This window comes from Conger conger, chromosome 12 (assembly GCF_963514075.1).
Source record: "Conger conger chromosome 12, fConCon1.1, whole genome shotgun sequence".
NCBI lineage: Eukaryota > Metazoa > Chordata > Actinopteri > Anguilliformes > Congridae > Conger > Conger conger.
In genome coordinates, this window is record NC_083771.1 from 38,895,000 (window position 1) to 38,967,088 (window position 72,089).

Genomic DNA, 72,089 nt, shown 5'->3' on the forward strand with positions numbered 1-72,089 from the left:
CTAAAGATAACTGCCTCATCATCAAAAAAGTGATTAATTATGGTTGGCACTTGGGATGTGATAAAACCGAATTAAAAAAATATTTTTCATATCGCCAGAGGCACCCACACCGTGCTTCTTTATAACACAATCATATACAGTATAATACATGTATCTTGATTAACATGGCTTCTGAGAGGTTGAGATAAGTATTATTTTGCAGTCCCTGTTTGTATCCGTTCCTGAGCGCTGCTGAGCAGACCCTTCCCATGATTCACGTGCAGTTGCAGGAGGAGGTAATTGACTCCCTGAAGCAGACCAGACCTCATGGGTGAGGGTGGGAGGGGAGTAACGGGACGCACAGACACGGTCACGCCCCGCGCAAGCACCCGCGGTGATAAAAATCTCCCCCTTCCAGATGTATATCCATGGTGTTGGTCCTCCTGAGTTTTGGGAGGATACACTGGAGTAGAGCAATATATGGTTCTCAATGCAGTAACTTTAAACTCAGTAACCTCAATTTTTTCTTTTACATTTTTCAATTTCTTTTGTGTTTTGCTAAGCAGAGTTAATATAGCTGTCTGTGAGCTGTCATTGCAAAGTGAATACAGTATGTGCCAGCAGACAGGGGGTAAAAGATCACACAAAATCAATGTAAGCAGCAACACCCAGAGTACTTTAGCTTACACTAGACTACATCCTGAAATTATCCTTGTACTTTCATTAGATACGGCTGTTTAATCACAGAAAAATGCCACAAAGCTGCATTCATAACCATAATTGTAGTTGATGTCATAGCTTTCCCTTCACAAAAAATACAAATCTAGTCTTAAACAAATATTGTATTATACCAACCATCATAATAATGACAAAATAATGCAGAAGTGGCCTAAATGCTTGAGTTTGTCTCATTTTATCTGCTTCTGTCCCCAAGCTGAATGCGCACTCTCCATTGTTTGTAAACAAACAAAATCACATATACTGATGCATAACTAAAGGTTAGGGGCATTTGCATTATTTTAAATAATTAGAAAACATTGCAATGGATAGCTTTCTCTGAAATATTCTGCAGGCTCTATGCTGAATTATTGTAAATATGCCAGATGCATTTGCATTGGATATGCATTTCCATGGCGCACATGCTAATGGTAAAGACTTTATGCTTCACCAGAGATTGCTACTGAAACAACGTTCAGCAGAATTCTGACATCAGACAAACGAGGGCAATATTTCAAAGTTCAATGCAGTGGTGCATAAGCTTTCAGCAATTTATTTTTTTACAGTCTTACAATTTTACATCTGTAGTTTATCATGTATTGAGCTCTGTAAAGCAGGAGAGATATGACATATACAGCACAATATATATTTTTTATTGTGTTATTCTGATCTTGCATAATAACCTATTTTCTTTTATATATATATATTTTTTTTGTAGGCAACTTCTTGCATGTGAGCCTCATATGGGTTTCATAGAGATTCTGCTCCCAGTGGAACTGTGTTCTTGGACCACATCTCCAGTTGGGGAGTTACTGGGGTCCACTAAAGCAACCTCACGCACCTCAAAGTGTGACATTTGGAGTTATGTTACTATAAAGCAGCTGGCTCTATAGCACAAGAGAGAGTTAGTGATGAGAACCACTAAACTGAACAGGGTGTCACGTGGGGAACAAACACCCTATTCACACGGCCTGATGCATGTTTCATTAGTCACTGAGCTCATTGATTAGACCCAAATTTTTTATGCTACAGAAGCCATTGTGTCTCACAGAAAACGCCAGAGTTGATCAGAATTCTGGTTTATTTTGTGCCCGATGGTCTCATCGTGCTGTCTGTTCTGCTCTGTGGATTCTCTTTCCCTTTGGCTGCTCATTCATTGTAAATTGTTTGGCTCTCGATGCACTAAAGAATACATTCTTATGTTGGATTTCTTTATCTTGACTTTTTCATGGGTGTCTCGAAGCTTTGAAGAATTTAGAAGCATGCTAAAATAGCATTGCCATTCAGAGGACTGAGTCACTTTACAATAAGGTACATGAATTGGAATCAACTAATTAAATGATAAAAATTAAAAAAAGTCACAATTTATCCCTCTGTGTCTGGTTTATTTACTGCACTTACTGTATCGTAACTGCAAGGTTGTGAATTTGTTTGAGACGATGGTCATTCTGTTTTTTATGTACTGTATAATGAAAATGACCACTTGACTAATTGTACTGTCAATCACAGGGTTAATGTAACAGTACATTACTTGAATTATTGCCTATTGTACATGTTTTCACTATTATCATTCTCTGAAATGATAACTCAGTGGAACCTGATAGAACCTGACCTTTAATAAATGCAGACTTTGCTGATAAAAACGGATTTGTGTCTAATGGTCAAAACGAATGAATGAATGAATAACAGACTCAGGGCAAACCACAGACTAATGCTGTATGAATAATTCTGCAATAAATCCAAGCATGGCATCAAGCATGTCATAACAATTTGTTTGTATTTAATCTGTATTTTGAAATCAGTTCAATATCTCAAAAGGAATCAAATAACAGAGACACCAAAATTGAAGGTGGCTTGCAGAGATCCTAAAGTTGTAGCCTCTTTCATTGCCTGTTGTAAGTGATAACATTTGGGAAACCATGTTTTGGTTAAAATTGTGATTTGCAAGTGAGAAGTAGACAAATATTTATTTAGTGAAATGTGTAGCAGGTGGTAAGAAGGGCATTATAATAGAAAGTATAAGGTATACTTCCTCACAAGAGGAGCTTCACCCACAGAGACAGCAGGTTCGTTTTTATGAGAGGGTGGGGCATTGTGAACAAATAATTTCTATGAGATAATTTCCAATAGGAATTTATATTATTCCAAAAGGAATTTATGGCACTTGCCAATACAGTAACGCTCTTCACTGGAAGCGACCTTCCGCATTAATAAAATGAAAAAGGTCAATCCATACGTAAACTATAAAAGTAATTGCTGACCTTTGGTCGTACATGGAGGCAATCGCATTCACACACAACCAAATATAGCACTGCAAGCAGGTGAGAGTAGATTGGGAAAATTCAGACAGAAATGATTTAAGACATTCACTCTCATTAATTTCAGTATTATCCAACAAGGGGTGTATAGCGTTAGATAAATTCAGCTTAAAGACAGGAAAGCAACGATGACATTGCACACTCTGTACAATTTTGAATTAAATCTGTATATTTTTGATGTGTTAAACTATTTTACTGTCCCACCAGTCTACCTCCCTCCAAAAGTTGTTATGTCCAGATGCAACTATCATTGCATTAAGGCGATGATTGGCGATTTCTGCCCAACACTAGAACACTTCTCTCCCTTACAGCCCAGCAGCAGAGCTGTGCAGCTCCAGGCCAGGGGACTCCACAGCTGATGCAGCTGGCAAACGCTGCAGGCCTGCAGCCGACCTGCCAACAAAGCACAGTGCATTTTATCTGAATGTGACACGTTACAAACTGGCAGAGTTTCCTTGGCGTGCACTGAGAGTGTGGAACTGACGGTTTGAGTTGTAACAAAATCACATTTGGAAAACCCACTGAAAATGTGATTGTCAAATATACAAGCATTTTGTTACTACAATACCGCAGTGTTTTTGTTACAACTTTGAGACATTGCCTGACACAATATGACAAGAGCTGCAAATGCATTAGGCAGTGTGACATGCACAGCAATGATTTGCCAAAATGGCATTTTACCACACACATTATGTCTGTGATAGTAATGCCTGGAAAATAGATTCATATTATTTTCATATTCTTGCAACCCACATACCTGACAGACTCCCCCTCAAGGAGTATAACTAATTCCCCTTTTGCGAAAAGTAGGAGGAAATTTTCCTTTCCACAAATATTGATAACAGAATTGACAGTTTGTGTACTACAATTACAGTTACTTCACACAAAGGTTTAGCATTGGCAGGCAGATATGTGATACTGGAATGGACAGCCAGTGTAGCCATCATCAGTACATTAAACCCATAAGATGTTTGGTGTCCATTCCATTCAGGCTAAGGAAAATGGAGACCCTGCATTACAAAGTTCACAAGTGCTATTTAAAATGCCTTCCCTTAGTTTTTGTTTGCACTCGTGCCTAGGGTCCAGATCTACTTCAAAACTCTCAAGTTCAATGTAGATGGGTTTGCTTGTGCCCTCTTGTTAGGGTGCAGTGAGCGTGCAGTGTGCCTGTTAACCATGCCTAATAAAGACCAGCGGGGTAACTGCAACCCAGGCTCTGACAGCATACAGGTGCCCTGTGCAGAACACCAGAACCCAGTTCTAGTCATCGAGACAGACGCTCGCGCACGCGCACTCACTCACTCGGAAAAACTATGAGATTCATCTGAAAGAACAGCGCAATTGGTTTTACTAGTGGTACGTCCCAAAACTTTGAACTCACCAAACAATGCCTACATTTTCATTTCATTTGTAAGATGGTGTTCAACCATCTAACGAATACAACGGTGTTCCAAATGGCATGTAGCCTATTGGACACAGGATATAGAACACAATCTTAATACTGGCAATAATCCATATCATTCACCAAACGGGCTGCTCTGGGCGGAAGAATCGGGGCAACCTGCGTGCAGCGGCAAATATAAAATCTTCCCCTCACCACTGTGCAGTGAGCTGTGCATTCTGTTGTTAGACGATGTGATGACAGATTAATTACTGTAGAATGGGATATGGAATATGTTTCGTGGAAAACATAAATATTTCCCTTGAAAATCTCAACTCGAATCAAATGTATAAAGTTCGCTGAAGCTTGATGTTTTTCCCCATCAAGTGTCAATTTTGATTTATTTTAAGACAACTAATCAACTGCAAGGTAGGTAACAAACGCATGATGCCGAAAGTGCGCGACCAATTTTGTGCCAAACTACACGGCAAGGATATACAGGCAGGCACAACGACGCTTCAGCTAGCCTGTGGCGCGCAGCGCAACGTAATTTATATTCAATGAAAGTTGAGAAGGGGTGCGATTGGCTGTCGATTCCGAGATCAACCCAGATCCCAGATACAAAACCAAGGGGACTCGCCTTCTGGAGTACACGGCTAGTAGTAAAGAGAGGGTAAAGAAAAAGAATCCACGAAAATACAAGCAATTGCCCAAGGACCCGTTTATAACTCATGGGTATTATCGCGTATGACAGTAAGCTTCTGGAAATCGACAGAATGCGTTCTTTGCGACAGTCATCTTTTTAAGGTGATGATATCATATCTGAGAGATAAGGTCACTTGGAACCCTATACGGAGCTTACACATTTATTTATAACGTGCGAACTTTATCTTTGAATTGAGTCATGGCTCCCTGTCAACACATACTGCTGCTGCTTTTTGGATGGAGTTATATTTGCGGTGGATATTGCATTATACTAAAAGATCATTTCACCGGACTAAAGAAAAATAAAGAATGGACTGATCACACTAAGACGCGGGGAAAAGATCATCATACCAAGGAAAATAACGACTTGCTCCTCCAAGACACAGTGTCGGAGCACATGCAGATGCTGTATGAAAAATACAATAGAGAAGGTTTTCATTTCAATGACGGAAATACGGTTCGCAGCTTCAAAGCTCATTGGGGTATGTGCCACATATTTATTTACTGTATTTTCCTTGCATACTGTCAATATTGTATTATTCTTCTTCTTCTTCTTATTATTATTATTATTATTATTATTATTATTATTATTAGCACCGTTTCAGTTTGTTTATACGTCTTGCAATGGTTTAGGATGATTAGATAGCTGAAATGCACCTGCTGATAAAGCCAAGCAGGTTAATAAGAAATGAATAAGCCTCATTTCCAAGATTAGAGAGAGTGTGAAAGAGAGAGAGTGAGAGAGAGAGTAAAAAAGAGAGTGAGAGATAGAGAGAGAGAGAACAAAGGGCAAAATCTACACTACATACTTAGTATGTACATACTTTCTAAGTACTCTTATGACACAAAATGACCTCGTATTGATGCTGCGAAAAGGTTAGGACAGGTTGCCTGTTATGTCTTGAAATAGGTGCTTCAAGCTTAAACGCCGGCTTAGTTCATGGTAAGCAAATTAAGCTAAATTAACTAATATTTTCTTATGGCTGTCTTGAAATGTTTAAAAAAAACTTCAGTTCTTGTTCAGTCAGGTCAGTAATCAGCATGCAGGTGTAGTGGCTCGGGCTATTGTCTACCTCCTACTGGTATACTATGTAAATTCACGAAAACTACTGAAGAATTCTGAAGAATACTATGTGAATAATTTTACTGCACGTTTAAATATATAATATGAGGATGATGATGATGACTGTAAAATGTTCATTTTTGTATGTTTTTAGGTAATATCAATGGCAATCATCTTCAGATCTTTAACTTAACATCACTAACCAAATCAGAAGACATCCTCTCAGCTACATTACATTACCACATAGGAGACCTCCAGAACAGCAGCCAGAGGTGTACTGGGCCACAGACATTTGGCTGCCATCGACTGATGAGACGGACTAGTGTTCACCTCAGCATCTGGAGTTTTGCCTCTTTGAACAATAGCACAAAGCCTCAGGGACACCGCCTTTTAAATGCCTCCACCTCGAACCGGGATGCTATGTCTTGGCAATGGAGAGACATAACGCATGCCGTCAATCAGGCCAAACATCGCTCCCAGCTCCTTATTGGAATTGACGTGAATGTTCAAGGGCACAGACCCCGGAACAGCCTGCTCTCGGCCCGGTCACCCTACGTTCTGGTGTACGCCAACGACTCGGCCATCTCTGTGCCGGAGAGCGCGGTGTCCACCCTGCTCCGGCACAGAGGGGCTCTCAGCCCAGGGCACCGCAGGCTGGGCGCGGAGGCGCTCAACAGCACAGCCCAGCGCAGGGCCAGACGCTCCGCCAACGTCCTGCTCCCTCTCCAAAACAACGAGCTGCCGGGGACCAAGCGCCCGTACAGGGCCCCGGACCAGGAGCAGGGGGGGCCCTCCAACGAGCCGCCCGAGGACAGGCCCCCGGCCAGGCACTCCCGGGCCAAGCTCCGCAAGCAGCAGCAGCAGCACGGGGTGACGTTGCTGCGCTTCGACGAGCGGACCATGAAGAAGGCTCGCAGGAGGCAGTGGAGCCAGCCCAGGCACTGCGCCCGCAGGTACCTGAAGGTGGACTTTGCGGACATCGGCTGGAACGAGTGGATTATATCCCCCAAGTATTTCGATGCCTTCTATTGCTCGGGATCTTGCCAGTTTCCCATGCCAAAGGTAAGTTTTTTGACGCAATAAGAGCGTACAGCCCATCTTCGTAAAATGATATTTCCCCTGCGGACAATGCTACAGCTCCCTTAACTTTTCGGTTCATGGTGTCACCTACCATGATGAGCTGCCAGTGAAAATATGGTCAGCTCCCATAAGGCACACAAATTAGTTCAAATCCAATGTTTTATGCACTGCAGATGAATTATGTCAGCTCAGTCAAATGAACACACACATACGCTCCATGTTCACACAATGATTTAGTAGTGCCCCCTTGTGGTTAAAGAAATTTGTGCTTTGTCTGCCTGTTTCTGTTCATTTGCGCTTGGCCAGCCCAGCGCTAGCACATTGTATGAGAAATTGTACTTTCATCTGAAGATTATATTTATATATTTCCTTACTGACTTTTATTCCCGGGTTGTATGTAACCAGACAATTATTAAACTGTACAAGTAATGAATATCTCTAACAAAGTAATTCCATTATATATGGGATAATCCAACTTTCCTATATATGACAGCTGCTGTTTGTAATTGGAAAATTGATAAAGACAGGTGATCCAGTTATTTGGGCCATATTTGGGCAATTAGTGCAGCTCTTGGTCAGGATGCCTGTCTATGGTAGGGTCAGAGAGGTGACAGTTTGGGAATCACATCCCAGAGCCGTGGCTAAACCTGTCTCTGGTAAGATCTGGTCCTGATCCATGGGTCTGAAAATGAGATGAGTTGAGTTGAATTTGAGGTTGAGTATTGGGTGAAATGAAATGGCTAGATATGCCGAAAGCCACAATGATATTGACGACTAATTATGGAATGATTATGAGGATGCAGTCAGCAGTGCGCCTACTTTTGAAGCCCAGACATTCTAATTTCATGAATTGTCTGAAAATGCAATATTGTCACAATGGGCCTTTTCTCTTGTGATAAACACTATCAGAAAAAATGGTTCCTGTCTCCATAGGGTACCCCTTTTTAGTTCCTTATTGAACTCTCTTTGGCAGGCGTGAATAGTGTAAAAGCTTTGCCCAACAAAGAACTCTTGAACTAGATAATGTTCCTCTGTGGAGATCAAGAGGAGCCTTTTGGAATCCTTTCTTTCAAGAGTGTAGAACGGCACATTCTTCTTACTAAGAGGAACCAGCTGTAGCTATGAAACAGAAAGACCAGAAGGACCACAGGATCCAGGTGTCTAGTGGGTTGGAGGAGGTGTCTGCCTCTGATCCCTGGTATCTGATTGGTTGAGAGACGGTGCCTGCCTCTGATCCCTGGTATCTGATTGGTTGAGAGAAGGTGTCTGCCTCTGATCCCTGGTATCTGATTGGTTGAGAGACGGTGTCTGCCTCTGATCCGTGGTATCTGGTTGGTTGAGAGACGGTGTCTGCCTCTAATCCCTGGTATCTGGTTGGTTGAGAGACGGTGTCTGCCTCTGATCCCTGGTGTCTGGTGGGTTGAGAGACGGTGTCTGCCTCTGATCCCTGGTATCTGATTGGTTGAGAGACGGTGTCTGCCTCTGATCCCTGGTATCTGGTTGGTTGAGAGACGGTGTCTGCCTCTGATCTCTGGTATGGTATCTGGTTGGTTGAGAGACGGTGTCTGCCTCTGATCCCTGGTGTGTTTCTCCCCTGCAGTCGGTGAAGCCCTCCAACCACGCCACCATCCAGAGCATCGTGCGGGCCGTGGGGGTGGTGCCTGGCATCCCGGAGCCCTGCTGCGTCCCAGAGAACATGTCCTCCCTCAGCATCCTGTTCTTCGACGAGAACCACGACGTGGTCCTCAAGGTCTACCCGAACATGACCGTGGACTCCTGCGCCTGCCAATAATATCTACAGCATCCCCCTCCATTTTCATTTTGCACTGGAACAGAGACTTCAGCCGAAACGCTATATGAACACAACAGACGGAAATGATTCATGAAGATTTATTTTTTCCTCTCATGGAAGCTTGTATTCAGAACAAGGGCCACCCTCAATCCTCAGTCATGTTTGCAGCAGATGGAATTACTCTGCTAACATGATCAGCTTCAGCAATATGAATCAATTTTGTTATGAAATTAGCATGATGTAACATTGTTTCTACACCACAATGCAGATATTTTAGCTGTTTGAGAAAACTACAGTACTTGTGGTACAGAACCACAGGTTTCAAGCACCAAGTCTGTCTCATTTGAAGCACAGGGGTACAGAACTCTGGATGGAGAGCTTGGCCAAGGTCATAGACCTAGCTGTTTTTTCATCCCTGATATACATATGTGTATAAATACTGCCTGGTCTGAATGTCCACTGTCACCTCATATAATGCTTTTCTGGCCACAGCATTCAAGTTTAAAGTGTGTTCACTTTGTCTTACATTCACTACATGCAGGAAATCAAGAGTTCTCTAGGTTAAACAATCTCTCTCTCTCTCTCTCTCTCTCAAAAGTGCCTTTTGCAAAGCATAGCTTGCAATTATTGTAGTTGCACCCATTGGTTAAGTGAAGTGTTTTTTTTGATGATGTTTTAAAACTACAAATATTAACCTATTGCACAGCAGGAGGAATACAATATTTTAGGAATGAGGTGACTCCACAAAGGCTCAGTTCTCGGTTTCATACGTTCAGATAATAGTTTTTATGTAATTACACCAACAGCTGCCACTATTGCCCTGGTTATGAACATTGCTGCCTGCCAACTTCACTGCCATTATCAGAAAGCATTGAGACAGTAGAGAAGCAGGGGTTTAGCATTCATTGTATCCAACAGCAAGAGCTGTCTTCAAAACTGTTAAATGGCCACTATCTGCACAAAGTCTCCCAAAGCTAAACCAAGGTTCTGTATTTCAAGTAAAGGTAGATCCAGTCTAATGTAGATTGAAATCATCATCACTTATCCTAGTCCTTTAGATCCTCTTTTTACATTTACATTTACATTTCTTAATGTTAATTTCACTCCTTAAAATAATTAATATGAATTATTTGGTCATCTTGAAGGTAAAATGGTGATTTCATATCAATTCAGCTCATGACACTTGGGGTAGACCCTTGGCAGCTATGTTGTTCTCTGGACGTGGTCACGTGAGCACTGTATCTCCATTGACGGTGTTTGAAAGTCCATTTAAAAAATATTAATTATGGAAGTATGAATTATGGGTAAGCAAGCAATTTAGATATACTGAACCCTATATGATATATACCTACCCCTATAATTCTCTGCATGTTTTTTCTTCATGACCATATGTTTCTGCTGCTTATTACCTAGACATTACAGTATATAGTATTTTTACTGGCATACATTTGCTTGTACAGAATGTGTATGAATGTATACTGGTGTAATACATACAGTAATACAGATGGATATATTAGTAATACAATGATGAATTAAAGGAGCACTATTCACATATATAAATATAAACACTAGGGCTACATATATCTTTATATATAATTGATTTAAGCCCATAGCACCGTTTAAAATATAAAGCAATATATTTTTATTGAAGATAAGAGCGAAATAAGATCTGACTTATGTTGAGTTAAGTTATTACAAAAATGTACTTTCAGAGAGAAAATAGCCTATTTGAACTTTTTAGCGGTTCAGTAATGTTACTGTGACACCCCTCATGTTTCAGATTTTGTAATTATATGTTACCCCACTTGCCTGGTTGGTTAAAAAAATCTCTAACACAGTGCCCTGTCCTTACATGACATATCAACACAAAGCACTCAACCCCTTCACAATCAACTGCGTACTGTAACTGTTACCAACATTTAATCCATTTTTATAAACACTGAAGTTGGTTAACCATGTACTTAAAAAAAAAAAAAACCCGTTATACAGATATGTGTATTGGTTTTGTATATAGCGTATGTCTATGACAATTACAAACTTTGATTGCAATAGTTTTTGCAAAAACACAAGTGCCTTATGGAGTATTTCATTCACATAATGTTTTGCTAACAAGGGCACACAGATCTGTTCTCTGAAAAAAAGAAAAATGAATTGGTACTTGAAATATGAGCATGAAATAAAGTGTGTGAAAGTGAACTCCAAGGGAAGTGTTTAGTTGTACGAATAACACTAAACACATGGAAAATCAATGGCCCGTTGCAAGGCTCATTTATAAATGCTGGCCACATCCAACCAAACCAGGGTTTGTTTTCTTACAGAATAACCCCAGGGGCATTGTGCAGCTACCCAGTAATCCGTTTTGAAAAGTGTTTTCCTGGTACCATAGGTTACCATATATCACATTCTTCTGACCCCAGCTCACTGGAATTTCCATCTAGGTTGAAAAACAAACCCCCATGCAAGCTTTCCTAACATGAGGACTGCATCTCTTCTTAAGAATTTATTTTTCATACAAAAGTGCATTCATAGATAAAGTGTAATTTCATCAATGTATTTTTGTATTTCCGATTGTCAATGCAGTAATATCAGATGCTAATTGATTGCTATTTTGGTGAGCCTGTGCCTATAGCAACTGTATTATGTAAGTGATGATTTTGTATTGCTATCTGTCCTTGCATGTCCTTTGGTCGCATCCCCATCTTTGTCTCAAACAGTAACATGCTATTGTAATGAGTGAATAGGAGGGGATACAATTTTCTAAAAGACAAGAATGATACAAACATGATTACAAATGTCTTACATGTAAAATAGACCGCATAACTGCGAGCTATACCACTACTATTTTGCAACAAATATTGGCCACTCACTTTCTCATTGTATCATTTTAAAAACAGATTTTCCTCCACCACACTGTACAGGATGTATTGTAAATGTTTAGCTGTAGCTAAAACAAGATGTCTGTACAATAAGCTGCATAAAATATGTATTTGTATATGGAACAGAACTTTTAAAGATGCTTTTACTAATATCTTGCTGTATTTCTGTTATTATGTATGCCTGTAAGCTGACATTTGAACTTTATATTTCACACCTCATATTTAAAGTCAAACTGTGCAACAATTATTCAAAAAATGTAAGCCTGTGTAAAAATGTTAAAATGTGCCCATATGTGGTTCTGCTCTGGGCCACTGGGAGGCTCCCACACATTGGTTTCTCTGAACTGAATTACCCCTGATGGGTTTCAGCTGTGTGCGCTCTATATTAAGTTCCCTGTTTCCTATAGGCTTGGTGCAGACGCATTGCCAATCGTTGCAGAGTTGGCTTGCTAGTGTGTAAGGGTTTCCGAATTCGCAGACATCACAGTGTCGATCCTATCTGCGAGATTTGGGCACTGTTTAGTAGGTTCTCTTAGCACACCTATTCTTAGCTCTGTGGAGGGCAGTTTGCCATCGTCTCTGTTGTTTACTTTGTCAGACCTGCTTTAATGTGTCATTTTCTTGAGCTCCCTACTTGGTTTCCCTTTTTGGCTTTCAGTTTTGCCCTTCTACTAGATATGCCATGGCAGCATTTCCTTTGTTATTTTTATAGACCACTGACAGAAGATTCAGTGAGTAGAGGGAGCACTTATTTCGTGTTTTATTCTAAATGTGTTTGCCCTGTCCCTTTCTATTGCTTGCCGATTTTAGTTGTTATCCCTCCGGGTTAACTTGTGGATTCCCTCAGTCCACTACTGCGTCTTTATCCCCCACTCCCCTGACAAAACCCACATTCAATACAACTCCCTTGGGAATTATTACTTGCCCGTATATGGTTTGCACAACCCCATATTTACCCATTATGTACCAGGGTGTATACTCTAGTTATGGTTAGTGAACATATATTATTTCCAACTGAACACCTCTCAACAGCAGTGATATCTCGATTGTACAGAGATGTTACTGCTGTGCTCTTGGCCTTGGTGGGATCGTGGTGCTAGGTCACCTTCTGTACTGTTGTTGATTCAAAAATGGAGAACTGGTAGATAATCTTTGAAAATATTGAAAAATTTGAATATTATTTATTAATTACTTCCATAGTTCATAACTTAACTATGGACCCTGGCTCAAATGTAATTAACTAGACTAAAATACCACAAAGAAATTAATAAAAACATTAGAACCTGGTTAGTACAATGTACCATGTACTAGTTTTGCATCATTATTGCCCTGCGTTTCATTTCAGTGATTCTTAAACCACAACAGCAGGAAACCAGCAGAACAATACATCTGTCAAGTTTAAGGTAATGACCCACACACTTTGTTTCTCCAATCACCCGTCGTCTTCACTGAGATGCACAACACCGCCTGTTAAAACAGATCATAAATATCGACAGGCACTGGGGAGAAAGAACACACTGTGTGTCTACTCAGCAGCTTAACGTCCTAAAGATAACGACCGTCAGTGGTTTCATAAACAAGGGCCTTTGTAAATAGTGTGGTGAGGAGGGATACATTGACAGGCTCCTTCTAAACAATGCAGGGAATAGAAACCCATGTGATTGACACTGAAGTAGCATGGCAGAGTTCATCAAGTTTGGGTAACACCGTAGGGCTACTTTAATGGGAAGGCAGAGAGCACGAGCATGGCATCCCTGCACTGCCAGTAATTTTAAGTTTCGCCATTTTAGACAAGTCTGTTTGACTGAACTAATTATCCAAACATTTAATGCACTGTCCCTATATTTGAAGATTACATCAGTTTTGAACCTGGTTTTGTATATGGGGATTATGAATGCCATAGGCCATCCTATTGAATGATAATACACTCAATGACATTGTGTAGATGGAAGGAGATCCTATTTTCTAAATACCTTTGTCTCTCATTTATACTTTCTTTCTTCCAAATAAGAATGCCCAGTAGTATTTTGCAGCCCCATTTACCGCTGCATTGCAGCACATATGAGAGACAGAGACTCAGTGTATCCTCTGAGGAGCGTGCAGCCAGCAGCTGTGCTGCAGAGTCGTGGTGCAGGAGCACTGCGTGCCCTGCGCAGCTGCACGTGCAGGTGGCTGATGGGCCAGGGGAGTCCTCCAGCTCAGTGAAGAACAGATACGTCCCGCCAGCAAACACGCTCCTTTACCGACTGATGCTATTGCTAATAATACTTTGTCCCGCTTGACTCCCGGCTAGTCTTCAGTGATAAAGCCAGAATTAATTATGGCCCATGGGGCATAGCACTGTAGCGGACTGCGGCATTAGCTGAACCCGCTACCCTGTAAGTCTGTCATGTCGGGAGATGCACTGACTGTGTTGAATTAAAACAGCACAACACGGAGGGATCCACACTGTAGCATTGCATGTAGTCAAGGGGATTAACATGAATTTGATTTACTTCATTTGTTTCTCCAAAGGCAATGAGATGGATAGATTGAAGAGATGTAAATGCTGGCAGATGAAATAGACTCATGAGGATGTGGAAATGATGAGAACCATCTGCTTGGCTTTCAAGTCAGCAAGTCAGCAAAGCATGATAAAAAGCATGCCTGCAATTGAGATGTTTCAGTGTCACAGAGTATCTGTGACATTTACAGAGTAAATGGATTACAGTGACTACCTGGGAAAGGTTGCTGCGCTGCTGAGCTATTAATTCACTATGGGCAGCACAACATCTCCAAAGCATGTACTATGCCAACCTAACAAATGTCAAAATATCAAAGGGATTAACTTGAAAATGTTTAGTTCACGTTTCCTCCAATATAATTATTTGGTTGGGATGCATAATAGAAAAAAGTAACAGTACTCTGTTTACATGGGAAACAAATATCAGTCACCCAAATACATTCTGCATTAGCGAAATGATGGCTTATGTTGAGGCAGCTCCATGTTTTATGCGACCGTATTTTAACAAACTAATTGCAGCCTTGATCCTGTGAATGCACAACACACATGAATACTAATTTAGAGAATTTGAGCAATCAGATAAATATGTACGTGCTGATTCATTGTGATTCATTTTAGTATTATACTCTTATTATTTCACTGAAGCTCTGTATCCACATAAACACAGAACATGACCAATGAAGGTGAAACCGTCCTATGAATTCTCCCTGGACAAATAACCTGCCCGTTTCCAGATTTCGGAAACAAATTCAAAATGTATTTTCATCATTACTCGTTTAAAATGTGCACTTCTAATATTTCAGAATTTCCGGTATAGCGACGGAATCTTCTCTGGTGAGCGATTGCTTTGACAGGCTGATCCTGCCGACTCACAATGCAGGGAGTGCTCCCAGCAGACTAAGGGCTCGCTCTCTATCAGAAGCTGTGCAAAAACCTACAGCCCCAGAGGAACTACACATTTTCAGAATGGAGCATTGTGGGACTGCAAGGAAGCAACCTGAATAGGAGCCTAAAATTGGTATGGAGTTTGGTTCACCTGATATTGCTTTTCCCAGTTCCCTCCCGTGAATAAGGCAGACTGTGACCGTGAAATTCCATATTTTGGATGACTGGTTATTGAGTTTGACTGACTGACTGACATTCCCTTTATTTTCTACATGGGTTTGTGGATTAAATAAATACACATTGCCAGTCTCATGTAACAGTTCAACAAATAATAAAGCAAACTTTCTATGTTGCTTATTTATGAACCCTTTGAAGCCTAACAATAACACCCTGTCTTCTCCCCTCAAATGTCAAGATTCCTGGCAGGCAGTCGATCTCTTCAGAGAATTTGGAAACTGTAATGGCCTCAAATTAGATACTTGAACTTTTGTTTTAGATGCAAATAGATATTTTTTTGAATATGACAATGCAGATGTTTAACACCATGATTCATTCAAATCAACAAAGTTACCTTTCAGAAAATGTGTTTGGAGACCCAAGAACAAACAATTCAAGACAAACTACTTGAAACAGATTCCAGTTGAAGTTTCTGAGTCAGCTGCCTATGAAGCCCCCACTGTGCTTATGAAGCAACTACAGTGAAGTAATACTGTACTTTAACTGTAGTACAGAGTAGTACAGTGCAGTTAAAGTGCAGTACAGAAATTCTACTTCATGAGTACTGCACTGCATAAGTAGGGAAACTGCATCATAACTGCAGTAATACTTTAATGAAAAAAAAAGAAAACAAGGGTGTCCAAATATTGCATAATACTGCCGCAATTACAATCACAGCAACCATTGAACTGCAGTTTTTGTAAGCGATAAATGGCAAATGGACTACGTTTATATATTGCATTTATCCGAAGCGTTTTATAATCAATGCATCCCTTTCATCCATTCACACACATCAATGGCAATAGGCTGCCATGCAAGCAGCCAATCAGTAATTTGGGTTGGGTATCTTACTCAGGGACGCTTTGGCCCACCCAGTGTGGGGATAGAACTGGAACCTTCCGTCTGCCCAGAGGGCTGCATTGACATAAGCAAAATGACTAATCTTTTCTGCCTTGGCTGCCATGTTTCACTGACCACATCACCTTGGAATTTCTCCAATCACACTAAAGCCAATTTGCAAATTATGTCTTGGTGACTTGCAAAAAACTAAAATGATTATTATGCTCCAGAGTATATTTACTGCAATGTCATAGACAACATAGAAAGGTAGCTATGAATTCAATGTGCTACAGGCTTTCAGATGTATGAACTTATTCATTTAAAATACAACATTATTAATTATGATAAGACTAAAGAATGCAATGGTTTTGGCATTTGTTACCACAAGTTGAGTACTGAAACACAGGCTCTGATTGGTAGTTCCTCTCTGACCAGCAGATGGAGATAAGAGACCAAGGCCTTTTCTAGCCATTTGAAAGGGAGCTTATCAGCATTTAAACAAACAATACGGGAACGCAATCAAAACAGAATTAAAGTAGAGTTTTTGTGCATGTATTTGCACTGATTGCTGCTTCTGTGTTTTGTCGTAAGCCTGTGGTTTTTGTGACTGGCCAAGGGATAACGTACTGAAACTAAGATCTATGGTAAAATTTAAATTCCACCAGCTTTGTTGGCTGCCAGAATGATAAACCAGTTATGTTTAATCCTATTTCAGAATCTTGGACATTTTTTGTTTACTCACAATTGAGGATTGCTTGGGAATTGGAGACATCCAAGACAATGATCTTCAAAAGGAGATTTCATGAAAAAAATTATATGTTTTCTATAAATAGCACACATCAGAAATTATTGAAGGCTTTCACCATGAAAATGTGATCAGTTTATTCTATGCAATCATTTTCAGAACTGTAATTTTTTTTTAAGGACCTCAATATCACCGTGAAATATTCACATTTTATTCATTTTACAGCTTTTTACATTTTACAGCACACGCATCACATGGCTCTCAGAAAGTAAAAAGACACCTGGCCTGTTTACAACTGCACTATCCACTAATGAACACTAGGTGGCGATATCGAAATACTAATGTTCTCATGCAGAGCGTGGATTCGTGCGGCGCAAGACTACAATACATCTGAATTGTCAGCATTTTAATCCCACGTCTTGTGTAATGTAATAAAAAATCTACAGCAGCAACCATAATTCTTAAATTATAGCTGTACTTTTTATTACATGAATCAAACATTTATTCAAAATGTGGGATTAATATGTGGGCAATTCCTACACACTATATTGCTGTATTGTGTCTCACTAATTAATGCTCTGCTTTAGAATATGACATTCTGTTCCTAATTATAAATGACAGAAAAAAATGTTGACAAAATAATAACACCCCAATTCCTCAACTCCCTAAATCTGCACAATGTCACTGACTGACACTACCTGATCAGGATGGCCTATGGCATTATAGTACCAGGCCAAAGGGCCATGTTCTATCCTAATGACTAACTTGAATATTTAGCCCTCTGTGGGGAAATGCTGCTTCTTTATGCTATGATAGCAATGTGAACGGTACAAAAATGATGATTATTATTGTGAATGTCAGTCTGGTAAATGTATATAAAACGGACTGGGCATATACTGTATATTGTGGTTATGGTATTATATGCATTTCTCCAGGGATATGCTGCACGGTAAAAAAGGTTCAGATGTTCCTTTGCAATATAATGAAATGGTTTGTTCATTCTTGCCTCATTTCTCTTTGGTTTATTGTGGTTCCTTTGGAGCGTGAGAGCAGCTGTATCTGCAGCTCCAGGTTGAGCGCCCCACTGACCTCTCTCTCTCTCCCCAGAGAGAGTGCACAGGCCTGGGGGTGTGGGCTTCTGTCCGGGCCTCTGCCACAGAGCTCCGTTTACTGTGACACAGAACAACTCATCTGCACGGCACCATATTCTCACAGAGCTCTTCACACAAACAAGAGGACACACAGGCTGCAAGCCAACAACTTCCAGAAATGAATCCAACAAACCATTTCATTAGGCGCCATCCATTTTCTTTTATTAGTGGTTCTTTTGACATAACTGCTTCAGTTCATCGAATCCACCAGGACACATTAAATGCAACTCTTTACACAACAAACCTTAATGTCATTAGCTTTGCTTAAGAAGATGCAGAGACGAGCTAAATCAGACATCTGAACAAATTCAACTTCATTTCACGTACCCTGAAAAAGAGCTTTTCTTGTACAAACATGTATAAGAATGAATGTTAGGGGAAAAAACTGAAACTACCAAAAAATGTTATGTACCTAGTACAGAATTAAATAGGAATGGAATAAAAAGGTAAATAATACCTAAAACACATGACAGCACAAATCATACCTGCCAGAAAAGGAAACGCATAAATAACCATCACAGATATCAAAACAAAATCCTTCTAGCATTTCCTAATTCTTCAGATCCTGGGTTGCCATGGTAACAATATGTAACAAAGCACTGGGTATGGACTCTCAACCCTCCTTTACTTATATTCAATAATATTATCTACACACATGCACACAAACATACACCCCAACTTGCTTTACTCATTCTACACACTCATAATCCACTTAACTTAATCCCACTTAACCTTTGGTTGCAGTTATGCTCAGGGAGAGAGGTCAGGGTGGGGTAGGTTAGGTTGAGTTCCGGAGCAATTCCATGAGCCCTTACACACATAGCAAACTGAAACTTTGTGTTTCATCTGAAACTGGGGCCCACAGTAGTCCATTAACGTGAAATGTTAATACCTCAGAGATGATAGAGGATGGGAGGTCAGCATTAAGGTTTTAGTGTATTACAAGGCTTTGTGTAGCACAAAATAAAATGACATCAACCACTGGTAAATGTGCATTTAACATGTTTCTAAATCTCATTCGAAAAGGTGACTGACCATATCAGGTTAGAATAACACAGGTATTTACACGTAGAAAAAAATGTTTTGATGTACATGATATATCTACAAATATTAGCTTTTGAACGAGACAATGTAATTCCCCGGAACACCATCAATGCAATAGTGCCTGTCCAAAGCATGCACAGTGCTGAAAGATGCTTCCCAAATGTCCGTCAGGAGTGAGCCAACCAGCAGCCCACTCCATGGAGAGAAGACACACTTCCAAAAAGTAAAGGAAACCATCTGTACCAGGGTCCCCTGATGCTGTATTGAGCAGCCTTGGCTTCGTCAGGCAGACTGTCTGTTCCTCTGATAGGTGCACAAAGCAGGGGCAGTACCTTCTCCACTCTTCTCCTCGTCAATCAGAGAGATAGAAAAGGTCACAAAGAGATGAACGATCTGTCCTGAAACGTCCAGGTAGAGCAGCCAAGAGCATCTTCAGCAGGTTGGATTGTCTGTCCCTCAACACTGGGATACCATTCACTTCTCAGACACAGTGAGCCACGCGACTCATCTCCCGAGGACGTCTTCACCGTTTATACTCTACTTAGTAGAGTAGACCTGGAAAAAAGAAATAGAAACCATGAATCAGCATATTCTTTTTTTTTTCTTACACAGTTGGTGTACAGGAGATGTAATAAATCAGAAAGCTCCATTAAGAATCCTTTCAGGGTCGGTGAAAGGCAGCCATAAATTTGGCCACACACAGGAGGTGAGCGAGACACTCATTGAACCCTGTGAACACTCAGATGCACCGCACAGGAGGCGAGCGAGACACTCAGCGAGCCCTGTGAACACTCAGACAGCCGCAGAGGGAGGCTACAGGTTTCACTGCACTCGTCCCTGTCTGTGCTCGGTCCTTCCTCAAAGGCAGAGGCCCGTTTCCTTCTGCTGAAACATTCAGAGCCGTGCCCATTCAACCCCTCGTACTGACTCAGCACAAACTCAAATTCAAAAACTGCCGCAGGAAAAGACAAGATGAAAATCTGACACGTTGTGTTGGATCAGGATAAAAACTGTGTTCAGAGCCAAAAGGTCTCCCTCCCGGTCAGGCAGTGCTGAGACAAGGAGAGCGCTATATAAATGCAGGCATTTACCATTTGCCATTCATCTGACTGGGTAACTCCATGAAATGGTCATTCTGCATCCCCGTTAACTCAAATGAAATGGTCATTCTGCTGACTGTTGACAATTTTGTGCATGTTAGACAGGGATGAGGGCATATTGACGGGTCAGAATTAAGTCTTGTCCAGGGCTTAATAAGACTAGATTTCTGTGGCTGATGGGACCACGTTTGACATGTTTGATAAATGAAGGGTATTAACCTCAGAGACTTCCAGCTGTCCTTCTCCATATTGTTCTCTGGTCCCTCGCTCTCGTAGGAGGCCAGGAACAGGGCTGTGGGAGGAGAGGACAACATATGTCACCACCGCACCCTGGTCCATTCACTGCAGTGTTATATCTATGAGCAAGGAGCACTGCTGAAAAAAACCTTTACAATATGCTCAAATAAGAAGGAAAAAGATCAGTGACATTTCACAGGGATTTTATCTCACCCTAGGCTGAAAGGACAGGGACTGTACTGCTGTAGCCATATGGATAAGGGCTTGTAAGGTATCATGGTTAGTTAATTAATAACACTGATAAATTCAATCAATCATCAGATTTCATAACGGGGCGGAAGGGGACAGTGACTGGTTTAAAGAGGCATACCATCCTCGCTGAAGACGGGTGCAGTGAGGAGATACTGCAGGACCTTGCGGTCCCTCTCGAAGGGGCACTCCACCTGCTTCCAGGCCATGAAGTCGCCTACCTGCTTGGCCAGTTCCCAGAATTTCTACAACAGAAAAGGAAAATGTTTGGAAATCCAGTTTAGTGCGGAAGTGTACTGGAATGAAAACTTCTACTTCCATATGAGAGGCAGGGCTGTTGCACTTGTGAGGAAAACAGCTGACCTGAATGTGTGTCACACTTCCTCATTTTTATAATTAAAACAGACTGGAAATATCTGCAGTATTCTCAGAAGTGTAATTTCAAACAGTTACTCATTAAAATGTTGCAAGCTGTGTATAAGATGTGCAAAATGTTGCACAAATGACTTACTTCAAAATTAACAAGTCCGTTCGGTAGCCGATTGGCACATCCTTCATTGAGGAAGTAAATATCCTTGATCAACAAGCTGAAGAATGGGATGACAATCTGCAAAAAAAGGTAAAACCATTTTTAGAGCCAATGGCATAATCGTAAAAAACAAGGTAGCCTGTCGGAATATTCCAGTTAATATTCATGTCACAAAGAAAGTCAGCACCCAAAATGAGAATAGCTTCAGTTTAACCGAATAATGTGCTGGGGGAGTGTGGAATAGTAAATCCATCTTTATCCAGCACATAAAACAGGCCTTAGGGAGGAGGGGGTGTTTATGACAGTCCAATGACAGACTGCAGGTGTAATACCCATACCCACTGCACCAGTCGCTTGCAGGAAAGAGCTGCAAACTGAGACATACAAAATGTGGAGTGCAGATGTTGACATGCCTCCTGGTTCTCCAGTAACAGGGGGTAAAGCAAACAGAGTCTACAGCCTAATCACGGGACCCCCCCTCCCCCTCTGCACACACGGCAGCGCAGGGGAAGTGATTTACGCACAGAGAGACAGACCACTTGGTCCCCTCGTCCTTTTGATTCTGCAGCGTCCTCTCACCAAAAGGGTGCTGGCTACTTTGGGTTTGGAAGATTTCTGTTTCCCACTCACTTTTCCCTTCTGTCCCAGTGGTAAGATCAGAATAAAACCTTCTTCTCAATAAGACTTGAGCAACATTTTGGGTGGTCTACAGACCGAGTCAGGAGATTCCATGCTTATTTTGGGTCAGTGGCATACAGCTCAACTAGCACAAAGCTTATCGGTCCATTCATGGTCAGAAGTGCCTTATCTTGATTCAGTTAATGCTCATGTACAGAACGATTTTCATCTTGGGGCTCTTACAATGACTGATATAACCTAATTAGAGTTAAAGGAAAGCATGTTATATAAATGTAACTGCTGCCGGGAAGAGGGGGAAAAACTGCTCTTCTTGGAAAGATCATGCTGTCCAGGAATTCTGCTGAGTTTGCCTGGGAGAATTCTGACCTCTGTCAAGATGCGCACAACTACCCCTACAGGGCCAACAACACATAGGCAAATTCACTCTCCAAAACAGCATCTGCAGTGCACACTTCCAAAAGTCTAGCTGAAAAGTATCAACTTCAGTCACAGTACAACTTTGTACTGGTATCATAATAATGGCTGAGTACTGTACTGCAGCTTCAAGATGGCTCTCCGTGGGTGGGAGACCGCAGTACAAAATGTGAAATGGCCACTTGCCATATTTTTCCAGAAGGGAACAGTACACATTTAAAAAGAGGAAATTAAGTTTTTTCTTTTTTCTTTTTTACATCAAATCATTGGACGGTCCTTTTCTCAATTTCTCAGTGACTGTACACAGAATTACATAACACTGATATTAAAGGTGCCAAGGTTATTTATTGTTATTGCTAAATGGCTTTGAAAGGCTTATTTGCCAAAACTGATGGAAGTGGTTTGAATCCCCCCAATTTTTTTTACATTATATCCAGGAAGTCATCTGACACTCACTTTCACATTACATAATAACCAACTGGTATATGGTTTCAATTTTATGGATGGAAAATAATGTGTTTACTCATCTTTTCCCTACATTTTGTGAATTTCATGGGAACTGTATTCTGTAATTATAGCATACATCCCAACTTTGCACACACAAAAAGTGCAACGATTGTCTGTTTGCAGAAATCAAACTTTAATAAAACGCTTAAAACGATTCCACAAATATGTGTATTGTGGATTATGCCAATCAGATTTCTGAACTAATGGGTTTAGTTGTTAGGTTTAACAGCCCAGAAAGGCTCGCACTGTCTGTATAACGTACCTTCTCTCTGGTGCTGTTAGCCGTTATGGCTCGCTGTGTGGCTCCACGCAGCGCAGTGCGGTAGTTGTAGAAATTGCTGGAAGGGTCCATTTGGTGCTGCAAGATTGAGGGAGAAGCCGAATATTATGAAGAGAATAAGTGGAGGACTCTCCTGTGAATCATTATGATGTTTAACAGATCTCACACATATACTGCAGGAGAGTAACTGGTTGGTACACTCTCAGAACAAAAGGAGGAGGACTGTGGAGGTACATTTTTGTTCTTCAAGGATCAAATTTCCCAAATGTACCCTGAAAGTACATTAATGTTTTCTTTGGGTACAAATGAGTACATTTTCCAAGCAAGAAAGTAGTAATTAACTAAATACTGCTAGTGAGTTTTATGTATCTATAGGGTACCACCCCTGCGACAATCATTTGTATGTTTTTAGGCACTTTTGGTACCTTTATTTCTGAGTGTAGATGTACGCATTGCTGGATTTTACAGTTGTTTTGCTTCTTTTATATTTGTGCTAGTGTATACACAGGGCTCTTAGAATGACCTCCTGAGCTGTGATCCCTTATCTGTTACCCACTCTGATTTTTGCCTGTTTGAATAAAGCAAAAATGAAAATACAAAGGAGGGGTAACTGTCATCTCTCATCCCAAAGTAGCGAGGTTTCAGGGGAGAACAGCACTTCACCACGGCCGCAGAAATCCCTCAATAACCCTGGTAGGAGGAGGGGAACCGAGGCCTCATCTAACACTGATTTACTGGTAACAGGCTGCCTGATCCCATAATCCCCTCCCGTTGTATGCAGGGGATAAGTTCAGGAGTCCTCTGTCTGTGCAGCCTGGCTGCTGGGAGAGGGGGCGTCTGACGCCGTCCTTGCTGACCGCCCACCTGGTCCTTAGACCCTACTACTCCTCCATCTCTGCGCTGGCAGAACGATTTACATCTGAAAATGAGTTCTTTAAGGACGGCGCCCCCCTGTGGGGACAGCAGGCGGAGGTCACAGAGGCATCATGCTGATGATTTAGAGTCTATGGGGGGAAGCTGAATACACTGCCCTTCAGACATGCCCAGGACATCGACTGACCTGCAGCAGGTGCCTCCACGGAAGACACCTACACGGCCTAATAACACATCCCACTCCTTACACTGACAACAGCCTAGTATATACACCACAGGCTGCAATATCTACAATACTAGCAGGGGTTGACAAGCATTACTACCTTCACTTGATAAGAGACACTTGTGGAACTGGAGCGCATCACATGCAGGCTGAGAGGTCTGAGTCAGTGGTTGAAAGAGCAGTGGCCCTGAGAAACCTACACACTCTTGCGTACGTGAGTCGAAATAGGGCTGATGCTCGTGTGCTTGTCTTCCTACTCACTCATCGTCACAAGCGCACCAACGTGCCTCCATCCACCGACTCGATGAGTCATCATCACCCACAGCACAACAACACAGTGCAGTGCAGCCCACACGGAGCTGAACCTCCACACCACACAGAGCTGAACCTCCACACCACACGTCCTTACCTCCAGGATATCAAACTTGGCCGTTTTCACCTTGCCCCAGGTCTTCCTCAGCCGGGACACGGGACTCATGTTCATGCCAGCTGGAAAGGGGCAGAAATGAGGAGTGGTTTAGAGATTACAGCAATGTAATGGGCAACGGACATGGTTGTGGCTAGACAGACAAACACCCAGACAAACACCCAGCTGCTGTCTATCCGCTGTGTCCCAGAAACGGCAACATAGCCTCCACAGGAACAATGGCTTTAGGGCCTGATCGTGTTTAGCATATGGCAACGGGCTGTGTCCATGTCCAGACCGGCCCTTTACTGCAGAAGACTCTCCCCACAGCCCCAGTGCAGAGTCAGAGATCTGCCTTTAAGAGGCATACATTTACTGAGAGACAAAGAAGATAAATACTCGGTTATTGTAGCTCAGAGATCCCGTGTCTGTTTTTTCAGTGTATTGTTTGCGTGGCATACTGCAGGCGCTCTGTAGCATCTGTCGTGAAAATGGGTCAGAGAGATATGACATCTGAGAAGATAAATCTGACTGAATGAGGTCTGAATGTTGTTTTCTATTTCTTCTTCAAATTATGCTCATACAACAAACACAAAATGTTTCTTTCAGGGCGTTGTTTTCCTGGCAACCCCATCTCCAGAGGAACAGCAGTTTATTGACAAAGGATTTTTCACTGCTAACAGGTGCTAGCTACAAAAACATTAAAAGCCAGCGATACAGAATTTCGCGAATGGCCCCGGGGCCAACACGGCAGCCCGGACCCCCTTTCACAGCGCACAATGTCAGAGCCGCATGCTGTAAAACAAACACAACCTTTCTCACGACTTGTTTGTTCTTTTCTCCGGAGTTTAATTTCCCCCTCCATCTCCCAGGAGAGAGCATGTGTAAGGCCCTGCCATGGGGCAGGGTCTCCAGGGAGAGGCAGGGCTGGGACAGCTGGCTCCCCTCTCCCCCGTCAGAGAGCCTGCCAATACCCCTCTACCCAGCCTGCCCCGACCATCTGCCTGCACCGAGCAGCTCCACCGAGCAGCTCCACCAACGCAGTGCGCCTCGGCACCCCCCCTCCCTCCCGCACGGACAGCTGGCTCCCCAACCACCATACAGGCCTGCTCCCTCCTGCTGGGGTAGGGTCCCCACAACCCATGATGCTACACGTGTCTGAGTTCAGCTCAGGAGCATTTCACCACACGTTTGCTCTCTCTTTACCCGGCCCTCTCCAGGCTCTATTTTGTTATTCTGTTGTACACCATTATCTGGGATTCAAAACTGCTGGAAACAATGTTGAATTGTTGAATTAACATATCATTAATTGCAGAGGAGAGATTTTGGTATGTAGTGTCCAGAAAAGAGGCATCCTGAGCCTGTGTCTGAAACCTTTTCTAAAAAGAAAATTGCCTTAGACTGGATCCCCCATGAACAAAAGCTTTCTGTGAGGCACAACCTCTGAGAGACAGATGTAGAAACAAAGCTTTTCTCGCAGGAAAGAAGGTACTCACAAATAATGGCCATCATAGAATTGAAGTTTCCAATGTTGAAGCATTCCCGCGCCACGTCGATGAAGAACTCGATGACCCGTGCTCTCTGCTTCTTCTTCACCGGCTGTGTGGGGACAAAGGGGAGCAATTAACCCTTTGAGCAAAGTGCGGAGGGTCGGAGGACAAGGAGACCAACAATGACATCAGAGCGCGCTCTCACCATGCAGATCTCCGTGGCCACCAGATAGCTGAGTCTGTTGAACCACTCCACGTACGTCTGCAGGCTGCTCGCCTTCTTGCGATCGCTGAAGCAACTCTGTTGGGAAGACAAATGGCCATGTCATGAAACTCCCAAAATACTTCAATAAGCTCTTTCTTAATCAAGAGCTAAGAGACAACAATTGCATTCTATTATTTGTGCAGCTTTGATGACGAGTGTTGGGCACAGTCTTTGGAAATATTTTCCCATTCCCTGAATTGACAGAGCAGGCCATTAAGACTTGGATAAGTGGACATTCCCGTTTCAATAGCAGCTACCTTGCATTCCACTCCTTTCTCCCATGCCTCTGGCTGCCCCACCCACTTTGAGTGGTCAGACTTCCTTTTGAAGGGCTCCGCCGTCCGTCATTACTTTCGGTGTCACGCCTTCCAATTACAGGCCAGTGGAGGCGGACCGGCCAAGGGGTCACAAACAGACATGGGGGTAGTGAAGTGTTTCCCGCCAAATCACTGGAGTTGGTGTTGCCTAGCAGCCAGAGCTATAAACATTTGCTTGACACAAGACCATCTAAGGAGTCCTTGGCCAGTCTGTGTAGAGTTTTTGCCAGGCTATTGTTAACAAATATGCTATTCAATGTAACTAACGGGCAGAACTGGAGCTATCAGGTCTTTGTAGTGTCTAGGCTCCACAGTCTGCCATTTCAATGCCATCTCTATATTTAGAAGGAGGAAGGACTGGAGATTTAGAAGCAAAGGGGAAATCCTGGTCATCCAGAATGTGATTACGGTTAGACAAGTTATGTTTAACTTTGCTTAACCTTTTTTAGCCTTAAGATGAATAAATAAACCATATACCACAAAAAATAGTTGCCCATTACCTCCTTAATGTTTATGGACAATGACAGCACTCAGATTTTTCCAGTGCTCGAGGCAGTAAGGGTGATTTAATTTCAGTAGAATTTTCATTCTCGATCAGTCGACCAAAGCACTCATTAGCCGAAACTGTGCAGGAACTTGCCGAGAGCCAGACTCTTATGTAACCAAAGATTGCATGCGGACAAGGTCTGTTCTGACAGAAACATATAGGCCACAATACCTTATCATTATCCAGAGGGTCTTTCTGAACAAAAGCCTGGATGAATTCCTCAGGGCCGATGTAACTTAGTCGCTCCTGAAATACACAACCAGACAATGCAATTTCACTCCCACATATGATGCAATTTGTCAATATTTTTCCCAGAATCTCAAACCTAAGGAAATGTGCTGTAAAATGTTTATTCAGACAAACAGAAGGAATAAATGACTCCATGCTTGCTGGGGGAGTGGTTGGCTGTGACACAACGAGAGCCCAGGTGTAAATCGCTGGTGGAAGCGGACAGGAAGTCCATGGCTCACTCACCAGCTCTATGTGAGTGAGCTGCTGGGCCATAGCGAAGGAGTCGTTGCAGATGCTCAGGATGTCCCTCTGGATGGACAGGGGCTTGGTCTTCAGTGCGGCCATCCTGTCTGACGCCGTGGCGTTCAGCTTGGCCAGCAGCTCCTCGTACTGGCTGAGCGTGGTCAGCTTGCGGATCAGGGCCTGCATCATCTGCTGGACGGCCTTCCGAAAAATCTGCGCCGAGCCAGACAAAGAGGAAGACCGTCAACATTTATGGCCGTCGCTGTTTACCACATTCAACACCAGGCTTGGGTCTACTGTTATATGCTGCCTGGGAAAGGCACAACGTACCAGAAAAACTAAATAATCACCCAGTGAACTTTGGACTGCTGTGTGTGCGTTTTAGGGGTGATTGTCCACGGACTGTAAAGGAGCTCCACTGAGGCTTAATGGAATGGCCGGTCATAATGGGGTCAAAGAGTGCACGCCATCTCTTCATTACTCAATGTGCTGGTGAATCACAGGACACGAGCCGACAGCCTTAGAAAACTCCAGACCTACGGTATCATAGAGATACACCCTATCTCTCCTATACTCACACCCCTATCCTGATCAATGTTCTTCATTCATTTGTACATTTGCAGAACCAAATCTGTGTGGCTTTGCATGATTGCATTCCTTAAACCAAGGAATGTAAATATACAATATACTACATATACTGTAAGATATCTGAGAGACTTGTACATTCAGCAAGCTCTAGATCTGAAGTTCAGGCGGGGTAATTTAGAAGGCCGGCTTCTCGGTGATAGATGTGCGAAGCCGGCACTAAAACTCCTTGCTATTTTCCAGAGCTGTCCGTGTGATTCTGGGGCACCTGTGAAATTGGACTGTCCCCCATCCATCAGCCAGGTACAGTGAGGACACGGACAAGGCAGACGAACATGGGCCCTATCAGTACCTCAGCGCCATAAATCCATTTCAGCACAAAGCACTTCACCTCCTATCTGCTACTGTCTAGACACTTCTTTGAGTCTTGATTAAGTCAAGTTAAGTTGTTCCAGCAGGCTAAAATACAAACACAGAGCTCTGATAATTAGGGAGTATGTAAGGGACACACATCCGAGCACATGATATGATATATTCCGTTCAGAAAGGTTTAAGTGCTGTCTGTGGAACCTGAAAACATCCTGAGAACAGGTTCATAGGGTAATCCTATTATGATGAAGTACTACTTGTTTTTGAGACGGTCGTGTGGCTGGGTTAGAGATGAAAAAGAGTATCGCCGATTGCCTCTTTAAAGTTCACCATCTGGAAAAGCACCACAGTCTGCTAGAAACAGAGGATGTGTATATTTAGAAACATTCCAGGGGGAAAAAACAACTAACTGCCATTTTCAAACCACATGCCCCTTAGTTGTTGTGACATACAGTGTTAAACAGCTCAGCTGCTGTTGTGCGTCCAAGCCCAGCCTTGGCATCAGACTGCATGCTGGGAAAAGTCAACAGCAGGGCTCGTGGGATGACCTCGTCTGGGGAGACCAGTGACCTCCCCCACTGACCATTTTCAGTCGTGTGACATCACGTCATGGCAGAGACATGGACTGCCACTGTGTAAACAGAGGCTGATGGGGACTGGTCATATCTGCACTGAGACAGAAGCACTCAGGCCTCGCAGGTCAAGCCTAGGGCACAGGTCGTCTCTGCCATAGCTGAAAAACATTATTCCTCATATAGTTCACCACTTCCATAATGACAGCCTTTAAATCCCATGGTAAGAGGAACAATGTGGTCTGGAATCCACCACAAACAGACGTTGAAGGATTTATTCTATTTAGGGCTTTTACCGTCCTGTCTAATTTCAGTCAGTACTGAGGTCAAGGAATGGCTGCCACTTTGGAGGTGTACATAAACTCACAGAAATTACTCAAATTATGCATTTATCTCTTCAAAATGGACAAACAACACAACAAACTGTGAGTTAGGTGTAGTCAACTTTGTATCTGGAGTTTGCCTTTCTGTGTGTGTGTACCATTTGTAATCCTCTTTGCAGTGATTTGGTTTTACATGATGAGTTCCGAATATTGAAAAGCACTTGTGAAAACAGCCATCATTGTCTTTATGCCGTTTCATTACAATACATAAAGGAAAGCACTGTACTTGGCCCAGTCCTCCAAGTACTGCATTTTACCAAGCGTATACTGTGCAAAGAGCATCTCTCCAGCCAGTATCTGATTTAAACAGAGGCTGTGCAGTACACAACTCCAGTAGTTCACAATGTACAGTAAACAACTAGGGCCTACTTGTGCACTGACATGACACTGGTCTCTGTGTAACTATGAATGCAGCCTTATGACCAGCAAACAGAAACCTAACTGACAAATCATCATGTGGACAGGGCTGGATTTTCACTGATGGAACTATCTGGTTTGAAATAGCCGAAAGCCATCAACTGGTCTATCTATGCGTAAACATAGTGTGAACCCACTGATGGAAATGAGAAAACTCGTTTTGGTTGGCTAGGCATGTCATGGTACAACACCCCTGATTCTCAGCGAAAATGCATTTTGCTGAATGTGAAAAAGGTCTTCATTGTTCACTTTATTCCCGTAAGTCTATGCAATGCAATGTCAACCTCACAAGACAAAATTAAGTCGAAGCCCGCCCACCCGTTTCAAAAACTTGTGTGACATAGTCTGTCCTCTAGAACCCACTCTTTGGCATTGGCTCCCTGTTCAAAATAGAGGACAGCAAATGCAAGCACATACATGTAGGAGCCAAAGGTCCACGGCTGAACATCAGGAGGAGGTCACCGAGGCTGCTTGTGTGGGTCAGAGGTCACTGATGAAATTGATCCTCAATGGATAATCAATATCAGGTTCATGTAATGCCAGATGACTCATCTAAACACAGCTAATCTTTTCATGGAAGTGGTAATCTGGACAGATGTGTGGGTGACTTCGCTCACTGACCTTCTGCCTCAATGATCACTAAACTCCCCTTTATCAATGATCGGGGTGTAGTTTCCCTTCCGTCACTATGCACTGAGAAACCACCATCGTCTGCGGGGTTGGGGGGTGCATTTGATCAAAGCAGCGAAACAACTACAATCCTCTAAAGAGAGATGCTACCATGATCCACGATATGCCAGTATGGATCGCATCTGATGGTGAAAATCTCCATGACATCTGACATTTCTTAACACACAAAAGATGAAACTTGACAGCTGAGGCCTGTGGAGCAAGGGTATGCTAAACCCATAACACACACGTCAGCACAAGTGGAACAATTCAAATGCTGTCTAAGGAAAGGCACTAGAGCTGACTAAAGCTGCTACAACCCTGAACAATACAGCTTTTCTTTTTATGCAGTCAGGCTCTCTAAAAGCTTTGTGGCTCGGAAACAGTCCCCTCCCCAGCCTCCAGTTTTTGGCAGCTCTGGTTCCTGGTTCCCTGTGTGTCACCCTTCCAAAACCATTTTAACTGTCAAACTCAGGACATTGGATCAGTTCACAGGCAACCAACACTCAGGCTTAATTAAAATGCCTGTTGTGTGTAACTGAACAATTGTGGACTGAACACATACAAGACTATCAAAAATTGCCTCTCACAAACCAGATCAGGAGTGACTGAAGAGTATGGTAGAGAGTGTCTGTTGTGCCTTTCTTTGGGGAACATGAAACCTGGGAGGCACAGAGGTCAGGCGGAAAACTGACCTCATCTCCGCAGGAGATGCGATGGGTGAGCTCCTTCAGACTGCGCATCATGCGCTCATCCCTGAAGTCGTAGGGGAACGTCTCCGTCCACTCGCTCAGCAGCTGCACCATCTTCGGGGCAATGTTCCTCAGTCTCATCTGGAGTGACAGAACAGGTTCAGACACAGATACACACACAAACACACACATTTTACACCCATGAAGGCTTTGTATATGGAAAAACTTTCAAAATATCTTTTCCTTATATTTCTATCAAAATGCAATTAGGTATCTGGATATGTGTATTTGCTTATAGCGGGGAGGTGGTCACATGAAGTCTGATGAATATCAATATGCTATGAACAGTGAACTGTGAAAGTGGACTGAAATGGTCAAGGATAGACAGACAGTTGGCATAAGTACTGAGCAGTAGACAGTGGGTATATGTACCGGGCAGTACACAGTGGGGATTAGTACAGGGCCGTACACAGTGGGGATTAGTACAGGGCCGTACACAGTGGGGATTAGTACAGGGCCGTACACAGTGGGGTTTAGTACAGGGCCGTACACAGTGGGGTTTAGTACAGGGCCGTACACAGTGGGGATTAGTACAGGGCCGTACACAGTGGGGTTTAGTACAGGGCCGTACACAGTGGGGATTAGTACAGGGCAGTACACAGTGGGGTTTAGTACAGGGCCGTACACAGTGGGGATCAGTACAGGGCCGTACACAGTGGGGATTAGTACAGGACAGGAGAGAGTAGGAGTGGGTGGGCAGCTGGGCACCTTATCTGCCTGAGGGTCGCTGAGTCTCTGGTGCTCCACGCACAGCTGGCACACTCTGGACATGAGCTCATACGGGTGCAGGAAGAGGCGGGAGCTGAGCAGGAAGGTGAAAATGTACGTTCTCTGCGAGACAGTGAAATTACACAGTGAGTATGACCACAAATCTGCCAGCACAGGTGTAGAAGTGCAAATAACATAGCAGTGATTATGTACAAAAGTATAAAAAGTGCATATATATACACTGACTGAGCACTTTATTAGGTGGTCCTGAACACCAGCTTGTTAATGCAAATATTTAATCAGCCTATCACTTGGCAGAAACTACATTTATAAAAGCATGCAGACTGTTTTTCACACCAAATGTCAGAATGGGGAAGAAATGTGATCTAAGTGACTTTGACCGCGGAATAATTGCTGCCAGTCAGGGTGGCTTGAGTATCTCAGAAACTACTCCTGGGATTTTAACGCACAACAGTCTCTAGAGTTTGCAGAGAATGGTGTGGGAAAAAAACAACATCCAGTGAGCAGCAGTTACGTGGGCAAAAATGCCTTGTCAATGAAAGAGGTCAGTGGAGAAGGGCCAGACTGATAAAAGCTGACAGGAAGGTGACAGCAAGGCAAATAACCAAACATTACAACAGTGGTATGCGGAAAAGCATCTCTGAACACACAATGTGTCAAACCTCTAAGTGGATAGGCTACAGCAGCAGAAGACCAATAAGTCTAAAGAATAAGTCTAATACATACTTATTACAGTGCTCACTGAGTGTAGTGTGTCACTACTTCCCATACTATCAAAGATTACGGCTTTTAATGATCATGCTGTACTCTGTAAGTGGTGTAAAGACATGAACTTACATCTGGGTAGTAATCCACATTGGGCACTAAGTGCTGAATGAGAGCTTCCAGGGACCCTGATACAAGGTTGTTGTCATGGTAATACAGGCCACCATAACTGTCTTCCTTTGTTTGGTAAACATTGTTGTTAAATCCGGCACTGCCAAACGCGACCGGAAATGGTGGTGTTTGCGGCATGTTTTCCTGCTGGAGAAAGATGAACAAACAAGCAAGCTTGAGTATGGCAAACAAAACACAGCTCAGCCCACTGACAGAAAAGCAAGTCCTACGACCAGCAGTCTATTAAACAAATAAAGGAACCAGACAAATACAATTCCATGTGCTTCCTGTGACTGCACAATGAAGTTTATGGGATCATAATGCATAATATGAGCCATATCACCTGTGTAACCAACTACAAAATCACGCACAAGCTTCATAATAATTCTCAAGGCTTCATAAAACCTTAATGCATAAAATAGCACAGTCCAAATGAAACTTTCAACCACAATCCCATGGGCTACTGCGAAGTGCTAGCTTACCCTTCTCGTGTAGCGGTTTAACCGCAGTAATTCTGCCCGTCTCTTCGCCCACTCACACGGGAGTTGACACAATGCACCCATTCATAGGGGACGTGATAACGGCGACCGTTTCTGACCTTCAGAACACAGGGCTATCCACGAGCGGTTACTCATCCCGTACCGCGGCTCATGCCTCCGCAGCCTCCCACGAGCCCTCCGGGACGGACAGAGCGCGCTCCAAGAGCACCCGCCCATGAAAAGGTTACGTCTGACTAAATCCGGGCTCGCCCCCTCGGCATGCAAACAACAACAGGCAGCGGTGACCGCGTCGCTCCGTGTGAGCTGCCGTTACCATTTACCCCCGGGCGCCCTCCCTCCTACCCCGCAAAAAGGCCTCTTTCTCAGGCTGATGGGTAACCTTGCGCATGGCAGCACGAGCCAAACTCCCCAGCCCCTTTCTGGCGGGTGCGTTATTAAGCGATTAGGCCCGTCCTCCGGCACGGCGCCTGCTGCAGATACGGTCCTTCGCGCCGCTGGAGCGCACAATGGAGGCATTCGCTGTCCCAGCGGGGGGCCCGGGGGCCCGGAACAATGGGGCAAGTCCACGGCCACCGCCGGCCTATTGTGGAAGCCATTTGGCAAATTACAGCGGGGCCGGGGTCGAGCGGGGAGCGCGGGCTGCTGGGAGATGGGCGAGCCGTGCTAATCCCTCCCTTTCCACAACACGCCCTCTGGAAATGTGCGTGAAGACGAGAGGTGGCCCGTGTGTCACGCTGGCACCCTCCGCCTCTTTACCGCCGTGTGGGCCCCTGTACCGCCGTGGCGACCGGAGCAGCGGTGCGGAGGAAAAACTACGGCAAGAGAGCGGCTTTCCTCACGAGAAACTTTGTTGACGTGAAAGGTTCCGTGATCAACACGAGAAGCACAAAGGCGCTCAAATTAATGCACATTATGCCCTTTTCAAGGCAGTTTATAAATAGGCTTGCGATGTCAAATAAAAGAGAAGGTCCGATAGGCACAATTTGTCAGCTACAGAGCTTTTCATAAAAATAAAAGAAATACTTCTTCCAAGCGTGTGCTTAATCCTAGAAATTAGTAAAACAATGTTTCCCGTCAGAACAACCTAGAATTTATACATATTGGCTCCAGATGACAAATTTATAAACAAATGTGTCCAATACATGCTGAAGGTAGTTTCCCTCCATTGTCTGGCAAAAAGTCTCACTTAAATGACTTATAAGTCAATGAATGCTGTGTGTGCTTCGCTAAAGGCATACCTACAAAGGAGAGTTTAATATCCCTGCAATACAATCAGATTTTATCATGTCGTATGATAACAATATAATAATGAAAATGTGACTAATACATGCAATGGCATAATATCACATGTAATGGATGACATAATATGGACAGTATGTATGGGCTGGGAAGGGAAGTGCTGCAAACGGACTTGTAAAAGATAACTTGAGCCAATACATGATGTGGAAGCTTCACTCCTGGGACGTTCTCTGAGCATGTGGAAAACCGAGTCAATCCTGGACGAATAGCTGACAAGTTGAGTTGCAGTCAGATAACCATGGCCACGGCAAATAGTAATGCAATGCATAATACAGCGGAACATTTCCACTGTATCCATCGCCAAAAGGCATAGCATATTGCAGGGATATTGTAAAATCCAAAATGAGAACTGTGTCACAAAATCTTAACTGATCAGAGTTACACCAGAAAAAAACATGTATTCAGTATGGCTCGTCTTATTGTGCACCTGAAAAAAGTATACTATAATATATCTATTTTTTTATATTACTAGCTTGGGTGGGATTCACTTTATAGAGCATAAATTAAACTGTCGGCTTCCCTGCCAAATACGTGCTGACCACTACCCAAGAGAGTAAGAGAAGCAAAAACAAAACAAAAAATAGAAAGATCAATCCCATAGTTTTTATCTGCTCCTGTCAGTCAGAGTCTTGGGCACGGGAACGTGTTAAGTACTGGCCCTGATTTATACCACTTCAACTCCGCACTATTTCTTCACCCGTCTGCAACTTGAAGCGTCCCTAACCGGATAGATGCATGATACATCCCGTGGTTTTAATGGGTGCATTTTTTTAAAAGCTAAAAGAAAAACAAACCACAAACATAGCAAGCCAACTGAAATAACCAATTTCACAACTGATCCGAGCCATAAACAACAGACACGTCACCCCACTACTCAGCGGCGCATTCCTCTCCACAATACAGAAGGTAGAAATTCAGACACCAGGGAAGCGCTAATTCTCACGCCCGAGTAAACACTCTCCAATGAGAAAACCCCCAAAAAATCACAACACCATGTTCTGTTGTGTGATTTGAATAGGCGAGTAGGCGAGAACCCAATGTTCATAAAGTAAGCTAACCTGGACATAATATCAAATTAATCAGAGAAAACTAGATTCTTATGAATTAGCCATTGTCATTGTTATTGCGGGTAGCGCAACGGAGCCAACAAGACAAGCAGGATATTTAAATGTTCCAAGATCAGATGTGAACACCTGGGAAAAGAATGTTTAGCCTACTTTAGCCACATGCTTTAAGTGTGAAAATAATTTAGTGTTTGTTTAGATTGCCCAATTCTGTCACTTAAAACGTTCTGTAGTTTCGGACTGCATTTTGTCAAAACGCAAATAGCTTTAGCTTAAATTTACAATTAAAATGTTCTTTCTTCCATAAGAACTGTGCGCACTCAATTGATTGTAATATGATTATGTTTTGTGTAGCACTACTAACTTCCAAAGGTGGCAAGACCGATACACAAAAGCTTTATGAATCACAATCCTGGGCTTGACACACACGTGCACTGTACCGCACCGCAAGAAATCTTACAATAAATGAGTTATGCTATTCAAAAATATGGGTAACAATAAACCCGTATTTTAAGATTAAGACTAAGGCGGTGAGCACATCATATACAATTCTAAATTAGATAAGAATGTGAAATAGACTATATTCTCAACATCATTCCAAATAAAAAAAATTAAAAAAACGGAAATCTCGATAACTTACCACAAAATGAACTGGACTGTAGATTTAAGGATCCTTTAGAGACGCAGAAATCAGCAGAAACAAGGGAGGATCCTCGGGAACATATCTGAATCGTATACCCAAGTCTTTTACCTAATCAATTAAACAACCGAATTTTGGAGGAAAACACAGCTGCCTACTGACTTATCTCTCTTTGGATGGTCCGTCAAAGATCAGCACATAGTTATCACAATACGTATCGCAGATGGTTTAATTGCGCTTGGATCGCTGCAGAATATCCACACAAGACGATTTCGTCCGCTCACTGAATAAGCCGAGACAGTCCCACAAAAACAAGAGTGTTCAAATGTATTAGTCATAAAGCCGGGAAACGCAGCGTTCTCATACGCTTAGAGGCATTTAACTACAAGTGCAGTATCCAATCACAGCGACGAACAAACAAATCGAAACGCCAGAGCGATCCTATTGCTTCATTTCCCACAAACCAGCTCGAGCAAAGCGACTAATTAAGTCGGTCTGAATTCGCGATTGCAGACTGTTCACGGAAGCTTACAAATATACAAAATTACTGTATTTTTCATCTGGTAACTCAATCGAAGAAATGTTGATCATGTAAGGCTTTCCTAATGTGATTTTATTTTAAATTCCTGAATTTATTCGATATCGATATAAAAAATAAGGGACAGGGGTCAGTCCAGTTTCCCTGTCCTGGACCAGCACGTTGGGATCAGTCAGACAGTCTTGGCACCAGTCCTGGTATGCTATATAGACCAAATTCATTGCCGACAGGCGTTTGATATTTGGCAAGATATTGCTTTGCACGTTGTACATTTAAATAAAACCATGGCCTTTTATATTTCAGCCTGTGTAGTAGTGTTCTTATCTGAAGTAAAATTACCACGTAGCATCCTTCTATATTAGGAAGGTGATTATACTTACATCACAGAATGTGGATTTTTGTGACAGGCTGCAAACCTGACTGAATCTGTGTTGAATCTATCCTTACAGCCAATTATTAATTGTTTGTAAATTATGTTGTTTGTAGTTGGTCTTTTAAAGATCTTAAGATAATATTAACTTTCAACTAAAATATGCTAGGGCCAGCATTTTTCAAATTCATCTCATGAAACCAGTAAAGCAGTCAAACCTGTTTAGGATTCAAATTTAAAAGCATGGTAACAGCCGCCTCCACTTGGTCAAAGGTCATTATCTTCTTCTGAACAGTGGATAAAGTACTGCACATTAGCATTTACAGTTTATACCCACCATTCTATTCTATTATGGCTACATTTATGAAAATCATGACTCACTACATCAAAACATTTGAGTTATTTTAGAGTATGCAGTAGCTGACTTGTCTTCACTTGAATTGCTGCTACTCAAACACATTAGTTCTTCACACCATTGTTTCCTAAAAAAAGGCTAACCTCTCAGCAAGTCACTCTTGTTATTCAATGAGAAAGTATTCATCAACACCTACATTTAACAACTGAAAAGACCTGCCCTCGTGATTGCTTCCTGACCACTTGAGCATGGTAACAGGTATTCACACCTACGTGTTAAACACACAGCTCAGGTCGTTTTCAGGTAGCAGCTGGAGATAGCAGCAGGGGCATTGCCACACAGCATGAGCTCACAGCCACGCTTAGCAACTCCTATGACCCGACATTTCAAAATAACACAGCATCTTCATTGCATAGCATCTGCAAAATGTATCCGCTCACTAAGTTCATAAAACACAAAGTATTTCAATGTATGACACCCAAAGTAGAGATCAAAGTTCAGTATAGTGTGCGTGTACATATTCTTACTTCTACAGGATATTATAGATGAAGGTCATATATTAGGGTATATACTTTGCAGAGGCTACATAGGGTAACTGCTGGACAGATCTGCAAAAGTATTTCACCAAACGTTCAGTATCTTTATGCCATTATTAAGGGGAATTACAAGAAGGACTAGATCAAAAAAGATGTACAAATATTAATCCCTGAACGTGAATATGGGGCTTTTAGAAGATTGCCAAAGAGAGACTTGACTCCTTCTGCTAGCAATGTCAGAGCTATGTACTTTTGATCCCTTGAGCTGGGATGTAATGGGGTATTTGGGATTCGGATATGTGGCAGAGGGGGGTAGGGGGGTAGTGGGGAGTGTGAGCTCTTTAAGCTGGGGGTGGGGAGGTTAAGCACTCACCGGGGCCTCAAGCACCATGCTGGTCTTCTCCCTGCCCCCTAGTTCAATAGACTGTGCTCCCCAGACAGCAATAATCTTCATCCTCTTAACTATCGCAGGTTTGGTGCAAAGGCCTCAAAGAACCAATAGTCAAAAAATTTTCCTCATCATTCTCCATGGACATTGTGTTCATAATGCTTTGCAAAAAAAAATGTTCCCTCTTCTGTTAAATCAGTAACTCAAAGGTGTAATTAATTATAAATAAACAAATAAATAAATAAACATGCACATGGAGTGCTCCGGTCGGGTGAGGCAGCATTAATCAGCTATTCCACTGGGCAGCTGAAGCCCATCATTGCCCATCACAATTACACAGGATGAGAGAGAGCAGACACTGCACATAAGTGACCCTCTCAGTGCCACAGCCCTAGAGCTGCTCTGACCCACAACGCATTGTCTCGTGATCAATCTGTGGTCATGACATGTGCACACATTCATCACAGGAACATAACTAACATATCCTACAAGACAAATTGCAGTGCAGCCAAGAAGCATTCAATCACTGGGGCAAAATGTGGATTTTTAACAGGAGCTTACCCCATTATAGACTTCTGAGCAGAAATATACAGTCTAATATTTAGCTGATAAGGTGTGTGCTAAAGAATATATACAGTGGTGTGCAAAAATGTGGGCACCCCTTGTCAAAAAACCTTTTACAATTAATATCCAAGTGAACAGAAGCAAACCTGACCTCTAAATGCTACAACGTTAAACATGACACATTACATTTTCTTACATTTGTCAGCAAGATTACTTTTTATTGAATTGTTTTGCAGGTTCAAAATAATTAAAAAAAGAAAAGGCCCTGAGCCAGTAAGTACTTTTTAACTCCTCGGGCAACTATAACAGCTTGTAAACGCTTCCTGTGAGCCAGAGTCTTTCAATTCTCGCTTTTAGAATTTTTCCCCATTCTTCCTGGCAGAACACCTCTAGCTCAGAAATATTATTCGGCCTCCTAGCATGTATGGCATGTTTGAGATCTTTCCACAGAGTAATATTAAAGTCTGGGGACTATGGTGGCCATTCCAAAACCTTCAGCATTTCTCACCAGGTCTCAGGCCAGTCTATCTGAACTCTTTATTGGTCTTCCAGACCCGATCACGTACATTGTAACAGACTTTTAAACCAGGAGTGTCCAAATCTTTGCACCCCACTGTATTGATGTCAAATATATACACTTGATCCTACCATGTTTGAGTATAAGTTAGAGCGACTATGTGCATCATTAGATCATCCCCTACATTCACTCTGAATTGAATCCTAGTGGATAGTAATGAAATAATGGAGTTTCATAAGATGTTGACTGCAATTTAGTTAATACTTGGAGAAGCACAAGGGGGGAAGCCCATTAAGAACAGTAGGCTGCTGCCATTCCGCTGTCTTTAGCCGAGTGGGCATGCAGAACACCGAGTGTGTATTTAAGTGACATGATTTGCAGTGGCAAAACCAGGTCAGTGAGCACAAAGGAGAAGAACCCATAACATGTCGAAGCTGATTATGTCACTGCACCTAGAGGTAGAAAGAAGTAAGACACTGGGTATCTGCCACCACAGAGAGGGTCAAATATTTTCTTCATATCATCTTTTATTTCTCTGTCATCAAAACACACAACTAATCTGCTAATCTGGGATTTGGTGTGCGCTTGCATGTGTACACATGTGCATATGTGTGTGCGTGCCTGTGTGTGTTTGTAGGATCTTCACCTGTCATTCTCTCTTTAGTCACAGCAGTAAAAGCTTATTTTCTCCAAGCGCAAGCAAATTATGCTCTGATAAAGCTATCACCTTTTTTAAACTGCAACCACTCCACTTTACTTTAAAGGCGGCCACAGCTAGGTTTACCTTCATTTTTATAAGCAAACAAATATTAATTTGAAAAAAGGATCCCAGCATTAGTTCATGCAAGCATCAATCAATTATCTTGGGCCATCTTTGCTTTTGTCTCATGTGCAGTAAATATCTGGGACATAAATTAACTTTGTGTGACTGCTTAGAGTAAAGGTTCATCTTCACTGATGGGAATCAGGGTATTGGCTTTCACGATCAATACTAACACGTGTTATCCACTCTCAAGAATCTATTTGCAGCAGTCTGTTTTTGTCATGTGAAACTGACAATATGCACAATGTTCTGAGTTCTCCTTTACCGTCACTGATGCTGATCCCATGCACAGCGCTCTGTATGCAATATGTGAGTTGGTGCGCTAACCATCAATCAGGCCATGTGCATGGTAGCTCCCAATGGCGGACTCCCACAGAAGCATTGTGGCTACATGGCTATGCACTCACTGATCCTCAGGCTCTCTGAATCAGCCTTAACCACGCAGCTAGCGTGGGGTCCAAATCCCTTTTTCTTCCTCTCCCTTGCTGCAAGCATGATGAACAGAAACCTTGTCCACGTAATGTGGTGTAAAGTGAACTCTTCACTTCTGCCTGTATCCAAGTCGTCAACATGTGATACACGTGATTCTTGTTAAACACACTCGCTAACACAATCTACTAGCAGCAGTGCCCGGGAAGCTGAATGAAGCTCTCTCAACTGATAAAAGGACTCCGAGTTCATCTTGAGTCTATTTTAAACATTCTAACTAGATATGGCCAATTCTCAATAGAACAAACCTGAATGGAAATTAACTTAAAAATCCTGTGACACCAATTATGAAATTTGTATAATTCTAAGAGCAAGAAAATATCTTGGGTCTGATAGGTCATTATCAGAATGAATGGAAGTCAATTCCTGCGTGCAGTTCCACACAGTGAATGCTTAGGCTGTAAAGTTGGGTTACATAAACCCGAGTGACAGATTACATCTCTGCTGCTGAAGCAGGTCAATGTGGTCAGATGCTAATTTGCCTACTGCTTTTTGTTGAGCTCTGATAATAAATGTATATATTATATAAGATGCATGGGATTGCCATGTGCGCTTTAAAAGCAAAAGCTACCAGGGTGAATGACTCATGAATGTTCTGTGAATAACGACATTTCCGAGAACGTTTGAGTCAGATGCAGTGGTCCCAAGGTGAACCGTATTAATGGCATCTGGCTCAGTCTTTGGCATCAAACCTCAAACCAAGTCAAGAATTTTAAATGTGAGCGAGCTCACGGCAGAGTCGGGGACTCCCTCTGTTGGATTTGAAAGGGTCTTGGTTTAAGTCTGAGGAATGTGGCTTGTGGAAACATCCATTAGTGATTGAAGGGAGGCCAGACCACCCCTCTACTGCAGGGATAGTTCTAGCAATCTGATACCCGCCACACGCATGGAGGTCTGTTCCCTGCATTGCTTCCCCCATTGCAGCTAATCACAACTGTATCAATCTCAGCACTGTTAAACTGAACTCAACGGACAAAATATAGGCACTGCAAATTCATTCAACTGGACTATCCAGCTCTTGACTTCTAACAAAGTTTTCATGTTTCTAACAAAATAAATATATGTGTGTAGAGCATATCCTTTATTACACATTAAAAGTCATAGAAGAACATGTCCACTTGTGGATTGTGACTTTAAATATTCAATAAAACAACAACTTAAAGCAACAACACAAACATAGTATGTAAAACTAATTTTTTATTATTCTATTTCAGTAAAGAAAATGTGTCGATTGCTTTAAACATAATTGGAGGTTTTACAAATTGTAACTTTAGTCACTGCTATTGAGCCAGCGCAGAGCTGTACAATCTCCTGTAGGATAATTAGAGGAAGTGTGGCGTTATCAGTGTGGCAAGCCTGCAGTTTGACAACATTCAGAGTGTTTTGAAGGTCTTCCAGATCCTACTGTTGTGTGCTTGAGTGTTTGCCCATTGCTGTCTTTCAGCGCTGATCTGTTAATAGGTTCTGACAGCAAATATTTGCAGAAACTAATGTTGCTGCTTGTTGACATAGCAGCTATATTTGAAGTGGTATACCCAAAGTTGTTATAGAATTGCAATGCATTAAAACAAACAAACAAACAAACAAAGTGAATAACATTTCATATATAATATTATATTACTATATTTCATAGCCAATTTCAATAAATAGGATGACAATACTGTTTTGTTGTTTGTGTAAAAACACACGGTTAGTGTAGCCTGAGGGAATACAATGCATGTTGGACCGAAGACAAGGCCCAAAGACAATGCACTCTGTATCACAGAGAAAGTCATGTGGGTTCAGCATGTTTTCCGAAGCTCCTTGCAGGTGTATAGTATGGAGGGTTGCCAGGGTGCTCTGGGACAAACAGGACACCGAGACAGGCAGCAGAAGCTGCCTCCTCCAAGCTCCAGTCAGGAAGCAGACAGGGAAAGTGGTGGTGACACAGAGCAGGGCCGCAGATGGATTAGGCCGCACTCAGCGCTCATCCTCTGATGTTGATAGCACGGCTGCACGATCACTTCACTGCAGGACGAGAGCAGGAAGGCATCTGGGCCAGCCTTTATATGAGCAAGACAATTAGTTTACAGTGTGTGGACACCTACAGAAATTGACAATGAACCTCCCCAGTGACTGGCTGCAGCTACAGAATAGGATTATTGGCTCCACGGAGGTGGTATGGAAAATAATATTGTTATTACAAGTGTGTTGTTTCATTGTTGCCCAGTTATTGGGTGTAGCTTGGGTTCTGCAGCCAACTCAGCCAACTCTGCCTCCATCTTTTGGGGGGAAGTGGGGGGTAAGCAAGTGTTTAGCATGGGCCACCACTTTTATACAGTAAATCAAGTCTCTGTGGGGGGTGTGAGCCTTTTGCATGTGTGTGAATGTTGGGAGTGGCACAACGCTGGGGGCCATTATTTCAATTTGAATGGGAGAGCTTGAAGCTTGAATGAAAAAAGTAGTAAAAAAAGGCTAGGGGGGGGAAAGCCCATATAAAAGACATGGCATGTACATCGATACAGTTAAACAAATTAAGCCAGTTGGGTTTTGACTTCCTGATAAATTGATCCATAACTGTTCAAGTGCTGACCATGTGTAACCATTGTAATTAGACATGTACAAATAGATATGCGGTCATCCAGTTCATTACTTTGAGCTCATGGTATGTATAATTGATCACCCTATGCTGGCTAGACTTTGTGGTTCATTGTTGCACATTCTGTTTTAAAATGTGCTACAGCACAGTGGGACATAAGGGTGCAAGGCCCTGTCTGCGAATGGCCCTGTGGTGGGAATGGCACAAACACAATTAGCCCCAGCAGCTGGGAAACAGGGGAGGTCTAGGAAGCGGAGGAAACTGCAGGGTAACACCCAGACAGGCACTTTAGTTCCCGTCCCCCAGCCTTGGGAAAGGCGCAGGACAACAATGAGTGCGTCACCACACATGTCACAACAAGGAGGTGGGGGGGAGCGGGCCACCTGAGGAACAGGCTGTTTTTGGACTGGCCATTGTTTATTTACATGAGTCTAATCTTCGTCACCCTATAGGGTCCGCATCTCTCACATATCTCACAGGGGTAGAACAGGTTTGTTCCTTGAGTGAGGTCATTATTGTTTTCCCCTTTTACCGGAAAATCCATCAAAGATCTGATCTGTCATGTGAAAAACATGCCCCCTATTATTTACACACCACACTGTGAGAATGTGAGATATTTTACTTTTTAATCATGCTTACGAGCATAAATCTGACTCTGAGAAAGTGAGATCTTTCATCTTACTGCATACAAATAAAGCTTGTCAAGTGCTTTATTGTTATTGCCAGTATGCAATCAGCAAAGATGCAGTAGTTATTCCCTTGATAATTTTCAATCATATACCAACTGAAAATCATACACATATATTTATTGTTTGTACGCTACTTTATATGAAAAATATTTATCATTCTAAAGCCTTTCCCCCCTATTAAGGTACAGCCTTTTATATACAGTATTACACATACACACACACGCACACACACGCACACATACATATGTGCACATTCACACACACACACACACACACACACACACACACACACACAGTATATAGCAAATATAGTTTAATGATAGAAGGATGGATCATATTTTGCACAAAATCTGAATATTTCACCATGCTGAGGAACATTATTCTTGGCACCTAGCTGTCCATAAAAACACGATTGTGTAATATATTTTTTAGACATAAAAACTGATGTAAGTGGTGAAAAAAACACATATAAAAAAGAACAATAAAAGAACATTCGCATCTCTGGAGATATTACATAAGAGATTCAGATGACTCCTACTCTGAGTTCAGCTTTTTGTTTTGGCTCCCACAAGAAAGTCTGAGTCACACTGAGATGGATTTGCATCTTCTTAATTCATTCATCACAGTAGCAAGTTTAACATCTAGTGATGAACCGGCCTGGGAGTTTTGCCTGTGGCTCATTTAATCTCTTACCCCTGTCCTATCACTCTCAGCATTGGTTTTAGTCCATTTGCAGTTATTGCTCTTTAAGCCCGCAAACATACTGTCCTCAGAACATGCTTTCAGTTATAGCATCTGCCCTGAGAGAGAGAGAAAAATGAAGCATGTAAACACAGAACTTGTCAAGTGTCAAATTTTGTCGTACTTCCTCACAAATAACAGAAAGACCACGAGAGAAAAAGTGAGAGCAAGAAAGAGAGTGAGAGCGAGAGGGAGAGAGAAAGAGATAGACATCACATTAATTATTACATCACATCTCTTATGTAACAGTGTCCTGCCGGTCAACAGGATGCGATTGACATTTCATGACACATTGGTTTCATTTTACCAAGCAAAAGTGTTATCTTATACTTGGATTAGTCCTGCCACTGTCTACCATTTGCAACTTTGGCAAATGGCCACAGCTGACGCACACAAATAATATAAAATAAACACAATAAGATAATATAATTCTAGATGATGCTGTTTGGAATGGAAGCAATCCTAGTTCAAACTTGAAAGAATGAAAGAGCTGGAAATGAAGGTTCCCACTGTGCAGAAAAGAATAAGCCTACATTTATTCTGTGGGGTCAAAACCGCTGGTCTTACAGTGACCTGCGTTTGAAACTGAGCTCTTCAAATGTGAAACTTGATGAAGGAAAAGATGGTTTTCTTCCATGAAGCTGGTGTACGCTGTTTTGGTTGCTGAGTTAAAAAAGCAGGAAGCCAAAGGAAGTTCAGCCAGGTTAACACAGCAAAGTGTGGGTTGATGGTTCCACTTATGCAAAGCAAACAGCTCAACTTTATTATTGTTTTGGTTTTCTGGAAATTTATGTTTACAGAAAATAATGAGTTGTCGTGCCACTCTGCTATTTTTTTTATATATATATTTTATTCCTTTAGCCACAGCATGCACGGTTTGCATCGAGTCAGCCTTTTTCATAGGAGCAGTAGCATACTCCCTTTTTGCACTGCAATGCCTGATATCATTATGTTTAAAAAGGGATAGAAGGTTAACAATGTGATATATTCATTCATTCATTCATTCATTCATTATCCTAACCCGCTTATCCTGAACAGGGTCGCAGGGGGGCTGGAGCCTATCCCAGCATACATTGGGTGAAAGGCAGGAATACACCCTGGACAGGTCACCAGTCCATCACAGGGCACACACACACCATTCACTCACACACTCATACCGATGGGCAATTTAGACTCTCCAATCAGCCTAACCTGCATGTCTTTAGACTGTGGGAGGAAACCGGAGTACCCGGAGGAAACCCACACGAACACGGGGAAAACAGGCAAACTCCGCACAGAGAGGCCCTGTCCAACGGGGATTCGAACCCAGGACCTCCTTGCTGTGAGGCGGCAGTGCTACCCACTGCACCATCCATGCCGCCCCAATGTGATCTAATTAATATTAATGTGTTCAGCATATTTTGGAATATGTGTTCAAACACAGTAAAGAGGACATTATTTCTATTATTTAGAAAAATAATAATCTTGAAATGTTATTCCACAATCTGAGAAAAATATTCCAGTATTCATGCTTCTAAATGAAAAATTTGCATGCTTTCATGATAAATTTACAAAGTTCAATATTTTGTTCCAATATTTATTTCCTGAGCTAGAAGTTGAGGAAATAATCTTTTAGAATCTTAATCTTTTAGAATTTTAGATGTCTAAAACACAAAATTATTATCAATGTTTGGCCATACCTCCCTTTAGATGCCCTGAACTTTGAAGGGAAATGAACTGAGATGCAAGTGGAACTTATATTGCAGTGTGTAAAAAACGAGAAAAGGGTCGTTTTAAAGTAGTTAAATATACATGTCATATCGTTTTAAGTCAAAGCAGGGTAGGTCAAGGTTAAATTACACTGTATGCTGTACCTGAAATGCCTAAATTTTCAAGGTGGTACTTATTCTTGTTTTTGTTTATGGCATGTCAGTATAAATTAGGTTGACGAGACAGCCACCTTTTCCCAGACAAAGTGAAAAAATCTGTCCAGGTGGAATTTCTAAATCTCTAAAATGTCTGGTTAGCGTTCACTCATTCCTTAGACCATTTATAAACAAACAAATTGACTTTTATCCTGAAAAAACCCACCTCCAGTCGCTTTTTTTTTTAAACACACTACATGGTCACACAAGCATAAATCCAACATTTTGAAATGCTACAAAATATTCCCTAAATAGTTTATTTGATTTCAGAATAAGCCATATATACATAATTACAACTTTATGCAAGTAACATCTTGGCCATTGACTTCTTCAATGAGTTTGCATTCATTCATTATCCTAACCCGCTTATCCTGAACAGGGTCGCAGGGGGGCTGGAACCTATCCCAGCATACATTGGGCGAAAGGCAGGAATACACCCTGGACAGGTCACCAGTTCACTCACTCACACACTCATACCTATAGGCAATTTAGACTCTCCAATCAGTATAACCTGCATGTCTGGTTACATATTATTGAGTTTTTTACAGGCTACTGTATCCTACTATGCAACTGGTAATTGAAACTTAGGAAGCTATTTTGTTGCTTTAAATTGGCTGGCCACATTTAAGACTTTTAATTGGCCACAGGAATATTTGTGGGCTCAGCACAAAATAACGCTTATTATAGGGGTATTTCTTCAACACAGGATGTTGACTTTGATGATGGTGAAGCTGATAAGCTTGTCCCAATTGTGTGCTTTGCTCCACATACTTCCGCTGGAGTGGAGGAGTGGTAGTGGGGGAGTAGAGTAAAGGAGGGTGGAGTGAAAAATAATGGGATGCATCCAAGATGTCTTTTCCCTTTACCTATGCTGATTAGTAACCACCTCTGTACATGCCTGCACCTGTGCTTATTGGGAACCTCCTGAAGCTTATATATTCATCCCTTCTCTCCACACCCTGGACAGTCACTTTGCTATAGTCAGTGTGGTAGGGGAACTAGGGTTCCCTGGTACTTTTAATATCTTTTTTTAATGTATTTATTTTATTTAACATTGTATTTTGTTGCTTTAGTGGACTTTCTCTGTATTTGTGTTTCTGTGGCATTTCTTAGGCGACAGCTATTGCATTCATGGCTAACTGCGGGTTGGGGATTTTGGAGCCATATGAATACCAATATAGTTTCGTTTTAAAACTTTTTGATGCCGTCTTCCATGTTATCAGAATAAGACTTCGGAATAAGAAAGCTTTTAGCTGGGTTCCGATCACATCAATGACCCCTCGGTGCTCTTTCCTGTGACTGTCCCCACATGTCACTCCTCGACTTGGGTATTGCTCTCAGGAAAGCCTCAGGCCTTGACCTTCCTCATCCGTCAGCATTGGGCCCTCTCTGTGTTGAGCTGTTGGGTGTGAGGGCTGACCTGCTCACCTTTTCTGTCTCAAGGGTAACAGTGCGTGCAATCCAACCCCTAACCGCCTCAGTTGTCTCTCTCTCTCTCTCTCTCTCTCTCTCTCTCTCTCTCACTCGTACACACACACAAACACACACAAGTGACCAGTGCTTATCCTAAAAAATAAAATAAAAAACTCCTAATAGAGGGACCCTGAACATCATTTTGGATTGTCAGTGTTAAAGGATTATGTTGATATATGACGATATAGATTTTGTGTAATTTATTTTCTTGCTCTGTCAGTAGTTGAGTGAAAGCTTTCTGGACAACCAAATCCTTTAGCGACATAATTTGAATTGTTATGTAAATGTAAATATCTGCAGTCATCTTCATACGATGAATCTCTATGATAACTGATGGTAAGGCTGTGGGTTCAGACGCTCTGGATATGACCCTCACCTCCCTAGAGTCCCTGTACCATTACACTGACACTGGAGAAAGGCCCATCTCCTCAGAAATCATTTAATCCAAGATTAGTTTCAGAAATTGTGATTCTCCAGCACTGTGTGCACTGAGGTCTGGATTCCACACTGATGAGGCCTGGACCTCCACTGCAAGGTTAAAGGCTTTGTTAAACCCAGAAATCTCTGTGCAAAGTGACATGCGCACACACGCACACACGCACACACACGTGCACACACACACACACACAGACCTTGGAGGGAGGACAAAGGGCACGTTGTGACTTGTGTGGCTGCTGTTCTTGTGCTCAGAGATGTTGTGTTCTGTGACCTCTAACCCTACCCCCCATATGATGTCTTAGCATCCCAGCAGCTGGGATTTAACCTCATTTTCAGGGCTTCCAGACTCTTTAAAAATAATAATGGGGGTGGGGGGGGTACGCTTGCTCACCCCAAAAACATGAAGAGCATTTATCCCCTAAGGCTTATTTTTCTTCCTCTAAACCAGGTCATTCATTATTTGTCTTTAAACCTTTATCTCTGCATTAGAGATACCACCGCACTGGCTTTTCTGATGGATTTTATTCATCATAAGGAAGCCTTTCCTCAATAAAGATTTAAAGAATAAATTAAATTTTCATTAAATAATAAAGTTGTATTATTACACATCAACGGATGAGCAAGATTGAATCACATTGCTGTGTAATCATGAAATGAGCAGCCTAAAAGCGTCCATTATGCAAATGAAGAATAGTCTACTAATTGCATACTTTAAGTGCAGTTCTCTCCAAAAATAAAATCCCAGAAACATGCTTCAGGTTTCTTATTCTGCCACAGATTAATACTCCAATACAATGCGGTAGCATTTATTATCACTCTGTTCTGGCACCAGGGAGAGGTTCCAGAGGTTGTGTTCCAGAAAGTTCTGAGGCTGGAATGTCCAGAGGAGCAGACACCCACAGGTTCAGTGCTCTGCTGACAGATTCTGTTTGACAGATGATTGTGTTGCCCTTATCGACTGAGAGCTTATCGTCTTACAGCACAAACAGGCAACCCCTCAGATCAGCTGCATGCTGATGTCTGTGCCACTGATAATGGATTCTGTCTGACAAATTACCATATATTAAATGGCAAAAGTATACATGGAATGCTCTGATATTTAAAAAGCTGTTTTTAAATATGGCAATGAGCGACTGTTCCATATTAAAGATGCTTCAATATTATGAGGAGGATACTGGAGTGATACAAAATTCAAAGGTTCTTCAAATAGTTCAGATGGAGGTGTTAAAACGGGGTATGATGAGTTGACAACTAATATCTTAGAAACCTCCACTAATGGCCTCCTTATGCACTCATGCACATGCCAGCACTTTCAGTTGCCATGCATTATGCACAAGTAACAGAAATATCTTTGGCCTGCAGACTTTACCCTCCTGTCATTGAGGGAAGGCACCGGACTATCTTATTAGGAGTGGTCTACTTAAAAGATCCTGGCTAATCAACATTATTTTTTTAAGAGAAACACTCTCTAATGCAGTCCTGAATCCTGCAAGTGCCAGACTGTATTCTTCCCACTGCAGTGAGCTATGTGGCAAACTAAATGGAAAGTCTCTTAGTCACAAGTAAGTCATGATAGATTAAGTTGCCTAATTTAATGGGATCTAATCTGATCTAATCTTATTTTAGCAAGGCAAACACAGCCCCCAATGTGGCCAGAGAGCAAACAAAGGCTTTAAGAAGCAGTTCTCGGGGGCCCTGAGTGGCACAGTCAGAATGTGCACTCTCTCCAAGGCTGGCCAGGAATAAGCCATTTTTATCACTACAACTGCAGAGTCCTGCCAGGAGTGTGTGGTGTGCAAGTCAACCAGATCTTGAGTTGCTGTGGTATTCGTTTCTTCCAGCGATGTAGCAGGTACGCACAGGTTTAGAGTTGTTGTCAATGAGAGACGTGCCTTTCCTCTAGCTATGCTGGCTATGGAGTGTACCGTTTGGCCCGTGTTAATAAAGGAGAAGGCTTGAAGGCAGGGGCTTTGAAGCAGAGCATAGCTTCAGCTGCAGCGATCCATGTGCAGATATAGTGCAGGTGGCTGAGTGATAAGTCTGGAGGCACAACCGCTGATTCAAAAGAAGTAGAAGGGATTTTTTAAAATGCTTATTCACTATCATTAAAGAAAGCTCCCCCTTTTCTGCCTGTGCCTGTTGCCTCTTTAACCTGACCATTCTCTGTCCTCTTTATTCTACCTACTGTGATGACTGTGTAAAACAAAGGGTACTGACAGAAACCATTATTGCATCAAAATGATTTTTCTTAATGAGAAATATTCAGTTAATATCCGCACTGTCTTCTGTGAGACCTCACAATGTATTTTCAATATTTGCCAATATTCAGGCCTTGTAGCAGCATGGTTGCTCATTCACCTGAATGATTTATTTATACTTAGAGATGAATGGTTTGGAAACAAATGGAACTAGAGACATGTATGCATTGGTATGAACTCCAATAGACTCATCCCTATTGATCCGGCCACTGAGGAGACTATCAAGAGTCTCTTTACCATCAAAAACCATAAACCTCTTGGGAGTTGACAGAATGGTGCTATCGGCTTAAAAAGGTATTTTTCAAAAAGCACATTTAAACTACTTCAAAGAAATGGTGTATAGTATTTCATGTGTAACACAGACAGGTAGCCATTTAACTAAGGCCAGCTGGTCCCCCTCATTCAAAACAGTAGTGCCTTTAAAAAGATTTACTTACTTAAAGAGATCTTAATATCAGTACTCTAAGCCTTCTGTGGCTCAACTTTCTTCACAAAATGTATTGCATGATGGGATAGGTGGACAGGTGGTCTTGTAGGTCAAAGGAATGCAGCTCTTGATGAGTATTAGGAGATGGTTTTGATATTCTACTAGCTCACTGTGGGCACCACTTGGTCCCTTGAATCAAAGATGAAAGTTATGTGATGCTTGATGAGAAAATAAATTAATCTTTTGATAATTACATCAAAACTAAAAGTTAAAAGGGTCAAATGTCGAATACTAAATATAGCATATTTGTTTTGTTCATTCAAAAACCTTGAATTATACTTTATTAATCATTTTACATTATAGTAATTAATCAGAAGCTTTTAATCCAAAGTGATTTACAAGTTTTTTAAATTTATTATTTGAATAAAAGTTGCACTCAAATACTTGTAAAATGATTTAATGCGACATAATGGATTAGCCGCAAATGGTGTTAAAGCTGGCGGCGGAGCATTTGAGAGATGGCTGTCATGTTGACATAATTAGACGTGGGCTGGAGCAGATGGCGGGGGTGGGTGCGAATGGGCTGTGAAGTGCTCTGGGTTTAATGGGTGGCATTAGATTCCCACAAGCAGCCAGGGCACTGACCTCGGGCTGAGAAAGGCAAGCTTTAATAATGCGCCCCTAAAACTGTTTACCTGCAGCTTCTAAAGAGCACACATTACTGCGCTGTGCAGTTTCAGGTTCCCAGTTAAATGGCATCTGCATTTTAGATTTAATTTAATTTAGATTAAAAAAAACAGATTATCAAAGACAGCTGTAACATCTTGGACAAATGACAGACAGTATATTTATAGAGTGTATACCGTATATATTTAAAAATATATTTCTAAAGTGTATAGACTGTGTCACAGCAGTGTGGAGATTCTACCACAACTTTGAAGACATCAATTTAAACCAATCCATTGATCTTTACAGATAACTGATTAAGTAGGTACAAGCTATGACAAAAGATTTATTGCTTTGCAATAAACCTGCCACTCCACATTAATATGCAAACCATTTTTTGCATGTAGAAGGCAGATACTACTTTCTCACAATGTTTCTGGAAGTCATATTTCAACCAATACTACAAAGTAAATCTACTTTAATTATAATGAGCATGCATTTGTTGACATACATTGACAAATCTTTTCAAATAACCTTTTCAAATAATCCCTAAATTCTGGGATATTTGAAATATGTTAGGTGAACACCAGGTGCTACAAGGTGCTTTTGAAGACTGCAACAACCAGCCATGAAAAAGAATACGAGGCATAGGGGATTTAGTAGACTGAGGGTCTGCTCAAAGTTCCCTGACTTGCTTTAGTTGAAAGAATACTTCAAATGATGAATGACTTTAATTTGGACAAAGTAAAAAGGTCAGGTCTAAACTACTCCATGTCCTATTCCACGCACATTTCACTCTCTTCTACCCATCAGGCCTCACTTTGACATCAGGCCAATCAGAGTAGCTATACTCAATATTACTATTATCAAAATAAAAGTATATTCACAAAACATGAACAGATGTTGCATGAAAATAAAAAATAAAATGACATCTCACAATAACAAATAATTCAAGCACTCTTGTGCAGAGAATTAATTAGTGAAGAGCTTTTACTGGAACTGAATTAAAAACACTGACTGGTTTTGACAACAGCAGGTCTTCCTCAGAGCGAGGCTGAAGAGGGTTTGAACCCGACTCTTCAGTGAGCTCAGGACTTTCATGTACACTTTCTCTATCATTCCGGACTGAAATTCCGACTCCAGAACAAATCAAGAGCAAAACCTGTCGATTTTCTTTGTGACTTTCTCAGAACCCAATGTCTAAAGTAAGGGCACTGGAATATCTCTAAGACAGCATGCTTTATAGTTTTCAAAAAGCCTGGATCTGTGGCAGATCAGCACTAAAGCACTGTTCCCCCAGGAGTTCACTGCTCGACAGGTTAAAGTGTCTCATTCAGAGGAGAGTCCCTGCAAGGCAGACACTATGAAAGAAAAAGCAAATGGTTGCCATCAGACAGAACTAATTGATGGAACTGATGGGCTGATCTGGCAGGGACTATTAAAGTTATCAAAGTTAAAAGACTTTTGCATTTCTCTCTCTGCTTGCATGCGAGTTCCTCTGTTGTGTAATCACAGCTTGCGCATAAAGTGCTCTGCCAAAGCATTTCAATGGCTCTCAGACTATGATAATTCTGAATCATTCTGGCAGCAGATGCTAAGAATGCCACTTGACTGTGCTTCACATGAAAGAAGCGTTATGCAACAGAGCACTTGCCTCCGCATACTGTATACCCACACACCCTGGACAGCGTGGCTGTTTATATAACCCAGGTTTCCGATATTAAACAATTGTTTCCATTTTGGAGACTTTTTCTTGGATGAAGGCGAAAAAAATAAATGACTCAGAGAGCTTATCTTTTGGCACGTTGTTCAGCATGAGTTACGGGGTGCTGTCAAAGAACTTGACATTCTTATGTGAGAGATATACACTGCTGTAATGTGACTGCGGAAGCTAATCTTTCCAGACCAAAGCAAAGTATAAGTATCGCAAGAGTCAAAACCAAACGTTTTTAACTGGTAATTGCACTCCTGACTGCACACTGACTGAACACTGAGTTGTCAGTAGGAACACAAGTGACAGTGCATGGCTATGATTAGTGTTGGATGTGAATATATTTTAGGTCCGTTTAGTGTGAGCAATATTGGGGAGATGGTAAATGAGAGATTCCTTGGTTCTAGCTCATTGTGTCATGGACTAGTATAAGTACTTCTGCCACCAATAACTTTCTGATGTTGTTCAGCCCTTCTGGAAAAATTTAGCTCATGCCGACCCTAATGTGGTTTCACAAAGCTTTCAGGAGGTTTCACTTTGAAAGGAAATATTGCAGTTACTTCATTAGAGGTCAGATTGCTTCTCTTGCATATATAGCATCCATTTTTATTTACTCAGTTTATATGAATGAATGCACATTTTAAAACAAAGAGAATCAGTTCTGATAGTATTCAAAGTGTGCAATGACATGAAAATCTGTAAACAATCATATAATCCTTTTCCCATTCAATATAAATCAGTACATAAAGAAAAATACACTGGCATAACTTTATAATTTTTGTTCATACATGTGGTTCACACGTTAGGTTCAAAATATATTTAAAAAGCAGGATGATGGGAAGTCCTCTGCCTATGTAATATGAAATGTCCCTTCACTGAAGGTCATATCTGCCTGAAGGAAAGATTATATTTATAGATGCACACATGCTGGGACAGTGAGATGAAAGAGATTTCACACACAATGCACATTCCAGCACAGGGTTTCAGAAGTGTCAGTCACAGATTATCTCTCCTGCCTCACAGAAATATGAATGGAACCACTCACAGCAACAATGGTTTCAGAACCATCCAATCATAACTAAACTGAAATGCAATTCACACATTTGGTTAGAATCACAAAGAACTCTTCAAGCGCATTATGTTTTGTTGTGTTGTGAACCTGCAATCTAGCAATGGGTAGCATGATAGAATTTGTGGCCAATAACGGGAGTGGCAAACTCAGAATTACCTCCAAATAACTTCCAAGCATTCAGCCTTGTTGTTCATTTATGTATGAGATGACACTTAAATAGTAGCCTAGAAATGTATTATGCGGACAGCGGACTACTTCCAAGTTCATGCAAAAAATACTATCAGTATGCAATGTATAAATACAACCTCCAAATTGAGTGGGATATTGAAAGGCACAGGGCATCAAAGGATGGACAAGGTTATTTCCATCTATTCTGAATGAACTATATCTGCGAACTGTAAAGGCTTGATACCAATTTACTTCCTATGCATATTGAAACACCTACACGCATGCATACATACGAATCAGATTCATGGGGTTTGGAGCTGACTAAAAAGCCCAAACCACAGGGTTAAATCGTATCGTGTATAACAGTGTAGGAAGTACATTCAGACCAAATGTAATCTGGTACTGGTAACAACTATCTGCATATATGCTCCATATTCTGCTGTGTTGTTCTTAAAGGGTGAAAACCTAACCTTGACCTTGGCACCAACGGTTAGTTCTGGTACAAAGAACAGCACAGGAAATGAGGCCCACTGTTGAATCAGGCACAGGAGATTTGCTCGTGTCTCTCTCAGCTTATCTACGGTGATTTGAGCAGAGCTTCTGTCCTGTAGCAGTTTGAGAAGGGGCCTCTTCCTCTCCCCTCTCCCTGCCCAGGCAGTGATGTGAGGCACAGAGAACCCTCGGCCAGCCATCCTGCCGCAATGCAGGGCTGAAGAGAGGCAGCACGGTGCTTTGCCTCTGTGATTTAGGTTTGAGGGCTGTGAGGCGCTTGGTAAGGCTTTTTCACACTCGCACACAACAGAAAATGCAGGTAGCAAAAGCCACTTCAAGATCAGACTGGGCACCACCGTACAAAATTAAATGTAGAATGAAGTGTGCCCCAAAGCAAACTGTGATCGCTTCATCTGCTCTTACTCTGTGAAGATTCCAGGGCAGGCTCAGGCCGATTGTTTTTGAAAGCACCGAAGGTCCTCCAGGAACCAGTTTTCGGAGTGCAGAGCACGTTCAGTTAAATATGAAACCATAGTATTTTGGAGCCTGTGCTTAAATGGGGTGTGTACTCCTTCACACTCAGCAATTCTGCCCAGAATTCATTCACTGATTACCGCTTTGTGGATCATCTTATTTTTGTTTAACTTTCTATGCCTACTTTCAGATCTGACTTGAAAGCACCTTTTTTTTATATCTACTAAAAAACACTACATGTTTATTCTTCCAAGACAACATTCATACTGTATGCATTCATGTTGGCCTCAACCTTTTGTTACTGGCCATATCGTAATACATTATTCCCATAATTTTATTATAAAAACACATTTTGTTCAAATGACTTTGAAAAGATCATAGTATTGATTCAGTCTACTTGTTATTTCAAATGGGCTGATTGTATTTTCTTGTAAATATTTTCTCCGAGCACTGAAGTGTGATGAATGCTTGACTTCAGTGCTCATAGAATGGAGGTATTCATGGATGTGCCATACCATGAAATTGTTTAAAAAAACAAAGACAAAAAATGTAAATGCTGTCATTGGTTGACAGCTGGTGCCGCCAAGAATCATCTAATAATTTTATTTTGATGGTAACACATATAGCAGATTTTTATATATTCATAGACTAACTACAATTAACTTTCTATTAAAATATTTACTTGAAAGCAAATGCTTTTTGTTGTCGATATTAATTAGATAATTATTATTATCATCAATTTGTTTGAGAGCACTGCATATTTGGTGCTGTACATACTGCCACAGTATTGCAACTAAATGTAATAATTTGCCATGTTCATTAGATTTAAAATATGGCAGTGTATGGATAAGAATTCACATATAATTTATCAATGAAGATATTAACAAATCATTCTTCTTTGCTGCTGACACTGTTTCTTCCTTCTTTCTCTTATTCTTAAGCTGTCATTCTCCTGATGGATTCAGTAGCACCATAATGAGACACAAGCTCCATCTGTGTCTAGTTGCGTGACAAAGAGCGGGAATGCATCCACGTGTATGTTTACTTGCCAGTTGTTTTTATTTGCAGTTGTGCACAAGGCGGTGAGCGCACACAAGCTCAAGTGTATCTATACTGGTGTGTGGTTGTGGGTATGTTTGTGGAGTGTTTGTATGTGTAAGAGAGAGATCTTGCATGTTTCTGTGTGTTTGTATGTCTGGGTGTGTGTCTGTGATGTTTTGTGAGTCAGTGAACATGTTCAGCCCCATGTGTGAGTGGCATTAGGTAGCGAGCGACTAATGCCCGCCCTGGTCCCTCCTGACCACCACCTCAGCCCCAGTGCTCTGCCACTTTGTCCCATTAGTCACGCTGCGGTGAGAACAGCCGGTGCTGGCACCTGCACCTGTCCCCGCCGCACCCTGCCCCTGGGGGGCGACGCACAGCGATCTCTCCTGCAGAGCCGTTCCCCATTCCGGCTCTGGACAGCCTCCAGTTTCACGGATGGGAGCTTCCACTCAATTGGACGCGCAACCTCTTCTACGAAAATGATGTGCACCTAACTGTGGCGATATGAACTGCGACGAATGTAATGTCTTCTAGCGTACCTCAGAAAGCACAGTATGCTTTTAAAGCATGCTAAGATCAGTGTTCTCTTTACCCAAGATATAAAAATGCAATTTAATTGCAAGTAGCTTTTCTCATTTTGAATCAACTGTGAACTACTGTACCAAAAAGCTTCTAAAAAACCAAACATTAAAAGTTTAAAGGGAGCCATTGGCAGTGTTATGATGTCTGTCTTCAGTAAATTACAAATGCACAGCCGTGTATGAAGCACATGGATATTGCTACAGCTTGAAATCAGAGTGTGGCAGGTTATAGCAGTGAGATCTGCTCTGAGTGATAACACAATGTAATCATGTCCTCATGCAGTGATTCCACTGAGCCGTGGCGAGCAGGAAGAGAGAGGGCTTATCTTGTCCTACTCCTGGTATCCTGCTGCGGGAACATGGAACATACAGCGAGTGGGGGAGGAAGAGGAATTAGAAAATCATCTCCATCAGGATTCTGTGTGTGAGTCTACAGGAGTGGAAATGACCAGACTATAATAATATACACTCACAAAGCACTTTACTAGGTATTTATTAGACTTATTTTTTGAACTTCTATTGCTGTAGCCTATCCACTTAGAGTTATGATGCGTTGTGTGTTTAGAGATGCTCTTCTGCATATCACTGTTGCCATGTGTGGTTATTTGCATTACTGTCACCTTCCTGTCAGCTTTGACCAGTCTGGCCATTCTCCTCATCTCTCATTAACAAGGCGTTTCTGTCTGCAGAACTGCTGCTCACTGGATTTTCTTTGGTTTTTTGCACCTTTCTTTGCAAAAGACTAGTGTGTTTGAAATCCCAGGAGATCAGCGGTTTCTGAGATACTCAAACCACCCTGTCTGCCACCAACAATCATTCCATGGTCAAAGTCACTTAGATCATATTTCCCCATTCTGATGATTGATGTGAATATTAACTGAAGCTCTTGACCCGTATCTACATGATTGCATTGCACTGCTGCCACACAATTGGCTGATTAGATAATCACATGAATAAGTAGGTTTAATAAAGGAAAAATCTTCCTGATAAAGTGCTTGGTGACTGTATACTAGTACAGGTTTTACCCAGATGTATATGCATAAATAAGTTGTTGGGGGAGTATTGTGTAAATATGACTAACTGTTGAATTGATGCCAGTTGGAGAAGGTGTACTTTCTCACAGCACAATGTGCATAGAATAGACAGGGAGTCATAGATAGGTGGATATGAGAAAAATGCATATATGATTTTTAATCACCATCTAAGTGTAATTATTTCACATGGGTTCTGGAAATATGAAAAAAAAAAATATATATATATATATATACATTAAAGCTTTCAGTTTGATCTGTCTAAAGCTGGGTCATTAACTACAGTGGTTTAGAACAGTGGGAATGCAAGTACACAAATAAACTAACAATTCCTCTGTCCTGACTGAACATGACCTTGCATGTCATATGTCACAGCAGATAGGCATGAATAAAACATTGTCTGCAGAAACCGGCATCTTAACTCCTTGAGGGTAACAATCTCCACCCCCACCATTTGTTTTGGCGGTGCATAGCAATGTCTTTATCCTACAACGCTACACAGTAGTAGCTCGATAATTATTCATGAAACATATCACTGATGTCCCGTTGAATAATTGCGGAGATTGTGGTGACTGATTTGTGATTCCTTTCTTCGCTGGTGCTTTGTGTGTCTACGTTCTAGTCCTGTGAAAACGTTACCTCCCCCTCAGAACAGTTCCAGCTCCACTGTGTCCTTTACATGTGCATCTGCAAAATCTGTCATATGTCCAACAACATCTATTCATTTATTTTGAAAGTAATAATAAATAAATAAAAATAAAAAAATCTATGAATGGCCAATGTGCAATTGGTTACACTGAGATCAGCATGTCCCCTGCTGAAGGAATTACAAAGGAAAGGAAGAGTAAGACTAGTTTTTAACATATGCTTTTTATTTCCCATTCTTATGATGTTTACCATCGAGGTCATTCCTTGTGAAGACTCACTACATTGTTGACTTTGCCCTGACCTCAGGTGTACTGAAGCCAAGGCCCCCAGCATGGGCTACAGCCTCCAGCACAGACACGGAATAAAGTTACACATCTCACCAGGAAACGGAAGGGAACACAAAACTGTGACCCAGCATTTGTACAACTCCAAACGGAAAGCGAAGACTATGTAAACAGCCCCAGGCCCATGCTACCCAGTGCAGAGAGAAATAAAAGATTGCCATTCCTGAACTGTGCGCTGCAGGAGCTCTGTTTAAATATTTTCTTCGTCGTCTTCCTTTGTCTGCTTTGGGCTTGCGGTCCTGCGGTCGTGATTGGCTCAGGCATGACCAGAGCGGCTGATGCTTCAGTTGGTGTTATTGTTGGCTGTGCTGTGCTGTGGTTGGGGAGTTTGAAAGATAACTGGGAGTTTTTAGGTTCAACTCATGGGTGGAGCCCTGCTGTTGAACTGGGTATTCATTTGAATAGCTTGTCGTATAAATACAAATGGACAAGTCAATGAAGTGCAAGTCAAATGCTATGCGGAACAAATACACACTGCACGACTCCTGTCCCTTTGTTATCCTGTCCCTTTGTTTCCTTATTTCACCATTTTTAATATGTTACTGTATTTTATTGTTTGTGTATTATATTGCTTTGTAAAACTTTGTGACAAAGGCTATTTTCTGCTGGAATTCCATTTATAAGTATTATTTGTTCGTTCATATGCTGGAGTTTTAACTCTGGCTCTTTGGTGTATAAGGCAAAATAGGTTACTATACTGATCAGACTTATTTGATCATTTTTACCTATATGCCTACTGTATTCCAACTGCTACACCTCTCCTCTAAAACAGGAACCCTCTATAATTTAATTTACAGTTGTATCTGTCAACAGATATTATTATTACAGTTCACGTTATATGGAACACAGTAGAGAGTGCTAATTTAGGACAAGACAGTGAGGCATTCATGTACTCTGACGCAAGGAAAATCAAACAAAATCTAGAGGTCACTATCTAAAACTCTTAGCTCAATGTGTACCTAAAAGCAGGCATTCGGCAAGCATACATCACTGCACTGTGAAGAGACCTGCTTCAGATAAGCCATATCATATCATATTATGTTATGAATTTTACATTAGAGCAATCATATAATAATTGGTATTAAGATTTTAAACTGCTCACTGATATAATATCTTTTACTTACGTTTCTAAGCCAAACTTATTTCAATGTGATTTATGTACTGTGTGTGAAAATACAACTATTGCAGCAATTTTGAGCTGGGAAGTCAACAAAGGAATACAAATTCCTTCTGGGTTTTTACATCAAACAGTGCATTCCCATATAACTTTTTCTGTTGGTTGGAGCTATTTGATATGAGTCTGAGAATGTGTAGTCTTGGGGGTGGTGGAATAGGGATGGTTTAGTGGTGCTTCAAACCTCTGTTTTCCCCTCACGGTTTCCCAGTGAAATTGTTTGGCCTTTCTCAAGAGACCGCCTTCATCTCACAGGATACCTTTTCCCTTTATATTCCAAAATCCTGCCATGTTATACGTATATCTCTGTGGAGTGGGACGTTGTGTACATCTTCATCTCGTGGTATAGTTTTAATCTATTAATGACTATTCTGAACTGGCCACATTTACTCTGCCAGGTCAGACTACATTGCTCTTGAGCATAATTGTATTTAGGCCATCAGCCCCACAAGGTATAAATGAACAACATAAATAATGTAATGCACAAGAAATATAGAATATATACTTTAGTAGCCTAAAAAGAATGTGTTAACACCTCAGTGTAGGTGGACATCTATTAACTAAGTTAATCAGTTGGGCACAAACATTTATGGTTGTATTCTTGATGAAAGCCGATTTTTAATTAATCAAATTATGACCCAGGTTTGCTTTCTTTATCACACAGTTGTTGGCCTTTCGTGCACTACTGACGCAGGAACAGCAAGTGCCCAGTCAACCCGAGGAATCACTTGCCTATCAGATCCTACTGATTGAAAGCCTTGTTCCTCTGGTGATAATAAGGCTAATTCTGTGCTGCCCCACAGGGCTGCTGGCCACAGTCAGAAATTGACAACAGCGCATGGGTGCACAAACATACAGGGATCAATATATTAGATTAGCTTCAATCCAGTCCTCTATGAATGCCATTTATTTATGCATCGCTCTGTTTTACATTGGATATCCCTTTGTCACATTCAGCTTTGGTCCTGGATGGCCACAAGGCCTGTTGGTTTTTAATGTTATTCAGCACTTATTTTATCAATTAAGTGATTTCATTTATAACACAGTGATGTGACCCTCGTCTATTTTTTATGGCTGAAATTGGTTGCTGATGTTAAGGAAAAAGCAAAAGCCAGCAGATATTGCAGCTCTCCAGGTTCTGGATTGAGCCTCAAATCAGGGTTAAAAGGGGAGACAACATTTGCTGTGATTTCTTTTTAAAGATTGCACAAGCTCTTCTGCTCTTCATACTCTCACCTTTTGGAGAATATATAAATACATTATGCCTCATAGACTCTGCAGTCATCAGGCCATTTAACTGCACTATAGCACTGAATTATTTGTTATTTTATGGGTTCAAAAAAAATGTAATGGTTCAGAGAAAAATACCCACAGGAACATTTCCTCATCCAAAAAGCCAGAGATTAAAGGCAGAAAAACGAGACACACTGAGGAAGACCCTCGTTTGCGTGTGAGCTACCAGACGACGTTCCCGTGCAAAGTGATGGATTTGTGTGAGCGAGGGAGCCTCTCACTTACACAAATCAATCAAACGAGTAATGATACGTTGCCATTTGAAGGAGAGGCTGTAAACATCTCTCAGCAGTGTGTTGCATAACCAGCGTTACCCTGCAGACAGGGCCCTGTCAGAGATCCTCAGGCCCCACGCTTGCGATCGGAGATGACGGCCGGGTTGGAGAGGCCGCTGAGCACAAGGCTAAGTAGAAGGGGCTTGTTGGTTGCATAACCGCAGCCAGCCCTGACTGATCTGTCCGAAGGCTTTGAAAGCATTCCGAGCAGATGACAGCCCTGCTGATCCTCACACGCGCTCGCACAACCCAGCCTTCCTGAGAATACAAAACCCTGGCTTTTATACCATCAACAACATTCTGGGTGCTCACATGTTCGGTACAATGCTAGTCTCAGATCTGACCTCCCATACTGATCAACATGTTTACACTGACTGGGCCTTTTCAGCTTAGCTGGATATTTTCATGGTTTGGGCATGTTAGCAGTGATATAGATGTTGTTTGCTATTAAGTCTTTAACTAGCACCTGTTCAACTTGAAGACAAAAAACGACATTCATAGCCTACTCTCTGCATCGACCACTTTCCCTCTTTCTCTCTCTCTTGTCCTGTGAACAGCATAATGCACCCCCACTCCTCCTGTTAGATACTGACTTTCAATTGTATTTTATTTTTAATTTCATTGACACAAGGTGCTAAATGGCCAAAAGCTAAAACAAAAAAAGGCCTTGAGAATGCTAGCACCACCAGCCTGACGAATAAAATCCAGCAAAGCAGCACCGGCAGCCAAAATGGTGTCTAGGGTAACTCCGCCAACACATACTCCACCCATAAGGGAAGAGGAGGGCTCACTGGCACCCTCAGCATAAGAGGCTATCCAGCTTAATTAGGGCAGTCCTGTGGGAGTCTGGGGTGCGAGAGAGATACCTTTATTGTTTTTTCGGTGATAAATGAGAACAGAGGTGTCTATAAATCTGCAGGCTTCATTATAGCTCCAGAGCTAAGTAATTAAATAAGCCATTTGCCAGTTGGCAGGCCCGGACATCTCGTCCTGAGACTCAGCCACTTTGCCTAATATATCTTACTCGCCAACTGCCGGGGCGCTTAATTATCTCTTTTGTTGCTGTTAATTGAGTTTTTGTGGTTCCTGCCATTACCAGTTAGATTTCAAGAAAACATGGCTTCTATGGGGGCAATCCTTTCATGTGTCCTTTCATTTTTATCTTCAGCAATATATTGTGAGAGTTCTATACGTATTGCCCGCAGTGCTTAGTGGTTAAGAATGTGGATTTGCACCTTTTAATTTGTCACGGCCTCTTGCCAATTCTGAGCAAGGATCAACAATATATTCAGCTGCATTTCGCCCTGCGCAGTGAAATATGTAAGCTGTAATGGATTGAGTCATCAGAAAATAACATAATGGATTATGTTTACGGTGCAGTACATTCATTACTTCAATAGTCTTAACATGACTTGCTCAAGGGAGAGAGACTGTCCCCTTTCCATGAAATGGAATCAATTCCAGACAGATGACACATTACACAACACAGTGTGTGTCTCATCATGTCATTCTTAATTACATCCCACTGATTTAGTCCTGTTATCTTGAGCAGTTAATTGAGATAATGAACATCATGGATTCGATTTTTGTTATGTATGTCCTGGGGGTACTGTAGACTATATCGTGGTAATGAGACCTAATTGTGGAGTTCCTGAAATACAGTGTATATAACAACAGACAGCTCATTGTAATTCCCACATACTGTATATTTCCTCAGCAACACACAGTCATGATCTATCCACACATACACACAATTTATGTTTTAGTAAATGTTTGCTTTTATTTTTTCTTCTTTTTTGTCCTGGATGTATGCATGGATACGCATGTGGTTGTTTAATTTACTCAACCATACAATAGCAGGACTGTGCAGGTTTATCTCAACATGGCAGTGTGTACAGTGGAAAGCTCTCCGCCCCATTACAGTTGGGCAAGAATTGGACGACATCACAGCCCATTATGGGAAATAGATTGGACTGGTGTGGTGGTGTGACTCAGCAAATGCCCCTCCAGGGAAGTAGTCAGCTGACTGATCCAGTCCCTCCAGCAGAAAATTTTACTGCAGCGACCAGGTTCATATCCACCATTTCCCTTCTGTCTGTATCTCAGTTTCCCCTGCCCAGCACAGCATGTCTCTTCCCACACCACACCCTTCCCCTGGGACCCCTCACTGCCAATACACACAACAAACCTACAGTGTGTCATCACTTTCTGCGTTGGTGCTGTTGTGTTCTTTTGCTCCTCTTTCAAATTGCAACTCACACAGATGTTGAGGGGGATATGAAAATGCAACGAAAAACATAAAGTTATCGTTGCTATTATTCACTGGACATTTTCTTTTTCAAAACCAATACAAATAAGTTACTGACTTCAGGAATTTACTGCCACAGGAACATAAAATCGTCAGGAACTGTGTTTGACATCTTGGTTATTGTAAAAGTGTTCTTTGTTTTTGTTTTGTTTTCAAAGGAACATGATTGGTTCCTGGTTCTTTAACTCTCTAACTGGAAAAGCCATACATGATATGAAGAAGAGACTGCATAAAGTTGAAAATAAACAACCAATCAGAATACACGTCCTTTATGTACCCAGAGTCAGATGCAATACGATTATTCAACTTTGATTTGGTGCTTTGTCACAGGCTGACACCCCCAAAATATGCATGCAGAAGAAAGGATTCCCCCAACTATTAGAAACATTGTTTATACAATAATTGCATAGACTTCTTAATTTCCAATGTTACTTTATGATCCTCATGTTCATATTATAATTGCTATCCCAGTTGTACAGAAATCTCCCAGACAATTCAAAACAGCTGTATCAATGGCACTTTACATGACTGGTTTACACAAAACAATCAGACTTACCCTTCTGTGATCACATGTTGGTTTTTCATTGGTCAATGTGCCAAAGATTGTAGGCTGAAAATAGAATACAACATGATAATTACATCCTTGAAGACTGCAGATCACTTCTTACACTTGTGTCATGCATTTATTCTGCCTCTTTGAGTCAAGGTAGGACACGGTCAGAGATTTTACCAAAGTTCATTCAAAGTTCAATACTGCTACTGAGTGCTCTGTAAATACCTGATCATTTTGTGGTCTGCCCTTCAAATCCATTTCAAGTCTTTGAGAAAGAATCAATCAAGTAACTGTCACACTGTTCTAGTCACAGCAACAGACCTAACAAACCGTGGATCTCTTAAACTCTGCAACTACACAGAGAAGAGTTATGCACTGACAGGTGTCAAAACTGAGAATAATGGACTTGGGCTGGAGTTTATTTCAGTGCAAGAAAGCCATCACTCATTAAATTAATTAAACTTGAAGCCTTGAAAAAAGAAATGGCTAGTCTGCATAATAATGTGCTTTCATTGGCAAGTTTAACACTAAGCTCCCAAAACTATTAGACAACTCTCATAGCGTCCTATGACTTCAGACACCACAGCTCTTTAAAAGTACAATAGGTAATTTTGGACTTCTAACGGTCAAGAGAGGAAAAGCAACAAACCCCTTCAAACAACAGCACAAGTTTGTCTCCCCCTTCTCTGAAAACATTGAAATGCCATTGGCTGTGACAATTCAAACCAATTTTCAACCAATGAGCTTGAATTATTAACTGTATATTTTGAAACCCGAATTTAAGGACTATAAACAAAGGCAGAGGGTGAGTCAACATGTCAGTGAGCATTTTTCAATGGTAGGAAGGGATTGTAACAATGTTTTAACACAAAAATCTTACACATTATACCTTTAAGATATCAGTATAATATCATTACATTATTGGCATTTGGCAGACACTTATCCAGAGCGACATACAGTTGATAAGACTAAGCAGGAGACAATCCTCCCCTGGAGCAATGCAGGGTTAATACTGTAATACTGTATGTCTGGAGCAGAAGTGTCAGTTCGCACTCCTCTGCTGACCTAACTGTGGAGGCTTCGCTGGTGGACCGTATTGTAAAACAGAGGCTGAATGTTGCATCTGGGGGAGGCATGTGTTAGTGCGCGTCCTCCGGAACTGCCATGGAACAGACGGACACGTTGCAAATGCAATTGCGATGGGACTCGTAAACCGAGGAAGGTTTTTTATTCTTTTGATCTGACTTGGATCCCTTTTTAATCGCATCACGTCACCTCTGTCTAAACCCTGTCAGCTCTGCTTCCGCTCTGTCTCTGGCTAAAGACTTCCCAGATATTTTCTGACAAAAATGCCCTTGAGGCCTTTCTGAAATTTTAAACCTACATCACCTTTCACTCTTTTTATGTGTAAGACACTTTCTAAAGTCGTTGTAAAATGGTCTCCAGTCTGTCCCCATATGTCCTCGTCCAGCCCTCCCGCCAAAATGTACGGCTCGACCATTGCTACTGTAGGTGTATGAAAAGCTGAATAGTAGATCAAATATGCTAATTATATGCATTGACATCAATCACTATGGCCAACGTGGACTCACATAAACTCCATTCAAGTTGATTTAGCACTGGATGGCATATTATGTACTTATTTTAACTGTATCAATATGATATTGCCATTTTTAAAGTACTCTGCATGCAAACAAAATATTTCTTACTGAATTTATTTGGTTTTTGGTTGGTGATGATGACCGTGCTGAAGCCTACTGGCTATGCAGCAGAACATTTGTCAACTATTTCACTAGAGATAAGCCACATATAAGTCATATGTAATCGCTCTACCTTGCGTGACACCGCAATAGTTATATGCTTGCGTAACGCAAAGAAAGAGTCCGGAACAAGGGCAGAGAAGCAATATTGACAAGCGTGTCAGCCATCAGACTGAACGCGTAGGCTGAGATGTGTGAGGAAAATCACTGCTCTGTGAGCTTGCATACTGATGTTCCATTATCCACTCTGTCTAAGGTGACAGTTGAGACAAGAATCATTTGATGGTACAAAGAATCTGCCTTAAACAGTGTCACTCCTCATTTAAGAAGACTTTGGTAATTGTACATCATCCTTTGCAGGTCAGCAGAAGACAATGGGTATCAATTTGGCTCAATCCCAACTGTGCTTGTGAGGAAAATGACTGGTCGTAACCACAGTGCTTAGCATACAGAAAATCTTCTTAAAGGCCCACGTGCATTAGAGTGGTAGTCCAAAATGGCCACAAAATATTTGTGGAGAGCTGTGACAGGTTTTTTGAAAGGTCCCAGGATAAGGCAAGTGCATAGCCAAAGCAATTAAGTTACAATGAAATTGTAACACATTTACTGTAACACATACAGTACAGTACTTAAAGCTATTGAACAAGATCCACAAGCACCTGCAGGTACATATTAACCAACGTTATTTGAGCTGTGTCCTTCCGATCATCCGTAAAAATGTTTGAGATCCAATGGTGATATCAGATGGACACCTGATTGCAACAAAAAACAATGAAGTCCCCAAACAGAATGCCAAAAGACTGTGGAAGATTAGCTCAATTAGCTGAAGAGCGAATAGCGTACTCAAAAAGTCAATTTCTTTGTAGCTAGTGGCTGTACTATGCATGCAGCCGCTGTGTCAATTGGTGAAATGTATTTCATGTTTCAGCAACTGTATTATTAATCAAATATCAAATAGTCAAATTCAACAATGGGCCATTTTTGTTAGTCACTTTACAGAATCCGGTTATTTTATTGGAGCATTAAGAAATTGCTTTTAGATCTATATAACCCATTGGGGAATTGTATGCCAGCTGAACAACTATACTGCAGAATACATATATAGGATATCACAACTGACAAATAGGGTTCAATAGTATTATAGGGGTTGCTATATTAAATAGCAGCTGCAGCCTGGCTAACTGCAGTGTATGTTAAGCGACCGAATAGATCCCATACATGCTTTAGAGAAATAAATGGGTTGGTTTAGGACCACAGAAAAAGGAGGGATGCACCTGCCCTTTCACCCCCATCTCATTGTGCCTGATTGCAGAGAAGCCATAGGTCAGTCCACAGTGAAATTACAGACCTTCATTTACTGAAATTCAGAGGTGTTACTCTAGGACCATTCAGCACGTTCAGCTTCTTTGTTGTGCAGCGTGATCTTCGTCTCCCTGAAGACGTTATACACGAGGGTGTCATTCTGTACGTCTAAAGGCCACACTGAATTCTGGAACAACCATTACAGTCACGTGGATGTGGAACACTGTTGTTGCACATTTAGCTGCACTCAATGCTTGCAATGAATGCTGAAGATCTACTACAGTGATAACATTATTGTGACACCTTTGTGAAATTTAGCTAAAGCTCTGCAATGCAGAGGGCAGGACAGCTGCTATCTGGCTATTCTGATGAAGGTGATAGCAAACATGTCTAGTTCTGCTTTTGTAATGCCATCATAATGGGTTATATCTGTAAATGATTTAAAATATATATATTTTATCCCCACAAACAATAGAAAATGCGTATAATATGCTGTGTTTACAGGACATACTTATGATTACTATTCACTCTCATACACAGGATATCTGTTCCAGTAGAAAGGAGTGTAGTTGTATTTTAGTCAGTGTGAGAACAAAGGGAAAAATACAAGGGCATGAAAAGGGGTTTCCTGTGACTAAAAGTGGTGATGGATAATGCAAGCACAACAAGTCCTCTCTCACAATTCTGTGAGCGGAGCCCTTGTTAAGCTTCCATGAAGTACTCCTGCCTATCTACCAGCCTTGGCCCTTAGCACTTGTTTTTGGCAGCATGCGGCACAGTTCTCTTGTGTCTTGCGCACCATAATCCTGTGGTCTAAAAATTAAAGTGCTTTGAATGCCATAATTGTACATTCTCGTGGGCTGTTTTAAAAACCCCTGTAATCTCAAAAGAACAGAACAGAACTTTGAGCATTGCGTGCGTACGTATTTAGCGCCAGAGTATGCGAGCATAACAGCCGCCTTTGTCGGCCGTTGCTTCGAGATGTGCATGAGAACGTGTGACGGCCTTGGCGAAAGAGAGGGAGCGCGCCAGGTCTGAGAGGCCCGTGCAGGGTCCGATGGATGGAGAGAACAGGAAAGCGGAGAGATGAAAGAGTGTATTTAAGCAGTGTGAAAATTCAGAGATGAACCACACTGGTAGATGTAGGGGGGGATCAGAGCTTTGTCTCCTGATTTATGCAGGGTGCATGGTGTGTGGTATCCACTGGGTTCTATTGTTAAAGGGGAAGGAGCGCTGTCTATTGAAGGTGGAGGGCTTTTTTGTTCCAGCATTCAACGTCTTTCAAAGGACACAAAAACCCGAAAAGACATTGTATGTTGTGAAGCGTTATATACTTTCATGTTCCAGAGTTTTTCTGTTATTTTGGTTAATGCTGGTTAATATTTCAGGTTAATATTCAGGTAGAAATGTTTATAGTTTTGTCATTGAATATTCATTATATTGCTCTGTTCTTTAATAGTTTCATGTTATTTAAAGAGCTCATTCATTCATGGTAAGTTTTTATCTGGAAACATTGTTCTTTTCCCATAATTAGCATAATTACACAACAACCATCATATGCAAACAAACAATTTTATTTCTCGAGTAATACAACAGTGATGTTATAAGTGGGAAACATAAAGGGTTGTAAAAACGTTTAACATACCCGTTGCTTGGAGACAAGTCTCAAGCCAATGTGGGGCTGACTTCTGGACTGCAGGGGGAAAGACGGAGAGTAATGCATTAGGTTATACAAGCCAAAGCTACTGTACACCATCTTGTTAATGTGAATATTTAATCAGCCAGTCATGTAGCTGCATAAAAGCATGCAGACATGGTCAACAAGTTTTTCAGACCAAATGTCACATTGGGATAGAAATGTTATGTATGTGACTTTGACCATGGAATTATTATTGATGCCAGACAGGGTGGTTTCAGTATCTCATAAACTATTGATCTCCTCCGATATTCCTAAACAACAGTCTCTAGAGTTTGCAGAGAATGGTGCTAAAAGCAAAAAACATCCAGTGAGCAGCAGGCCTGCAGACAAAAACGCCTTTTTAATGAGAGATGTCAGAGGAGAGCGGCCAGACTGGTCAAAGCTGACAGGAAGGTGACAGTAACACACATAACCACACATTACAACAGTGGTATGCGGAAGAGCGACTCTGAACACACAACATGTCAAACCTCTTGGATGGGCTACAGCAGCAGAAGACAAATATGTAAAAAAAATCTAATGAATACCTAATAAAGTGCTTAGTGAGTGTATATGCTGTTTATTTATTTTTTATATATATATATTTTTAAAAAGCTTCTGTAAATCACCCGCTATGTTTTGGTTAAGAAACCCCAAGTAAAATGAGATAATTTGATAGCTCTAAAATTAAAACAACAAAAATCAAAAGTTATACTAAAAACAAAAGTGCTCTATTTGGGGCCCAACCCTCATTGTGAGCAATAATGAGGTTAAATCCCAGACACGGCACCTGAGATACACCTCAGCTAAAAGCATCCAGAAGACCCGTCGGCAGGCAATTCCAAAGGCTAGGGGCAGAATAGCCAAAAGCTGCCTCACCATGCCTTTTAGTTTGAGCCTCTGGGACAGTTAAAAGACCAGCACCCTAGCATCTAAGAGATCTGACAGACACATACCCATCAAGCATATCAGATAAGACAGGTGCTTTGCCATTTCATCATTTAAAAACCAGTAAAAGGATCTTAAAAACATCTAAATTAACTACTTAAAGTTGTTTCATATATTTCATGAAACTACAGTAGTGCCTGCCTGTCTGCCTGTGCATGCCTGTCTGCATTCCCAAACTGCAGGCATGAGCATGAAAACGCACAATCTGGAGATTCCAAGCTGGACTGGGAGAAAATAGCATAGAATAAAAAAGTATCTGAACTACAAACTATTCACATTTCTTACATCATGTCCTTGTCTTATTGGCAGATAAAAAAGATCCTGATTCCTTGCCATTAGAAACAAACGTTTGCTAGCTGCCTCTATCTGAGGATAAATGGCTTGCCTGCAAGGTCAATACTAACAACTACAATAAAAAGTATAAAAGATTAACTAGTCTGCATTTACATAGCACCTTTATCCAAAGCACTTGATGCTTCTTATTCACTCATTTACACACACACACACACACACACACACACACACAAACACACACACATTCACACACCAACGGCGATTGGCTGCCATGCAAGGCACCAACCAGCCAGGAGCAATTGGAGGTTAGGTGTCTTGCTCAGGGATACTTTGACATACAGTCCAACCAATCAACCAATCTCACTTTTTGATCACAAAGAATTGGGACACTCCAACTCATTTTCAGGCATAGCCAGGTAGGGGAAACTGAGAAGTATCCAGCACTTCCTTTGTATAAAATAACAATATTTAGTGTTTCATGGATA

At 41.6% G+C, this 72,089-nt stretch overlaps 2 protein-coding genes across 4 annotated transcripts; one reads left to right on the forward strand and one right to left on the reverse strand.

The window, feature by feature from the left end:
• Positions 1–5,299: 5,299 nt before the first annotated feature.
• LOC133105565 (bone morphogenetic protein 3-like) lies at positions 5,300–9,035 on the forward strand. The gene is made up of 3 exons (XM_061215747.1): positions 5,300–5,582; positions 6,318–7,225; positions 8,844–9,035. The coding sequence occupies exons 1-3, from the start codon at positions 5,300–5,302 to the stop codon at positions 9,033–9,035; spliced, it is 1,383 nt and encodes a 460-aa protein (XP_061071731.1).
• A 9,351-nt stretch (positions 9,036–18,386) lies between these two features.
• Positions 18,387–36,990, reverse strand: LOC133141909 (ras-GEF domain-containing family member 1B-A-like). Of its 3 annotated transcripts, none has more exons than XM_061262735.1 (14): positions 36,701–36,990; positions 33,159–33,341; positions 32,301–32,423; positions 31,536–31,673; positions 27,846–28,058; positions 27,543–27,617; positions 26,448–26,543; positions 26,249–26,351; positions 24,756–24,835; positions 23,233–23,328; positions 21,393–21,488; positions 21,003–21,126; positions 20,615–20,687; positions 18,387–19,850 (listed from the first exon to the last, which is right to left on the reverse strand). In XM_061262735.1, the coding sequence occupies exons 2-14, from the start codon at positions 33,333–33,335 to the stop codon at positions 19,826–19,828; spliced, it is 1,419 nt and encodes a 472-aa protein (XP_061118719.1). In that variant the 5' UTR covers positions 33,336–33,341; positions 36,701–36,990; the 3' UTR covers positions 18,387–19,825. The 3 variants fall into 3 exon arrangements, with proteins under 3 accessions (XP_061118719.1, XP_061118718.1, XP_061118717.1); XM_061262734.1 differs by having other exon boundaries at positions 33,159–33,344; XM_061262733.1 differs by lacking the exon at positions 36,701–36,990 and adding an exon at positions 33,680–33,813 and having other exon boundaries at positions 33,159–33,344.
• Between the last annotated feature and the right edge of the window lie 35,099 nt (positions 36,991–72,089).

Excerpts from the sequence above, each read along its gene's own strand:
- LOC133141909 (XM_061262733.1), bottom strand. The coding sequence starts at position 33,760 with ATGGGTGCATTGTGTCAACTCCCGTGTGAGTGGGCGAAGAGACGGGCA. Across the intron at positions 28,059-31,535 it reads GCATCTCCTGCGGAGATGAG|ATTTTTCGGAAGGCCGTCCA; the intron begins GTCAGTTTTCCG and ends GGCTCGGCGCAG. Across the intron at positions 20,688-21,002 it reads ACCCGTCTTCAGCGAGGATG|CCCTGTTCCTGGCCTCCTAC; the intron begins GTATGCCTCTTT and ends CTCCTCCCACAG.
- LOC133105565 (XM_061215747.1), top strand. The coding sequence starts at position 5,300 with ATGGCTCCCTGTCAACACATACTGCTGCTGCTTTTTGGATGGAGTTAT. Across the intron at positions 5,583-6,317 it reads CAGCTTCAAAGCTCATTGGG|GTAATATCAATGGCAATCAT; the intron begins GTATGTGCCACA and ends GTATGTTTTTAG. Across the intron at positions 7,226-8,843 it reads GCCAGTTTCCCATGCCAAAG|TCGGTGAAGCCCTCCAACCA; the intron begins GTAAGTTTTTTG and ends TCTCCCCTGCAG.